Source organism: Enhydra lutris, unplaced genomic scaffold (genome assembly GCF_002288905.1).
Source record: "Enhydra lutris kenyoni isolate GAN:26980312 unplaced genomic scaffold, ASM228890v2 scaffoldscaffold22, whole genome shotgun sequence".
NCBI lineage: Eukaryota > Metazoa > Chordata > Mammalia > Carnivora > Mustelidae > Enhydra > Enhydra lutris.
Genome location: NW_019154106.1, coordinates 10,878,684 through 10,939,631, shown reverse-complemented (window position 1 = coordinate 10,939,631; position 60,948 = coordinate 10,878,684). Strand labels below are relative to the sequence as shown.

At 39.0% G+C, this 60,948-nt stretch overlaps 2 protein-coding genes across 2 annotated transcripts; both read left to right on the top strand.

The window, feature by feature from the left end:
- The first annotated feature begins 482 nt into the window (after positions 1-482).
- On the top strand, positions 483-21,531 carry LOC111150299 (membrane spanning 4-domains A5). The gene is made up of 5 exons (XM_022507750.1): positions 483-698; positions 5,827-5,955; positions 8,690-8,746; positions 9,703-9,855; positions 21,436-21,531. The coding sequence occupies exons 1-5, from the start codon at positions 546-548 to the stop codon at positions 21,529-21,531; spliced, it is 588 nt and encodes a 195-aa protein (XP_022363458.1). The 5' UTR covers positions 483-545.
- Positions 21,532-26,190: 4,659 nt separating this feature from the next.
- LOC111149559 (B-lymphocyte antigen CD20) lies at positions 26,191-37,537 on the top strand. The gene is made up of 7 exons (XM_022506655.1): positions 26,191-26,401; positions 31,847-32,021; positions 32,462-32,581; positions 33,737-33,793; positions 34,534-34,770; positions 35,740-35,841; positions 36,695-37,537. Exons 2-7 carry the CDS (start codon positions 31,863-31,865, stop codon positions 36,911-36,913), a joined length of 894 nt encoding a protein of 297 aa, XP_022362363.1. The 5' UTR covers positions 26,191-26,401; positions 31,847-31,862; the 3' UTR covers positions 36,914-37,537.
- Positions 37,538-60,948: the final 23,411 nt, after the last annotated feature.

Below are 60,948 nucleotides of genomic sequence, written 5' to 3'. Positions count from 1 at the left end.
GAAGCCAATAAATTTTGGGGTGGTTTGTTCACAGCCAAAGCTAATAAAATCATGTGGCAAAAACAAAAGTTATAGGCTAAAGAGATACTATGTCTACCTCAAGAAGTAAATTCTTAATTCTGAGGGCCTGAGAGGATTTGTCCCTTACCTCCTAAAGACAGAGAACTAGAATAAGTATTCACAATACTTATTTGGGAACTAAAATGTCTTCACAGATCATCTAGCCCAGTCTGATCAATGTGCATATATGGAATCTGAAACCAAGAAAGAGGATGTGAATTGTCCAAGGTCCCAGTGAGTTCCTGACTGAACTAGGACTACTGGGCAGGTCCTCTGGCCTCCAGTCTTGGGTATTTTACTCATTAACCTTGAGATCTCAACCAATCGTGAGATTCCATGACTCTGTGACTCTATGGTTCTATAATTCCAAGACAAAGCACAACAATGCCAGTGCTCCAGGCAGCCTTGGTACAGAAGAAGAACATGGTCTAGACTTAAGTACCATCAAGAACATTTTTTCATTTCAAAATATCAACTGCACCATCATGGATTCAAACTCTGCACACAATCCTGTGTTTCTGGTATTTCCTCCAGAGATTAATGTTCCTGACTTGCGATCAACAGAACTTACAGCCACAACCTATGATATGAGCGGCCCTTTTCCAAAATCACTTGCTACAAAAATGAAAATCTTAGGGGTAAGTCAGATTTGCCCCAATGTATACTCTACTGAGGGTGTGTTATGGACTATTTGTGTTCCTCACAATTCATAGTTGAAACCATAATTCCAAAGTAATGGTGTTTGGATGTGGGGCTTTTGGGGGATACTTGTTCATGATGATAAAGTCCTCATGAATGGGATTAGTGCCATTATAAGAAGAGGTCATAGAGGTAGCTAGCTCTCCTTCCACTATGTGAAGTTACAAAAGAGAAGTTGGCAGTCTACAACCCAGAAGAGGTCTACACCAGAACCCAACCATGCTGGCACCCTGATCTCAAACTTTCAGTCTCCAGAATCATGAGAAATAGATTCCTGTTTTTATAAGCCACTCAGTCTATGAACCATGGGCTTAATCAGCCACCCCCAACAGGGTGTTATAGATATAACCTTGCAAAAGAAGTTGAAGTGGGGATGGGGAAGAAGAAGAGGGAAAGAAATGTTTGGTGGCACAATGTTTCAAGGTAAGAGCTAATTCCAACTTTTATGTCCATCCAATTCAGGAAGTATATCTCACATTTCTAATCCAATTATGTACAAGGTTCTATGGAGATGAATATATAAAATGAATAAGCTGCAATTAAACTAAAAATCTCCAAACTGACGACCTAGGAGTTTTTTCCTAGTTAAGTTCAGAGAAAATCAAGTAGAAGTCAATAGATCAGACTTTATATCCTGGGTTACTGAGTTCTACAGTTTTACATTTTCCCAATCAAGACTCAGAATTCAGTTTCACAATATGATATATTTTTATATGCGGGGCTTTTGCAGAAAATCCCCTTAATACTGTAAATGTAAATGCTCATCTCTCGACACACTTTTCCATTTCATGACTGTTAATTATTTTTTATTTACCAATCCTCCTTTCAGAAAATGCCATTCAGATGTTTAAGTCTGTGATAGTGTCTATATCTTACAAAATATTTGTCATTTCAATCCCAAGCCTTCAAGAGTGGAAAATAGAAAGAAACTGATTTTTTTTTCCCCAGGGGGGAAAAAAGTAGAGAAAGATGGCCCATTGACATGCAGAAAAGGGCCATCAGCCTAAAATGCTATTCAAATATAATGGTACTGAAACTCCCGCTAAAGAGTTCAAATTACTTTAATAAAAATGGATTGAACCATGTCCAAAAAATTATGTTAGACACTACAGGGGTTATATAAATAAATACAACCTAGTTTCTCTCATTGAGGAGAATAAATGCATACTTTAGAAAGAATAAAGTAACAATATTAAATACCACATTTCACAGTAGCATCTAATAAGAGCCATAAACGGTTGGGGGTGAGGGACAGGGGAACCCAGAAAGGGAACAGTCACTCCTATCTAAAAGCAATGGGGCAACGTTACTGCAAATTTGGCATTTAATCTGAACACTAAAGAAGTGATGTAATTTTAATAAGTAGAAATGAAAAAGAAGGAGGAAAACAGTATTCTAGACAGAGAAAGCATCTTGAGCAAAGAGCTCAAGGTAGCATAGTTTGGGAATAACAAAAGAGAGCTGGGAGTGAGCAAATTAGACTTGAAAGCTTTAAGAGGATTAAAAGACAAACAAAAAAAGAAACAAGAAAAATCAGGATGGATAAATACACTGCAGTACATCCGTACAAGGGAATGTTATTCAGTGCCCGTAATAAATAAGCCAACAAGCCATGAAGAGACATGGAGGAACCTAAAATACACATTTCTTTTTTTTTTTTAATTTCTTTTCAGCATAACAGTATTCATTGTTTTTGCACCACACCCAGTGCTCCATGCAATACGTGCCCTCCATAATACCTACCACCTGTCTCCCCCAACCTCCCACCCCCCGCCCCTTCAAAACCCTCAGGTTGTTTTTCAGTGTCCATCCTCAATCATGGTTCAGCTCCCCTTCCAATTTCCCCCAACTCCCTTCTCTTCTCCATCTCCCCATGTCCTCCATGTTATTTGTTATGCTCCACAAATAAGTGAAACCATATGGTAATTGGCTCTCTCTGCTTGACTTATTTCACTCAGCATAATCTCTTCCAGTCCCATCCATGTTGCTACAAAAGTTGGATATTCATCCTTTCTGATGGAGGCAGAATACTGTATAGTGTATATGGACCACATCTTCCTTATCCATTCGTCCATTGAAGGGCATCTTGGTTCTTTCCACAGTTTGGTGACCATGGCCATTGTTGCTATAAACATTGGGGTACAGATGGCCCTTCTTTTTACTACATCTGTATCTTTGGGGTAAATACCCAGTAGTGCAATGGCAGGGTCATAGGGAAGCTCTATTTTTAATTTCTTGAGGACTCTCCACACTGTTCTCCAAAGTGGCTGCACCAACTTGCATTCCCACCAACAGTGTAAGAGGGTTCCCCTTTCTCCACATCCTCTCCAACACACGTTGTTTCCTGTCTTGCTAATTTTGGCCATTCTAACTGGTGTAAGGTGGTATCTCAATGTGGTTTTAATTTGAATCTCCCTGATGGCTAGTGATGATGAACATTTTTTCATGTGTCTGATAGCCATTTGTATGTCTTCATTGGAGAAGTGTCTGTTCATTTCTTCAGCCCATTTTTTGATATGATTATCAGTTTTGTGTGTGTTGAGTTTGAGAAGTTCTTTATAGATCCTGGATATCAACCTTTTGTGTGTACTATCATTTGCAAATATCTTCTCCCATTCCGTGGGTTGCCTCTTTGTTTTGTTGACTGTTTCCTTTGCTGTGTAGAAGCTTTTGATCTTGATGAAGTCCCAAAAGTTCATTTTCGCTTTTGTTTCCTTTGCCTTTGGAGACATATCTTGAAAGAAGTTGCTGTGGCTGATATCAAAGAGGTTACTCCCTATGTTCTCCTCCAGGATTCTGATGGATTCCTGTCTCATGTTGAGGTCTTTTATCCATTTCGAGTTTATCTTTGTGTACGGTGTAAGAGAATGTTTGAGAATGTTCTACATATAGCTGTCCAATTTTCCCAGCACCATTTATTGAAGAGACTTTTTTCCACGGTATATTTTTTCCTGCTTTGTCGAAGATTATTTGCCCATAGAGTTGAGGGTCCATATCTGGACTCTCTAATCTGTTCCACTGGTCTATGTGTCTGCTTTTATGCCAGTACCATGCTGTCTTAGTGAGCATAGCTTTGTAGTACAGCTTGGAAACAGCAATTCAGTAACATGGCAGGATACAAAGTCAATGTACAGAAATCAGTGGCTTTCTTATACACTAACAAGAAAAATACAGAAAGGGAAATTAGAGAATTGATTCCATTTACTATAGCACCAAGAACCATAAGAAACCTGGGAATAAACCTAACCAAAGAGGTAAAGGATCTGTACTCGAGGAACTACAGAACACTCATGAAAGAAATCGAAGAAGACACAAAAAGATGGAAGACCATTCCATGCTCTTGGATTGGAAGAATAAACATTGTTAAAATGTCTATACTGCCTAGAGCAATCTATACTTTTAATGTCATTCCGATCAAAATTCCACCAGTATTTTTCAAAGAGCTGGAGCAAATAATCCTAAAATTTGTATGGAATCAGAGGAGACCCCGAATTGCTAAAGAAATGTTGAGAAACAAAAATACAACTGGCAGCATCACATTACCTGATTTCAAGCTTTACTAAAATACACATTTCTAATGAAAGAAGCCAGGCTGTAAAGACAACAAACTATATGACTTCAACTATATTTCAACCATGTGACATTCTGGAAAGGCCAAAATATGAAGACAAAAAGATCAGTGAGCCTGCTTCTCCCTCTGCAGCCCCCCTGCTTGTGCTCTCTCTCTGTCAAATAAATAAATAAAATCTTAAAAAAAATAAATTAAAATAAAGCCTATTAATTTAAGTAAAATGGTACGTATGTACGGTAAATTTTGTTATGGATATTTTACCAACATTTGTTTTAAATGTGAAAAATAATATTTTGGGTAGAAAAGGAAACAACCAAGAAGGTAATCTGGAGACCTCACTGCCAAGAATCTTATATCCATCCTTACTTAAACTTTATAATATTGACAAGTAGCTTCCAATCTGTAAAATCAACAATGCACCTAAGGAGCTTTATAAAATGTGTATACCAAGTCTCCAGGCCTTGTTCCAGAGCTACTGAATAGGAGTTTTGAGGAAGTTGGCGGGGGGGGGGGGGGGGTTAAATCTATATTTTGTAAACGCTTCTCTGAATTTGATAAGCACCAGATTCGGGAGCACAGTTTCAAACAAATTGAGAGGAGTAACCAGATTGGTTCTGTTTTGCGATCTTACTTCAGCACTGACATAACATTGGAATAGAGAGAAAGGAAGCTGGTGCAGAAAAGCCAGTTAGAAAACAATTTTAATAGTTTAAATTAATGGATAGTCACTATTGAGTTGAACTTACTCAAAGGGACTTGGACTTGAATAAAAGGATATCCTTCAAAATTCACCTACTTAAAAGTCATCGTTGCTATGGGAGTAAATGAGAGGACTCAGAGAAGGCAGGTGGAGAGTAAGAGGGCAGAGAACAAACACTCACACATGGCATACCTTCCATTCTCTATGTCATTCTCACCAGTATTCCCTAGCAATTGTCAAACCACTGCTCTACTTTTTTTTTCATTATTTGTTTTATTTTTAATTTTTTGAGGAATCTCCATACTCTTTTCCATAATGAAACATCTCCACCAACAATGCACCACATTCTCACCAGCATTTGCTATCTTGTCTTTTTGATGATAGCCATTTTAACAGAAGTGAGGTCCTATCGTTTTGTGATTTTGCTTTGCATTTCCCTGCTGCTTGGAGAGTTTGACATGGTCTAACCTGGGGATTCTATTCAGTAAGCAGAGGATATAGGTTACAGAGGCTGAGAGTCTGTATCTCTAATTCTCAGGTGATCCTAATGTTGCCAATCCATGGGCTACATTTTCCAGAGCACTAATTTAGATCATTTTACCTGTTACCAAATATCAGATAAAGGAATCAAGAAAACACTTGGGAGCATCATGAAGGGGCTTCTACTATCCTTCCCCTATTTATAAAAGAAGGTAATCACCAAATCCTTTTAACCCAAAGAAGATTCTGTATATTTTTGAAAAGGAAACCTACCACTTTGCTTTTTCCTTACCATGACTTATCCCTCTATTTATAGGCTATGCAGATCCTGTTTGGAGTGATGAACTTTTCTTTTGGAGTTGTTTTCCTTTTCACCCTTGAAAATCCGTACCCAAGGTTCCCTTTTATATTTGTTTCAGGATATCCATTCTGGAGCTCTGTTTTGGTGAGTATAGTCAACTGAGTTCAATTTAAAGCCATGACAACAGGGATACTAGGGAATTCTTAAATACCAAATGAGCTGCATTCAGTTTTAGGATATGTTTTGAAAAGATAAAATAAAAATCAACTTTGTTGAAATTACTTCCCCATTAATTCATCAGAGTTACTGATGTTCCATCATTGGGTTCTGAGGTGCCTTTGGGGATATGCCCTTGGGTCTTGATATCATTTGTCCATTCATTCATTCAAAAATGAGTTGCTATCTATTATAAGTCAGATACATAGAGGAAGGCAATGAGGATCCAAAGGTTAATAATACGTGGACCCTCACTATGAAAGACAATATGAAGTTTCCTCAAAAAATTAAAATGACCATATGATCCAGCAATTCCCCTTTCGGAATATATCCAAAGGCAATGAAAACCCTATGTCAAAGATGTATCTGCACGTCCATGCCCATAGCAGCATTAGTCACAAAAGTCAAGACATGTAAACAAACTGATAACATGATAAAGAAGTGTGTGTATACATATGTATATGTATACATACACATATACATATGTGCATACATATATGTATACATGCATACATACATACATATGTGTGTATATATAAAGAGTTAAATTCTATATATAGAATTTATTAAACACTCTTTTATATATATATATATATATATGTACATGCATGTGTGTGTATATATATATATAATACACAGCCATAAAAAAAAAAAGAAACAATGAAATCCTGCCACTTGCAACAACATGGTTAGACCTTAAGGGCATTATGCTAAGTGAAATAAGTCAGACAGGGAAAGACAAATACTGCATGATCTCACTGATATTTAGAATTCTAAAAAATTCAAAGAAAAAGAGCTCAGATTTAAGGTTATACCATGGGCAGAGAGTGAGGAGAGAGGGAATGGAAGGTGGTGATCAAAAGGAACAAGCTTCTAGTAATAAGATAAATAAGTACTAGGGATACAATGTACAATAGGATGACTTCAGATAACACTGCTGTATGATATATATGAACATTTTTTAAGAGAGTCAATTTTAAAAGAGTCTCATCACAAAGAAAAATATTCTTTTTCTTCTCTTTTTCTTTCTTTCCCTTTCTTTTAGGAGGGGTGGGTTGTAGCTATATGAAATAATTGATGTGAAGTAAACATGTTATAATCATTTCACAATATATGTAGATCATATTATTATGCATCTGCCCTAAGCTTATACAGTATTGTATGTCAATTACATCTCAGTAAAACTGGTGAAAAAATAAACAAAAATAATAATATATGAGCCCTTCCTTCAGAGGGCTCTAGGTTCAGCAAGAAAACGTGTAAACAGGACATTTCAAGGTAATGTGATAAATGACATCACACAGGTGTAGAAAGTGCTCTTGTAAGGAGAGATGAAAGATCTGTTTACTCTTTGGAGAAGTAAAGAAACAGGGAGGGCTTCTCAGATATACCTTTGAGCTACACAGAAGCATTTATTTAATTTCATTCAATAAACATTATTTAAGCACCTGGTTTAGTGCCAGAGAATGGACTGTGTGTGGGAATTCGGGGAAAAGGCAGTTCTTAGTCTCAAGGTCTCTCAATTAGAGAGTCAGATCATCACCACAGGGTGTGATCAGAGCGGTGACAGACACAGGAATTGCCAATGTAGGAAAGGCACCTACAAAAAGGATGGGGAGATGCCCAGAGACACTCCAGCTTGGCTGAGTTTTAAAGGATGGGTGGTTAATCAGGAGGAGGGCACACACAGAGGAAGGGTGGTGGGGAATGGTAGAGAGCGGGAAATGGCTGGGCATAAGGGCTAGGGATATCTTGCTGCATGCCAAGGGAGAACCATGAACAAAGGTCTCAAGATATGGAAGAACACTTTCTATCCTGAAGACTGTAAGAGTGAGGTTGAAGAAATACCAGGCATTGGGACTGGAAATTTAAAAATGCATGTGCTGTAGTCCAATTTGGAATTTCTACCAGATAATGATGCTACTACATGAGACTCACCTCCATGAAAATTCTTGGGATTTTTTTTTTTTCTAGAATGCCCAGCATATTAGCTGGCAGGACACACTGGATTGCAAATGGGTATGAAGGATGTTTCTTATAAGAATGACAGAATCTGGGGCACCTGGATGGCTCAGTGGGTTAAGCCTCTGCCTTCAGCTCAGATCATGATCTCAGGGTCCTGGGATCGAGCCCCGCATCGGGCTCTCTGCTCAGCAGTGAGCCTGCTTCCTCCTCTCTCTGCCTGCCTCTCTGCCTACTTGTGATCTCTCTCTCTCTCTCCATCAAATAAATAAATAAAATTAAAAAAAAAAAAGAATGACAGAATCTGATTTTATTGGTTGTGAATTGATTTGACACCAGTGTGGAATGATATCAAAGCTCAGTCCACAACAGCTATAAAAGGAAGGTAGATGAGAAAACAAGCCCAATAAAGCTAAAAAAAAAAAAAAGAAAGAAAGAAAGAAAGAAAAAGAAAAAGAAAAAAAGAAAAATCTCACGTTCAAACAGATCTTTAAGGCTAAAGCTAATTTCTAGTTCAATGTTTTGTCCACTACTCATTTGTGGACAATTTTACCAGGCATGTCACCCTGCTCACTGCTCTGAGGATCATGTGAACTAGGAAGGAAGATATGTTAATGAAACACATAGAAGTTTATTCTCTGATAACACTTCAACAGCACTTAAACAAGCCCATTACTAAAATGTTTATTCTTTTTAATAGTTCATTAATTCTGGAGCCTTCCTAGTCGCATTGGAAAGAAAAACCACAAAAACTCTGGTGAGTTACATTTTCCCCTTCACTAAAAATTTATAACTTTGAAGTAATTAATTCTAGCATTGAAAATGAATTTGGAAAATCATTAACTCACTATAATTCCACAAACTGTCAAGTACTGATACCAATCAACAGCATTGGTCTTTTGTCCATAGGATCATAAAACACCAGTTCCAGAAGAGCTTTCTAGGTCATCCAGTTTCTTATTTTATATATAAAAACACTGAGGCACAGAATAAAAGCCAAGTTCCTAAACCAAATGGTAAAATGGGTCTCAGTATTCCAGTAACTCATTCATTCATTCTTTCTGTGTTGTCAAGCGCTTTGAAAAGCACTAGTTTGACTTGCATGATGGGCACACTGTGAAGACAACCTCATTAAAAATAATTTAATTAATGAAATAAGCCTTATAAGCAGAAGTTCAAAATAAATAATACAGTGTTAATGAATGCAGAAGGTACACTTACAGGTAAATTATAAGTAGAATATTTTTACTTTTCTCAAGGAATCAAAAATGTGAGATATTAACAAGCCAATAAATTATTTCCAACACAGGAGTTCTCCTGCAGTTTTGAAATTTAAGGAAGAAATAAAAATTGCAAAGAAATATGATGTTTAGTTAAACAAAGTCATAAAACAAAAATGTAAATAGGTCATGACTTTTATCAGAGCATCAAAGTGCAGTGCAATGTGGCTATGCCTAAGTGTGCACCCCTCCCCGCAACTAAATGGGAGTTAACTTAGGTACAGATTGTGGGGGATGGAAGGGTTATTGAAGGTTCACTGGATTCCCTCATTCTCTGGCTGACAGCCCGAAGCCAGAAAGGGTGAAGTGTCTCATATATGATCACACAGCTGCTTTGTGGCATTGCAATGCTGTGCCTAAAATCCTCCCTCCAACCTCCCCCACCATTGCTTCTAGTCTGTAGACTCAGTGTTATGGTCTTCATCTCTTTCAGGTGAAGCTGAGCCGACTAATGAATTTTCTCAGTGCCCTGGGAGCATTAGCTGGAGTCATTCTCCTCACATTTGGTCTCATTCTAGATCAACACTTCTTTTGTGGCTATGCTGAAACAGTTACTCAGTGTCAGGCTGTTGCTACCCTATTCGTTGTGAGTATGCTGCAATTTTATGGCGATGAGTAATGGGTATAATCATAAAGATTTATTAGCATCTAATCAGCAAAATCCAAATACTGTTACTGACACACGTGTTTTCTTTTTATTTACAAACATTTATAGAAATCATAATATCTGATAGGTTATATCAGGCATTGTGGAATAGAAAAATAAACACATTACAACTCCCAACTTCAGGAGTTCACAGATGAGTAGAGAAGATAAAACATGTACAACAATGAGTATAATATAAAAGGTAGAGTGATACAGGAAGAAAAATGCAGGTATTGCAGTATGGTAGCAATTCATAGTCCCAGATATACGTTAGAGTCGTAAGTGGAATGTTTTTATGGTTTTGGTTTTGGCTTGAATATTTAGACTGGGCTTCTGATAAAACATGGCATATACTGAAAACAAGCATTTATTTCTGTTCTTTCCATAAGACCACTATGATTAGTTTAAGGGAATGTAAAAGATGTAAATCTACATGGAGAGAAAAATTAGTCATCAAGACCCATCAAAATTTGTCAGGAAAGCTGGAATGTTATTAATCACCTAAGGAAAAGGGAGTATTCAAAGAAGTAAAATATCCCAGTTGCAAGAGCAGATATCCCTTCCTCATCTTTTTCCTGTACTTAGAAGGAAAACATCTTGTCTTTCACCATAGACTATGATGGCGGCTGAGGGTTTTTTAGATGGATTTGATCAGGCTGAAGAAGTTTTTTCTCTTCCTAGCTTGTTGAACATATTTTCCAAGTGTGTTGAATTTAGTGAAATTCTTTTTCTGTATCAACTGAGATGATCATGTCATTTTTGTTCCTTATTCTATTGTTATGGTGCAATTGCACTGACTGACTTTTTTATCTTAACTAAACCTTACATTCCTGGGATAAATCCCACTCAGTCATGCTGTATAATTCTTTTAATATGTTGTTGGATTCAATTTTCTGGTACTTTGTTAAAGATTTTTGCATCTTTATAAGGGATATTGGTCTATACTCATCTTTTCTTGTGATATCTTTGTTTTTTGTGTGTGTCTGGTTAATATTGGCATTATAGTAGGAGCTGGAAATTATTGCTTCCTTTTATACTTTTTGGTGAAGTTTGAGAAAAATTATGTTGAATTTTCCATAAACATCTAGAAGTCTTCACTGGTAAAGTCTCCTAGGTCTAGGCTTTTCTTTCTGGGAAGTTTTTTTTTTTTTTTTTTTTTAATTACCTGTTATTAGTTTATTTAGTTTTCCTATTTCTTCTTGTATCAGTTTCAGGAGTTTTTGTCTCTTATTGTCAGCATGAGTGAATGAAGGAAAATGATAATACAGATTTTCAAGAAGGCTGTCCTGGTAGTGATGTGTTAGTAGAATTGTCTACCAATAATCCAGAACCTTGAATTAGCATAGAGGAGAAAAAATAGCTAGGAGTATAAGCCCATCATCATCAATGGCATTGGTCATTTTGAAGGAGTGTAGTTTCGTTCCAGTCACCTTGAGTGGAAGTGGTCTAGTTCCTAATTCTGAGAAGTTTGGGCCACATATATATTAGATAGTCCTATCTTTTGGATCATTTACTTTTGTGAAGTTTCTAGAGGACAACAGCTTAATGTCTGTAATAAGTGAGGTAATGGTGATGGTGGTGCTGATTTTAGTAAGATCTTCTCCAGCAAGGCTCAAGTGTATTCTTTCCCTGATGATATCTTCAAAATAACTAATCACCTACCTAAGGTCACAAAGAATGATTAAGTAGACTGCTGGCAAGGAAAAGTAGTCCACATCTGTTAGTGGAAAAAACTGCCAAATTTATTATATAATCAGAGTTATCAGAACAAAAGTCAAATCATTTGCTGAGATATAATACAGAATTTTGGAGAATTTAGTCAGTGATTACCAGGAAGTAAGAAAGTAATAGGGACAGTGAAGGCCTTGGAAAACCCACCCCTGCCTGCTGACACAAGAAATCAGCAGCCTCCGACAGGCAGAATATGTGAAGAGGAGTCTCTCCTACAGCCAATTTCCTACATATAGACAAGACTGGAGAAGTTTCTTAAAATATTTTAATAAGTAATCCAAGATAATTGGTCCTAGAAAGGATATTGGTCAAAGAGACACTTATTAGTCCTGGTGGCTGGCTAACAAGACATAACTCCTTTCCTAGGATTTATTTTTATAGATACACAAAAATATAGAGAAATTGCAGATAGACAGGATGGTTAGTGGCAAAGCTTTGGCAGACCATCTTTTTCTTCACCCCTACCCTACCAAGGGGAAAGGAAACAAGAATAGATATGAAGGGATAATGAAAAAATCCTGGGAAACCTGATTCCTAGGACAAATAAAATGACCCTATCTAATAAAAAGTGCTGGACTTGCCTCATCAATATAGATGTGCAAACCCTGGACAGGGTTGCTCATAGGCAGTCAATGGAATATGCACTAAATGAGTCAACGGACCAGAACAATAATCATGAGGAGTCTGACTAGACCTCTCTGGGGCCTCTGTGACTGTTTAGCACCTTCAAAGACCACCAGGAATGGTGGTCCTTTGGTGGGCCACCATTGCAGTTAAAAGCTGAATTTATTAAATTTGCAATCAAGGGAGAGCATAGGGAGGAAGACACAATAGGGGGAAATGGAAAAGGGCATTTGTAAGATTTCTTCAGTTGGAGGAGTCATAAGGTAACTTTGGGGGAGAGTAACAGTAGTCTGGAAGGGAATTGGTTAGATTTGTGAACTAGATGAGTTGCAGAGTCAATGGTCTAATTTTTTGAAAACATGAATTCACATGGAATTAGCATAAAAACATCTCTCCGTGGCCTTATTTTGAACATAAAGCTCTGAGACATTTTATGTTAAAACCTTGAACTTAGATATTTGGTTTTGCATATCATGCTTTGGTACACTTTATCAATTTGCTGACTCAAAGTGCAGTTATTTTTCAAATCATGGTTTCTTTTCATCATCAATTCTCAGTAATCTTAACTAAAACTGAAAAAACAAACAAACAAAAAAAAACCATGAAAATCACCAAAGGAAAAAGTAGAAGCAACTGGACTGATACCTAACTTCTCAAAAGCAACAATAAAAGCCAGAAGACTGAACAATATCTTCAGTGTTCTGAATAAAATAACTGACAACCAATAACCTCTATTATTCACTACCCATTATTGTGATGTGTGTATATATATATACACGTACACACAAACACACAATGGAATATTACTCAACCACAAAAAGAATGAAATCTTGTCATTCGCAATGATGTGGGTGAAGCTAGAGTGTACTACGCTAAGCAAAATAAGTCAGAGAAAGACAAATACCATATGATTTCATTCACATGTGGAACTTAAGACACAAAACAGATGAACAAAGGAGGTAAAATAAAGAGAGAGTCAAACCAGGAAACAGACTTCTAACTATAGAGAAAAAACTGAAGGTTGCAGGAGGGAAGAGGTTTGGGGGATGGGCTAAGTGGGGATGGGGATTAAGGAGGGCACTTGTGATGAGCACTGGATGTTGTGTGTAAATGATGAATCACTGAATTCTACTGCTGAAACCAATATTACACTATATGTTAACTAACTAGAATTTAAATAAAAACTTGAAACAGAAAAAAGAGAAGAAAAAAAATCTTACAAGAATGAAGTGAAATGAAGAATTTTTAGAGATACAAATACTGAGCTTGCCTCCTGCAGACTAGAATTAATGGAATAAAGAATGAATTCCAGGTAGAAAGAAATTGACAGCACAATGAGATGCAAGAAGGAATGAAGAATAAAGAATGAGATAAACGTGTGGACAAATACAAGTGAATACTGCTTGTGTAATGCAGTAACGATAATATATATTGAGATTAAAAATAAAGTATTTAAAATACCAGTCAGCATTAACATATAAGTAGAGAAGGGAGCAAATGGTGTTTTTGTTATTGTCTTTGCTAAGGACCTGAGTTTTCCCTGAGAAGAGGGTGGTTTGAAGGATTTTAGACTTTGATATGTTTTAATACTTAATGGTATCATCAAAAGTAAAAAACTAGAACTAAGAGATATATTTAGTCTATTATACCCAACAACAAAGAATACACATTTTGTAACACGTGCCAACAGAAGATGACTATATATTGGTAAACAAGACAATTCCAGATTAATACCAAAGGCTAAGGTCCTAGTGTATACCCTATGCAATAAAACAATAAACAATGATAAAAATAATTTCAGCCTGTGTGGTTGGATATTAAGAAGTAGGCTTCAAAGTAATTATTGAATCAGGGAAGAAATCACAATACGAAGTGAAAGCTCAAAAACTTGAGGCAGAAGGTAAAGCAATAGTTTTAAGGCAATTCATAGTTCAGAAATGTAGAAACTATAAAATATGAAACTTTGAAAAATAATGGCCCAAATATTAATCTCAGGGACTAAAGGAGAGAAAATTAGCCCAAAGAAAGAAGAACAAAGGAATTAATATATAATGATGAGAACAGAAATTAGGAAATAAATAAATAAATAAATAAATCATGCACACATTAGAAAGACTCAAAATAGCCAATGATTGGTTTACTGAAAATACTAGCAAAGGGCATTTATAGGAATAGTAAAATATACAAATCCTTTTTTTCTGGTTATGACAGAGTAACTTAGAGCAGCTCTCTAGTAAAAATCACTGTTATTAAAAGCTTATTAAAATAACAAAAAATTTCCAACTGTTTGAATACAAACAAAAGAAACCAGGGCAGCCAGGATTTAAAGTGCAAGGATCCTGTAAGAATAGTTCACGTTGAACTAAACCCAAAATTCTCCATCGCTTTCCTCCACAAGTTATTTGCTGACACCTAAGATGTGTAGGATAAAAAGCTCAGACGTTAAGTATATAGGAAGCTAAGAGGCTAAGAGGCCAAGAAGAGATTTTGGCAGCCAAGAAGAGTACTGCAGACACACATATATTGTCCAGAGTCCACCAAGAGGAGGAGTGGAGTCTGGTAAACATCCACAAATTTCACTTCTGAAGAAAGACTACACTCTAGAACTAAGGACAAAGGAAACAGACCAGCCTCACGAAACTGAAATTCATCCTTGAATTATTTTGATCATGGTAACGTTCTCTTAATCTGTCTGATGGAAGAAAATTAATTCATCCCCAGAGGAAGATAACATAATTTAGGATTTCTACCATTTTTTTGCATATTACATTTATTATTAAGTGTAAAACAAAACATAACAAACTAGTCATACCAGAAAATAGGACTAAAAAACAACTGAAAAACAAAAACAAAATAATCAGGGCATCTGGATGGCTCAGTCAGTTAAGTGTCTGACTCTTGGTTTCGACTCAGGTCATGATCTCAGGATCCTGGGATTGAGGCCCGCTTCAAGCTCTGTGCTCAGCGGGGAGTCTGCTTCAGAATTCTCTCTCTCTCTCTCTCTCTCTCTCTCTCTCTCTGTCCCTTCCCCCACTCTCTCTCTCTCAGTCTAAGATAAATAAATAAATATTTAAAAAAATAAATCAGTGATAGAAACCACTCAGAGATGACCCAGATGATAGGGTCATCAGATATAAACTTGACAATAAACATGGCTGTTATTTCTAACAGAGAAGAGAACAAGTTGAAGAATATTATGGGAGACTGACACCCATTAGAAAGAAGTCATTGGAATTTACAGAACTGAAATTAAGCCCTCAGCAGATGGGGCAAACCGTGTATTAGACACTTCAGAAACACACAGGGAGAGAATCAGCATAAAATACAAAGACTAATCCCTAAAGAGAAAAAAATGATATAAAACATTAGAAAGAACAAACATAAGGGACATATGGAGAAGAATGGAAAAAATGTGCCCTATATACAACTGAAGAACTACTGAAGAGAAAATGAAAATGTAGCACAGGCCAGTGCTCACAGAGAGAATGGCTAATGATTTTGTAAAGGAATCAAAGACAGGACATGAACCACAAACAGGAAAATACAAGGAAACTACATACAGCACACAATACTCAGATTTCTGGGGGGAAAAGTATATAAAGAGCAAAACGTAAAGAGAAGCTGGGGGCGGGAGTGGGGGGTAAATACAATCAAAGGGACAAAGGTGAACTGATAGGGGCCAGAAAACAGTGGAATGACATTTTAAACTGACGAAATAAAATACTGTCAATCCAGAATTCAATGTCCAGTGAAGATGTTTTTTAAAAGTAAAGTTGAAGTAAAGATAGCAGACTAACAAAAACTGAAAACAATTGGCATTGGCAAATTAGTCCTGAACACAGTAATTATTAGTCCTGAACACAGAATACCGAATCAGTAATCAAAACCTCCCAAAAGAGAAAAATCCAGAACCAGGTGGCTTCACTGGTGAATTCTACTAGAAATTTAAAGAAGAATTAATGCCAATCCTTAAACTCTTCAAAAAAAAAAATAGAAAAGAAGGATCCAAATTCATTTTATGAGCCCAGGACTACCCACACCAAAACCAGACAACTACACTACAAGAAAAGAAAATTGCAAGACGATATCCCTGATGAATATATACACAAAAATCCTCTACACATTTGTTAGCAAACTGAATTCAATAGTATATTAAAAGTCTCATACACTATTTTTTTAAAGAATTTATTTGACAGAAAGAGACAGTGAGAGAGGGAACATAAACAGGGGGATTGGGAGAGGGAGAAGCAGGGTGCCTGCTGAGCAGGGAGCCTGACGCGGGGCTTGATCATAGGACCCTGAGATCATGACCTGAGCCGAAGGCAGATGCTTAACAACTGAGCTACCCAGGTACCCCAAAAGTCTCATACACTTATCAAGTGGTATTTATTTGAGGGATGCAAGGATGGTTCAACAAACACAAATCAAAAAATGTGATATGCCACATCAACACAATGAAGGATGAAAAACATATGACATTCTCAATAGATGCAGAAAAAAAAATCTAACAAAATTCAACCTGAAAAAATTCAAATTCTCAACACACTGAGATAAAAAGCATACCTCATTATAAAGGACATATATGACAACTCCACAGCTAACATGATACTAAACAGTGAGAAGCCAAAAGATTTTCCTCTAAAATCAGGAACAAGACAAGGATGCCTAGTCTCTTAATTTCTATTCAACATATTACAAGAGCACAGAGTACAGACCAATTGAGGGAAGAAAGAAAGAAAAAAAGAAGGAAGAGGAAGGGGAAGGGAAGAGAACAAAGAAAAAGCATCCAAATCAGAAAGGAAAAAAGTAAAAATATCTCTGTTTGTAGAGGACATATTATACCTAGAAAACCCTAAAGACTCCTCCAAAAAAATTATTAGAACTAGTAATTTATTCAATAAGATTGCAGGTTACAAAAATCAATATACAAAAATCACTTGCACATCTATAAAATAAAGAGCCATGAGAAAGAAATTAAGAGAACAATCACATTTGCAACTGCATCAAAAAAGATAAAGTATTTAAGAGTAAATTTAATCCAGGAGGTGAAAGATCCGTATATTAAAAACTTTAAGACACTGATGAAAGAAACTGAAGACACAAACAAATGGGAAGATATCCCCTGTTCATGGATTGGAAGGATTAATATTGTTAAAATGTCCATACTACCCAAAGGAATCTACGGATTTAATGCAATCCCCATCAAAACGCCAATGGCATTTTTCTCCGAAAATTTTATGGAACCACAAAAGACCCCAAATAGCAACAGCAGTCTTGAGAAAGAAAGAAAACAAAGCTGAAACCATCCCATTTCCTGATTTCAAACTATGCTACAAAGCTATAGTTATCAAAACAGCATGGTATTAATATACAAATAAGACACACACATCAGTGGAATGAATAGAGAGTCGAGAAATAAGCCCAATCATACATGGCCAATTAACTTACAACAAAGGAGCCAAGAGTATATGATAGGGAAAGGACATTCCCTTCAATAAATGGTATTAGGAAAATTAAACAGCCACACACAAAGAAATGAAACTAGACCACTATCTTACACAATATACAAAAATCACTTAAAAATAGATTAAAGACTTGAATGTAAGACCTAAAACCATAAAACTCCTGGAAGAAAATACAGGTAGTAAGCTATCTGATATCCATCCTGGCAATGATTTTTTTGGATTTGACACCCAAAGTAAAAGCAATAAAAGCAAAATAAACAAGTGGGGCTACATCAAACTAAAAAGCTTCTGTACAACAAAGGAAATCACCAATAAAATGAAAATGCAGGCTACAGAATAGGAAAAAAATATTTACAAATCATATATCTACTAAGCAAAATACATAAAGAGTTTGTACAACTCAAGAGCAAAAAAAAAAAACAAAAAAACGAGCAGAGGATCCGAATATACATTTTTCTGAAGAAGACTTAACAGACGGTTAACAGGTACACGAAAAGATGCTCAGTATCATGAGTCATCAGGAAAATGCAAATCACAACCACAATGAAATATCACATCTGTTAGAAGGCCATTATCAAAACGACAAGAAATAACTAGTGTTGGCGAGGTTGTGGAGGAAAGGGAACCCTTGTGTCCTAGTGTTGGGAATGAGAATTGGTACAGCCACTATGGAAAACAATATGCTTCCATATCTTGAGGACCCTCTCCTCAAAAAATTAAAAATAAAACTACTATAAAATCCAGCAATTCCGCTTCTGAGTATTTATCAGAAAGAAGAGAAAACACTAACTCAAAGAGATAGGAACATCTTCATATTCATTGGAGCATTATTTATAACAACGAAAACATGGGAACAATCTAAGCATCAATGGATGTATATGTGGTACATTTACAAAAGAATGTTATTCAGTGACAAGAAAGGAGGAGGTCCTACCATTTGCAACAATGTGAATGAACTTTGAAGATGTTATGCTAAATGAGATCTCCATCTGGCTAGATGGAGGAAAACAAATACTGTACAATTATCACTTACATGTGGAATCTTAAAAAGCCACATTCATAAAAACAGAGTGGAATGGTGGTTACCAGGGACTGTGGGGTGGAGAATTGGGACAAGATGTTTGTCAAAGAATACAAACTTCCAATTGGAAGATGAAAAAGTTCTGGAGCTCTAATGCACAGCATTGTGCTTGTTGCTAACGATACTGTATTACTATACTTCAATGTTACAAAGAGATGAGATCTTAAATTTTTCTATCACAGAAAGTGGAATGATAATCACATGACATGAGAGAGGTGTTAGCTAATGCCACAATGATAATCATACTGCAACATAAAATGCTTGCAATCAACAGACTGCATGCCTTAAACTTACACAATGTTACATGTCAATTACATTTCAATTTTTTTAAAAAAAGGAAAAGGAAAAGGAAAGGCACAGAATGGGAGATAATCTCCTCAATGCATATATCTGACTGGAGACCCATAACCAGAATATATTAAGCACTCCTGAGTATCAATAATAAAAAGGCCAAAAAAATGAGTAGGACTTGAACAAACACTTCACAATAAAAGATATGCCAACAGCCAGGAAGCATGTAAAAATGTGCTCAACATTATTAGTTACCAGAGGAATGCAAATTCAAAATCACAATGTTTGTATGCACACCTGAATGGCTTCAATGAAAAGGACTGTCAAAACCCATTGTTGGCAGGAATGTGAAACAAATGGAATTCTCATACCTTTTTGACGGGAATGTAAAATGGCTCAACCACCTTGGAAAACTATTTGGTAGTTTTTAATCAAAGCTAATCAGGCCCATTTTATGTCTCAGCAATATATACAAAAATGTTCACAGAAAACCTATTTGTAACAGTGAAAAACTAGGAATAATTCAAATATCTATCAACAACAGAGTAGCTACAGGAACTGATTATTCAAACAACGGAATATTACTGAGCAACAAGAAAGAAAACAGACTACTGATACGTGCAAGAGCATGGATGAACCTCAGTCCACTAAACTGAATGAACAAATTCAGATACAAAAATGAACAGGAAAAGTTATTAAATGGTGTTAGAAATCAGAATAGTGGTTGCCTCTGGGTGGGGAGGGGCACTGACTGGGAAGCGACACAAGCAAACTTACTAGGGTGATGGGAATGTATAATATATGTTGATCTGGAAATCAAAAAAGGGTAAAATACATATATATTTTTTAAAAGTGGAAAATATTTGTAAAGCAGATAATAGCAGTTTCAATGCTTTTACATACAAAGAAGGAATATAACTGACAAAAAGTCAAGAACACAATTTAAAAAATGGACGAGATTATGAGGAAGGAATTTACAAAAATGCAAACGTGGTGGCCAAATAGACTCAGAGTGAGGCTCGAATTCACGAGTAGTCAGGGAAATGCCAATTAAATTAATAGTGGACAAAGATACATTCATTAGATTGGTAAAAATTAAAGCTATAAAAATTATCACAGGTAGGGAAATGGTGACAATGATGTTCCGTGTATCGGTGGCAGAAATCTGAAATGTTACTACCATTTTGGAAAGCAAGGAGGTGTTTACTTATATGAAAGATATCCAAGTAGCTATCTCCATAGCAATTAAACACCTACATATAAAAGCATATGAACAAGAATGTTTATTGCAGCATCATTCAGAGCATTAATGAACAAACACAACAGAAGAGGAGGAAAGGGAAATAATTTCCTGTCACTAAAGAATAAATGAATTATGGCAACTATACCATGAGATATTATGCGGCCATTAAAAACAATGTGACTCTAAAATAAACAATATTTCAACGTATACTCAAAACGTAGATACAGTTGCAGGACAGAATATTAACCATATCGACCTTCACAAACTTTTACAGACATTCACTGGCAAAACACTTGCGTGTCTAGCCTCTGGGCTCCTAACAAGGTGTGTATCCTATTCACGCTCCCTCTTGGCAAGCTGAAAGCATTTGAAAACGGCCTCTAGCCGTGATAAAAAGAACAGAGGATGGTACTATTCGCCTATGCTTCTTTCTGTGTCTTTTTCTACATGTTCCTCTTTTGCCTGTACCTATAGGGTTTTTCCCCTTTTCCTTTCCTTTTCAGTTCTGCTTCTATTTTTTTTTCCTATTTCTTAATCTTTCTTTCTCCTTCAACAGACCACTTTTTTTTAAATTTTTTAATTTTTTTATTAACATATAATGTATTATTAGCCCCAGGAGTACAGGTCTGTGAATCGCCAGGTTTACACACTTCACAGCACTCACCATAGCACATACCCTCCCCGATGTCCATAACCCCACCACCCTCTCCCTACCCCCCTCCCCTGGCAACCCTCAGTTTGTTTTGTGAGATTAAGAGTCTCTTATGGCTTGAACAGACCACTTTTTGAAATTATTCCTTTGTATTGTATATATTCATGAAATGGGGCATTTCCGGCATATGATATAGAAAGTGGATTGCGTTGCCTGACTTTCTCTAAGAAAATAATGTGCTGTCCTGAGCTGTGCTGTGCTCTCCTGTGCTGCAACAGCTGTATGCTCTCGTGATCCTTTACAAAAGTCAGATATACCTGAGACATGCAGGAGAAAGCTTTTCTTAACCGGGAATTTTTACCTCATTGGCTTCAGAAAAACCATTAATGTGCTAATATCATGATTCTTCTTTTTCCTTCTTCTTCCGTTACAGGGAATTTTGATTATGTTGATGGCCTTCAGCATTACTGAATTATTCATCTCTCTGTCTTTCTCAGTTATGAGGAGACCCTTTTATTGTTGTGACTAATGGTGCTGAATATCACCGTGGGAATAAAGATGTGCTATATCATCAAGAGGTGAACTATGTCTGTGAGAAAAAGTCAGAAGGAACATAGAATCTTAAGGCTGGCAACTGTGGGAAGCCACGGGGAGTGACTTAAGAGAGGGGGAGTCTGGGAACATTTTGGCTGATAAAATACATCCTGCCTCTTTGCAATGCCATCTCTTCCTCTCCCCAAGTCACATCGTCATCTTGGTGTCACCTCCTCTCTTAGTCATTCATGCTCTGAACTGAAGGGCAGCAATGCAGTGTTGCCACTATACAGAGTAATGAACCAAAGAGCACGGTGTGGAGTGACCAGGTCTATGACATCTCCTGCTGATTTCTTCAAGACACTACCTAGTGGCTCCTATACCACGGTTGTGTGCAAAAATCGGTTGGCTGGAAGAATGGCTTGGCCTACGGATTTTGCACTGTTACTGCAAAATCATCAACGTGAGTTACTCATAACAACTAAAATAGTAACAAGGAGGGCCTATGTTTGTTAAAGCCACTATAACGTTCCAGGTACCATGTTAAGTGTTTTTTGTGTGTTACTCACCGAACCTCACAAAAAGTCTAAGATTTTATTATTATATTATATTTATTATTATATTATAAAATTTTATTATTATACACAGTTCATGGACAAGGAAGCTGAAGCCTAGAGAAGGTAAGCAAAGTGCCCCAGGTGACAAAGCCTACAATGGCAGAGCCATGATATCAACAGGCAAGTCTGGCTCTAGAGTCCAGGGTCTTAATCCCTACAACAACATACCAATGTCTCTTAGACTCTTGGTCTCAGAACCCCTTTACACACAAAAAAATTATTGAAGTTTCATTACGCATTAATACAAGTAAACTTTTATTATCATAACTGTTATTTTCCAAAATAAAAAAAAAATGAGTGTGAAGAGTGGCACTGATACGTGGTTTTACAAATCTCTTTTTGTAGCTTACTTAACATTCTTTTTATTTTTAGTTGTTTTTAGTTATAGTTTCTTTACAAACAAATGCACACACTTAATGTATATGTACTCCCCTGATGGCCAACACCATAACTGAGCATATCCATCAGTTCCAAAATTGTCTTGTGCTCTTTTGTGGGATTTTGCTTCTTTGTTTTTTGATGAGAACACTTAAATGAGATCTATCTTCTTAACATATTTTAAAGTGTACAATTCTGTAGTAGTAACTAAGTACTCTGTTGTACAGTAGATCTCTAGAACTTAGTCATCTTGCATAACAAAAACTTTATACCCATTGAAAAACAAAGGCCAATTTAACTTTACTGCACATTCAAATCACTGGAGGAAATTTAATAACCCACCCCCCACCACCCCCAAAAGTACCAGATACCACCCTACAGAAATTAAATCAGAATGTGGTGAGAGTTACAGAAAGGAGGGAATGGAGGGATGGGGTAACTGGGTGATGGGTATTAAGGAGGACACGTACTGGGATGAGCACTGGGTGTTACATGCAAAAAAAAATCGTTAAACACTACAACAAAAACTTATGATATACTATATGCTGGTTAATTGAACATAATAAAAACATAAAAATAAATTTTAAAAAAGAACGTGGTGAGAGCCTAGCATCAATAGTTTTTAAAGATCTCTAGGTGATTCCAATGCAGAGCTTCTCTCTAGTGTAACAGAAGCAACAAGATTCTAGTAACTGCTTTTGCATTCAGTCTGATGTGATAGCTCATATTCTTTAGCCTGTGGAGATGACTGCTGTAAACTTGTGGAAAGGGGAACTAAAGTCTTGGTATTATTATAAGAGCTGTTTTGAGGTCACAGACACCCTAAGAGAGCCTCACGGACTCCGGGAGATTCCCAGGCGGCACAGGGAGATGGCTGCCTTACCTGACGTTTCCTTCTGCTGACTGAACCACCTGCTAAGTATTAGGGATCTTCCTTCTGTCATCCCAGCTGTCATGACTGCCCTCTGAGGTAGGTACATCCAGCCTGTGTCACAGACATGAAAACTGAAGCTCAAAGTGGTTGATTTTTCTGAGACCACAAAAGGAAGTAGGGATTTAGAACCAGGATTTGAGTCAACATGCTTAACTCCAAATCTCATTATCCTGTGCTTCTTTTGACACAGAAAACACTTAGCATATGCAAAGAGATAAACTATCAGGTTTTCATTTCTGCCATAAGCTGGAAGGATAAAGGCCTATGGGTACACATGTGAGGGTAGGAGGCAGGGGAGTGAGATTCTAATGAGAAATATTTATTTAAAAAATTTTTTTCCAGTGGAATTATGTTCTGATGAAAAATATCTGGCACCTGAGTGAGGCTGAGATGTGTGGGGAAATTTAAGGGTGAGAATCCCCATCACCTAACAGTAAGGGCTTTTAAGTTAGACCTAGGTCTAAACGTTAGTTTTGCAATTTAAAGCTTAGTGGCTTTGCAAGTTATTTAACTTTTGTGAGCTTTAAATTCCTAGACTAAAATGCAATAATACCTACCTAATGGGTTTGCCATGAGCCTTAAATGAAACATGAACTAACTTAATCAGTGCCTGGAACTTAAAAATCACACAGTGAATGGTAGGTTTTCTTATAAATGTAGAACTGAGGTTTTCTTGCTTTCTAAACATCACTTTTTATCACTTCTGTGGCCAGTTTCCCTCATTTCCTGATCATTAGTGCCCACGATTATAAAATGGAATCGACACTATAGGTATTAAATGGACAGTGCTTGGCACAGAAGTAGGTGTTCGGCTCATTTTATTTGCCTGTTAAAAATTTCAAGGAGTTCCTCGGAATGTGGAAGGCCTCGTCAACTACACAGCTCTCCTGATACTGGAGAGCCTGGCGAGAATCATCTGGGTGGAGAAAGAACTGAAGCAGAATCAGTCTCTCTCACAGCAACCAGAAAAACCAGCCCCACGTTCAAGGGACATCTAGACCAATGGCTGAGTAACGCAAGGACGCAAGTAATTATGACGTAGAATGCAGTTTCCATAGGAGAAGCAAAATGTTCTAAACACCAAAAAACAAAACAAAACAAAACAACAACAAAAAGAGTGTTAGGAGGTAAGGGGAATAAAAGGAAGGTAAATACAAACTAAAAGTTCAGTTAATAAACTTTTGTGTACACTCAAAGAGATCATCATCTGCAAACAAGAGGGCCACGGGTTAATGACAAGAGGGGAGAGGAATTTTAAATATGTAAATGTTTTACCTAATATCCTCAAATGTTACAGAAAAAAAAATATGGAACACAGGGAGTGCTACTGACAAATCCAGACTGCAATGCGGGTTTCAACACAATCAGTCAATGCAAACCAGCAAAGACAGAGTGAATGTTTGTTTGTTTTTATAGATTCAAATTCAAGTTTATTCAGGAGGAATCACCCAAGAGCTATCTAACTGATCTCACTGGCACAAAAAACAGAGTAGCAAATACTCTGAGGCAGACTTGGAAAAACAGGGCCTACACAGAGAAAAGGATATGAAAACTCAGGTTGTGTGAGCCCAGTCCAAGCCTCACTGATGCCAGGCATGTGCCAAATTTCCATGCCAACTACATTCCCGTGACCACCCATCATCCTGGACTCCAATTTCAGGCCTCACAATCACCCACAGCTCAGATCTCCTGCAATTATCACCCCTGGCACCAACATTCAAGGACTCTAGCAGATGAACTGAAGCTTAAGCAGATGTCAGATCTCGTGTTTCCACTCTTCTTTAAGATTGACGAGAGGTGACCTCATGCCTTTTAATCATGGATCCTTGAGGAGAGCAAGTCATTGGCTCTAACCCTCTAATCCAAACCATTGCAGAGAGGAACAGAATAAGGAGGTGGGGGAGAGAAAAGGTGGGAAGAGAGAGGGATAGAAGGAGGGAGGGAGATGGGAGAGCTGCCATATTTCAGCTTTTTGGATTAGGCAATTACCTAATTATAGCCTTGGGTCTCTAATGAAATAAAGGACAAGGAAATTAAAAGCAATGAAAAATCCAACATATGAACACAGCAGTTGTATATGGTGGGGGCAGGGGAAACAATATCTCTGGGCAAAACTTTCTTTGATTCCTTTCCCAAATATTTACGCTTTCCTGGCTACTGGCTTCTTCTACTCACTTGATCTAGCAGTGGCATAGCTCCAGGCCAGACTGAAAAGAGAGGGGACACAAGGAAACTAGACAGATGGAAGAAAAGGGCAGGTGTTGTAGGTAAAAGGGCTACTTCAGTTTGCATCCCAAAACATGGAATTCTTGCCTCAAGCTTCTGAGGATATATTCTACAGCACCAAGGTATACTTTTAGGTCATTTCTAGTAAATCCCACACAAGACATACATGGCCCCACTAGAACCTTAAGTGTGGGTAAACATGGACAATATTACCTACAATGCTCCCAAACGACTGGGCTTAATGATTCCTGAATCTCTCTGCTTCTTCCCACCTACTCACTCCTAAAAGTGAAGTAAAAAGGTAAAGTCCTAACAGCCCATCTTTAGAGAATTTCTAGAGCCCTTCTTGCCCTTGGGGACCCACCATCCACACCTGCTTACAGGGTGGAGACTGCAAAGTTCTTCTAATTAAGGTAGCGTAAAGTACGCCAGGCAGTCCCTGGGGGTCCTTTTCAAGAAGTGAAACCTCCTGGTAAGGCAGAAACTTTTTTGTATATCCTTTGGCTCTGGTCAGTGTGCCTTAAACCAAAGTGATTGGGGCAAAGGCCAAGGTAGCAGAAGCCACTGATTTCCTGTCACCTGGTATCTATGAGAGGCCCCAGACCTGCCTTATGTCACTCACCCCTGTGTACGTGAGACACCAGCAGTGGAAGTGAACTCAGCAGCAAGCATCTGAATCAGCCACACGCCCCAAGGCCTTGGACACTCAGGTAAGGAACCAGTTTTCTTTGTTTAAGCGACTGAAAGGGAGGGAGTGATGGGTAAAGCGTTGGATGGTTTTGGAGACTAGAGATGCTCGGCTTTCACTCATGGGTTTCCCTGGTCAGGTTTTTCTGGTATTGTCACAATCTGAGGAGGGGGACCAGCGCTTGCTGCCCACCCACTCCCTTAACCACTCCCTCTCTCAAGAGAGAGCCTGGTCAATGAACTAGGAACCATTCTACAAAAACAGCAGATTGCAGCATGTAGACAAGAGCGTGGTTGCTGAGCTCCTGAGCTCAAACCGGAGCTCCACCACCTACAAGCCTATAGCAAGTTACAAACCTCTACCTTCCTTGGTTTGCTCACCTATAAGATGGGAGCAATGGTACTACCCACTGCTTTATATAAGATTACATGAGCTAAAATCCTAAAGCTCTTAGAACCACCTGGTTCTAAAGAACATAATCAGCCATGGCTACCATGAAAATATTTCAACTTCTCTTGCTTTGAATGCCTTTGTCTCCAAAGATACCCTGCTAGATGTGAATACCCTGAGATGTTCTTAAACATCACAGGGTAACATTTTCTGGAGGGCACTGCGGAGCCATCAAACTCAGCACAAAAATCCTGCCTCAAATCTATCACAGAAGTCTACGGTGAGAGTGGGCACAGCAGACGAGGAAGACTTAAGGAAGGGCCACCAAGATGAGTTTTAGCCACGTCATTATTGTTTCTTAAAACCAGTATATAATGTGATTGCCTTTCCTGTTTCCCACAAAATGGCTTGATCTCGCAGATCATCAACTAAGATGAAATGATCACCTTTTGGTCCAGCATCTGAGCATTTATGTGTAAATCTTCCCTGAGGAAGAAGCTCAGTTTAACATTTATTGAGCTCACAGTACACACAGGAAACAGGTTCTCTATCTAACCCTAGCAGGACGTATGTTAAGAAATGTACACCCCATTAGAGGAGTTACAGTATTAGCTCATGACAAAGAAAACAGTTGGTAACAAGGAAGGAATGCAGAGAGCTGGGGGCTTTGCAGAAGTCATGCCTGGCAGTCTTAGGTGATGTGTCCAATGGGGAGTTTGGCTATGGAGGGTCTGGAAGGGATCACTTCAATGTGGACAGGGTTCCAAGAAGAAAGCAGGAGACGTGTCCAGATCAGTAGTTCCAGCAGGGAGCGATGGGGGTCAGCTCCAGAAGGGTTATAGAGCTACACCATGAAGGCCATGGGGGACCATATGTGGGTTTCCCCAGGAGGCAGTCACAGCCCAGACAAAGAGTTCAAGCTCAGGACGAGCAGGCCTTCAAGTGATGATTCAGGGCCGGATCTAGCATCCCTACAGAAGATGAATCAGACAAGAGAAAGACCAAAGGCAGAAGAGTAGGATTTGGGGGCTAAACCAGGAAAGGAAATGAGACTCAAACTCATGGGGTGACGCTGGATGTAGAAAATGGTCCACACGCAAGATAAGATACTCTACAGAGGAAGAAGCGGCAGGACTTGGCCACTGACTAAACACAGAGATGAAGGAGCTGGAGAGAAACATGGCTCCTGCTTTTTAAGCTGGGGGACAGGGGAACAGAAGTAAAGTCATCTGAGCGGTAATGCCAGAGGAAGGACCACAGACTCTGCAGCACAGGCCTCGGACAGAGCAGCCTCAGCGGAGTGGCCCTGGCAGCAGCTGGCAGTGAAGCCCAGAGAGCAAGTGGGTGGTGAGGAAGTAGAGGAACAGAGTAGAATGAGGAGCTTAGAAGAAGCAGGCAGTAAGGCGGGCACTAGGCAGTGGCTGGGGACATCGCCAGATTGAAGGAAGGGGCTTTGGGAATGGGGACACTGCAGCACATTTTAATCACCCACAAAGTTTCCAATAATAATCATTATTGTTTGTTTAGTACATTATAAACTGCAGATCATCTCATGTTCTCAAACATCCTTTGAATAGTGAGATGACAAAAGCGGCGAGCAACAGCGCCGGGACGAGCACTTTCTGTGGTACAGTACCACAAATAAAGACTGAAGATACAAGAACCACTTTCTCTGAAGGACTGATGTCCTGGCGGAAGGAGTTGGGCTGAGGAGCACAGGCAGAGGGAAAGGAAGTCAGAACATGCTTCTTCAAAGATAATATATGCATGAGGCCAGAAAGGATAAAAATGCAGAACTATTTTGAGTGACAAAGGAGGAAGTTGAGGTGACAAAATCTATGCCGCTTTGAACTTCTCATTAAATGATGTAATTAGTGGACCTAAAAGTCATTATTTGAACCAAAACCCATAAAGGCTGTGAGATTTTCAGCAGCGGATGCACACAGAAATAGTGGTGCCTTTTAAAAACCAAAAAAAGATTTGCAGAAGTCACTGTGATAAAATGGGGCAGTGCCTGATCAGCAGAACCCGGATGGTAATATAGCTCAGTGAAAACAAAACCCACATTTTGACCAATGTGCCCAGTAACCCCTGCTAATGTACCAACTAGGTTTCGAGCTCGACTGTGTGTTGGGCATTGTTCAAGTCATTGTGAACAGTTAAAAAATAATGATAGGGCAAAGTTGCAGGAATCTATGATATCCTCAGGAGTACATGCTCTAACTTTATATATTCTCATACAGTAAAAATTTCATTACCTAGTCTACAATGCCCTGGCACAAAAATATGTGTATATTTTAGGAGATGATTTCCATAAAAAATAAAGTAGCATATTGAAATGGGTATGTTTGTGTTTATAAAATATTTTACAGTAATATGTGCCAAAGCCCTCGTAGAAATAGAGTTGCCGAAGTGAAACATCAATTTTAACAGCGAAATAAAATATTTCTCCCCTATGGTCATTACTGCCACTAGCCACTGCAGACACACCCCAGTAGGACCTGCTTTTATAGGAGGTTTATCTCACCAATAATACAGACATAGCCTCAGGCAGTTGAAAAATAAGGAGAAATTAAAACAACGCTAATCCAGTTATATTCTTCTGTCCAGAGAATTGATGAACTTTGCTCTTGAAGTTGTCATCACTTAAAAAGAGCCCTCTGGAAAGGAGAGTGGGGATTCCAGCTTATTCCCTTCCTACCCATGAGAAAATTAACCTCTCTGGGCCTGCACTTCCCCATCTGCAGAAAAGAGAAATGCCTACTTAGTAAGGCAGGCGTTGGGTGGTCTGGCACTAGATGCAAGACATCCCAGGCATGCAGAGCATGCTCAGTCAGCTGCTGAACTACGTAGTCTGGCCACAAGGCAGCAGAAAGAGCACAGCCTCAGAGCCACGGTGACTGCCTCCTGGTTCAGCTGTCACCGAGTGCGAAGTCGGCAACAAACCACAGCCCATCCCTGGGCGGCAGCTTCCTCATTTGTCAAATGAACAGAATGGTTTCTGAGGTTCTAACCAGCTCCAAAAACTCTGCCTGGTGATAAGAATCAGTCTTTAAACTCCTTCATGAGCTATATTAATACATTCCTTTTCGTCAGTGATCTTGTTGGGTGGTTTGTGGTGCAAAGCACCAAAACCTCCAAGACCACATGACACCTGATAATTGAGAGGTGAAGCAAAAGCAAGTGCAAAGCATGCAGTCGAGGACCCCTCTCTTCCCTTCAGCCCATGGTCCTGATAATATTCCATTTTCAATTGCTTTCTAGGCATCGGAAGAGGGGAGAGGCTCCTGAGTGAAGGGCTGAACCTCTATTCTGCACAGGGTCCAAAGCAGCCGCAGATACCTCGTTAGATAGGTCCAAGCCCTCAGTCACAGTCTCTAGGAGTCATGTAACTGGGAACAAATGACCTAACTATTCCATGTCGGTGTCACCTTTTCTATAAAATAGAAGCAACAATTCATCCCTTGTCCACTCTGTGAGGCTTAAATGAACTCCAGATATGAAATCTTTGTCATTATAGAGTGGGTAGAAACATGAGGCCTGGGCGACTCCCAGGCCCCTGTCCCACAGCACACCTGCAGGCAGCCAGCTGGGTGTGACTTCAACAGGATAAGCAGGCAGGACGGACAGTCTTGGTCTCCACGGCCCCTGACATGACTTAGAGCTGACAAAGATGACACCAAAGGTATGTCCCTAAAGAGAGATTCCCAGGGCCCAGGAAAGACCCGATAGAATTCATGTAAGTAATTGACATAAACAAATAAATGCCAAAGGGAAGCACAAGATGAAAAAAGTTGAACAGTCTTACGACATGAGAACTGGGAAGAGTCTTGGTAATAATCACTAACTTCAGAAATGAATAACAATGAATTCTAAGAACAGACCGCACTTCCTACTTTCTCCCCCTGTACGAGGCACTTTCATATGCGAACTTCCTTATTTCTCACAACCTGCCTGTCACAAGAGTATTGGGTCTCATTTTCCCAATGGGAAAAACAGAAACTAGTGCTCCTGAAGGAAGTAATACTAAGAACTAGCAGAGCAACTAAACAGGTAATAATTATTCAGACTTGGGTACTTTACATACATTTATTTCCTCAACATAACTACTCAATCCACATAACAAGAGGGATAAGGTCTCTGCTTTGATGGGATTTATATTCTAGTGGGGGAGAGACTGCCAATAAACAAGCAAGCAAACAATTGAGGGGATTCCCCATAATAGTAAGTGCCAAGAAGCAAAAAACTGGGATGCTGTGCAAAATCACTGTGGACTGAGAATTCGAGCAAGGCTCTTCTGAGGAGTTGACATTTGAGCCACACCTGAATGAGAAGACATTATTCACGCACAGACCATCAGTCCGTTTAAGTACTATAGAAACCCTATTCTATAAGACAAGAATTATTATGCCCATTTTATAGTTGAAAAACTTGAGGCCCAGGGAATTCAAAGAACTTGCCTGTAGTTTCACAGCAAATAGCATAATCACAATTTCAACCTCGGCAACCCATCTCAGGAGGCTAGAGTCTTAATATACAACCTTAGAGAGCCTCCTTAAAGTGACTTACTGGAGGTTGCAGAGTTGGTGGCCGAGGAAGACTAGAATCAGCTCCTATGGACCCTAAGGACAGTTCTTACTATACTCCTTCATGATGCCAATGGACAAAAGCAGATAAATCAAAGGATAAGGACAAGTCAATGATGAAATACACTTTCAAATATGAGGGTGTAAGAAAAGCATCCAGGGATGTGAGACACACAGGACACGCAGAGAGATGAGCATGGATCTCTCTACAGTGATAAAGTGTGTCCCAAACATCATTGTCAAGAATCCTGGCAGGGATCCCTGGGCCCACAGGTCTTTGCCTGAGATGCCCTTCAGATCCTGTCTTCAAACATAGTAGTAGGCTTTGCCTCATACCCAAAGCCACTGGGAAAACGCCCTGTCTTCCCTCAATGACACTCATGGAAAAAATATGGAGAAAAGTATTCAGTTGCATGAGACAAGATCAAAGACTGCTGAAAATCCTATTTTCTCTCTCTCTCCCCCCATTTTATTATTTGTTTTATTTTTAGGAATTCTGAGGGTGAAATGACAACATCCAGAAATTCAATGAGCGGAACTTTCCAAGCAGATCCTATGAAAGGCCCTATTGCCATGCATCCTGTTCAAAAAATAATTCCCAAAAGGATGACTTCAGTGGTGGGCCCTACACAAAACTTCTTCATGAGGGAATCTAAAACACTGGGGGTAAGTCAGCTGCACTCCGTTCTGTATCCCAGAGACTCTCTGGCCCACAAAAACAGATGCGGTAGGCCAGGTAGAGAATGCAACCCAACTAAAAAGTATTTGATCCAACCCAAGGTGTTCTTTATATCTGACACAATATGCCAAATCAGGGATGTGCAGAGAAGTTACCACAGTGATCTATCGCCTTTTGACTTTGTGGTTTGCATATTTAGGGGTTTCCCACCCAAGTTTGTCACCAGCATCCCAGACATATTCTCCTTGGAAATGACCCAGGTGGTGGGTAAGATGGATCTAAACTACAAAGGGTCTTGGCACCTTCGCCACTTCCTTTAGACATTTTATGCAACCCCAAGTCAGGAGTCAGCGCTTCCTGCCTTACCTTTGTTTTCCAACTTGGTGATGACTTCAGTTCATCATCAGTGCCCCCATTCTCTCTCCAGGCTGTCCAGATTATGAATGGGCTCTTCCACCTTGCCCTAGGCGGTCTCCTGATGATTCACACAGATGTGTATGCACCTATCTGTATAACTTTGTGGTACCCTTTCTGGGGAGGCGTTATGGTGAGTAAAAACTAAAAACCATTTGGGAAGTGATGCAGACAAAAAGGTTAAGGAAAGTATATGGCTGGGAAATAGGTTATGAGGCTAAAGTAATTTAGTGGGAAGAGAGGTTGACTAAACTGAGCATGAATCCCATTGAAAGTCAGTGATTACACTTCATGGGACTTCAGAGAGAGATGCCCTACCAGGATCTACACAGGGAAGGAAGATTGTCCAAAGTTGGACCTCTCCGAAATCAATATGGAGATGGGGGAGAAGGCACTAAATATTTGGACTGTACAGTATGGTGTTTCAGAAAGCAGGAAAACATGGGGGCATTCCATTTCCTCCCACTTGGTCCTTCCTCCTACAATTCTGTGTAGTTATCATCATAGATGGTAAAATTAGTCCAATCCCAGATGAATCTCCTCTGGCTTAACAGCAGAGCAGCAATTCTTATGGCCGTTTCATGTACATGTTTTCCAAGCTTGTAACCTTGTCTGGGTGTGGTATGGGGCAGCCATGTTTATACCATCATTACACTTCCATAGTTGCTACTACAAAGATATGCCCAGGATTGAAATTTTCAGAACAAAGAGAGATCGATTAAAACAAGAGTTTCCTCCATTTTACGGCCTGCACGGTAGAGAGGATGAGAAATAATTGCCATCACTTCTGGTAGCAGCCAACATTTTCACGGAGTGCCTACAGCCTTTAGGCCAAGTCTTTCCTTCCATACCGATTCACTCCTCATTGGCATCAAAGTCACTTAATCACTGTAAACTCCAAGGAGAAATTCCACAAATTAAAAAAAAAAAAAAAGCTAAAAATAAAAATAAAAATACCAAATTCACAGTTGTTAGTATTCATTGACCTGAAAGCATGAGTTTTGCCTCTGGTCTTACTTTATTCCTATCACAGCTCCCCCAGTTAGTTGAATAAAAGGCATAGAATGAACATAGTTGAGCATGAATAAAGGAGAAATGTGACTGCTGAAAAATGAATGAACACTATAAAAATGGCTGGACAGTTTAATGAAGGTGGTTGGAAATGCGGATAGCTTTTTTACAACCAGTTCTCAATGTGAAAAGTGACCTCCCTCTCTGCCTCTCTCCCTCTCTGCCTCTTCCCCCATGTTGCCCATGCCTCCCCCACCCACCACCTCTTTTTTCACAGTATATCATTTCTGGATCACTCCTGGCTGCAGCGGACAAAAACCCCAGGCAGAGTTTGGCAAGTAATCGTATGTCCTTCTTTCCCCACATCAGAGAAATACCTACTTTCTCAATGGAAAACAAAAAACCCTTAAAGACCTTTGGGATCAAAGTAGTACTGCATTCTCTCTCAGTCCCCAAAAGCAAAAGAAAGCCGCTGTGATGTTATTCAGGATAAACCTGGAAATGAGACCTACAAAACCTGTGTCAGCAGGGAGTTGGTGGCGGTGTCCTTGCCACTGTTTGTTTCCACTTGTTGGTACAGACCCAGAGGGCTCTATCTGCTCCTTCCCTCCCTACATCCACAGAACCATCTCACTTCATGTGATGGAAGAACCTCCTTCCCTCTACCATCCTATGCAGACAGATATAATCTGAATACTACTTATATTCACTTACTCAACCGATATTTACTGAATGCCTACCAGGATGTTGGCAGTGGCAGTGGCAGTGAAAGGAAGTTCAAAGGTACAAAATAAAAGAATTTAGGATGAATCCTAGAATTATCTCTCAATAAACTGATTGGATGTGAAGGGGTAAAATGAGATGGGAAGTCCAAGGAAGGAACACGAGTTAGAGATGGAAGGTTGTCACATTACAGCGACAAGGACACTAAAACCACTGAGATAAGTGTGGTTTAGTATGATTTAAGTGTACTGCCTTTCTGAGTCAGAGGAATGGGATCTAGAATTCCTTCCTAGATTTGACAGCCCAAATGAAATCAAACCCCATTAACAAATCTTCATGTCTCCATTTCAGGCCAAAGGGAAAATGATAATGAACTCATTGAGCCTCTTTGCTGCTATTTCTGGAATAATCTTTTTGATAATGGACATATTTAATATTACCATTTCCCACTTTTTTAAAATGGAGAATTTGAATCTCGCTAAAGTTTCCATGCCATATATTAACATATACAACTGTGAACCAGCTAATCCTGCTGACAAAAACTCTCTGTCTATACAATATTGTGACAGCATACGATCTGTTTTCTTGGTAAGTATGAAATCAGGTTTCTTTCTTTTTTTTTTTTTTAAATGTGCTAAGTGGGTTTTTTGTTTGTTTTAATTTTATTTATTTATTTGACAAAGAGAGAAAGAGAGAGAGTACAAGCAGGCAGAGTAGCAGGCAGAGGGAGAGGGAGAAGCAGGCTCCTTGCTTAGGGGCTCAATCCAGGACCCTGGGATCATGACCGGAGCAGAAGGCAGTTCTTAACCAACTGAGCCACCCAGGTGCCCCAGAAATCAGGTTTCTTTTCAGGGAAGAAGTTTAGCCTTTTTATTACAAGTGTCAACTCTGGATCAAGATATCTGCTACTTACTGTCTATACAGCTTTTGGGCAAGAATTTTAACCACATTCTGCCTCAGTTTCTTCAGCTGTAATATGGGGAAATTAACGGTAAAACAGTAGGGTTGTTTTGAGTAATAAGTTAACATACACAAAACCCTTAAAATTGGTACACAGAAAGTGCTATGTGTTTACTCTAACATTATTATTATTATTATTACTGGTTAATAATTACTAAGATGATTAAGATGAACACTGAAGAAGTACCTAAGTTACTATGAACATCTTTTGCCTCCATGAGTTTTTAGTGTAGAGTTTGAAGGGGGAAAATGCATCTTCCAAGTATAGACAGGTTTCCTTCATCGTGATACCACCTAAAGCTGGATACAACTTAATCTGGGATTCAGTGATTAATTTTTCCTACATAAAACAGATTCTTCAACTAATTACACTGCCTTATCTTCTATCAGCAACATGCATTAGCGATCTGTGGCATGCCAGCTGTTGTGCTAATGGGTTAGGGTTATAAAGATAGTAGTAGTTCTCAAGGTCGCTCATTACTCACCTAAAGAACTGAACTTTTAATCATTTAATTTTAGCAAACAGTAATTGAGCACCAATCATATTCCTTATTTCATTATTATATTTCTGCTCTTGTTTTTTCTGTCATTCTTCAGGGCATTTTTGCCGTGATGGTGATCTTTACCTTCTTCCAGAAACTTGTGACAGCTGGCATTGTTGAGAATGAATGGAAAAACCTGTGCTCCAAACCTAAATCTGTAAGTAGTAGCCACCCCGTCCACTAACACCCTCTAGGAAATCATGTCTACAAAAAATGATTTATGGAGAATGTAATCTAATATAACTTTGAGACTAGAAGCTTCATGAAAAATGGTCTTGGCAGATTTCTGGAAAGTAGAAAACACCTGATGAGGCAGAAGTGTCTTGAAATTTGAAATAAGTCTAAAGGTTAGACAGAGGATACAGTCCTCTAATATGTGCACTTACTAACCTTGAGTTCTGCTTCACTCCACGCGCCCATCTTGACTTGATTCCACACTTAATGTATAAAAGTGGGATAGCTCAAGGTTGAAGGCTGATAAAAGCACTGGTTCTTCCACTTCATTTCTCAGTATTCCCTCCTCTGCACCTGCACCTTTTCATCAAATCCCATTTCCAAAACAATAGGTTCAAAGAGGCTCCACAATCGGGAGAGGTGAACATCCCAGTGACAGACTGATTATCAACTGCTTCAAACCACAGAACGTCAGATTAAAATTTAGAAAGCACAGGTCCTTCATTTTACAGATGAGAAAAACAGATTCGAGAGAAAACAACCTTCCCAAGGTTATAGCTAATAAAGGCAAATCAAAACTAGAATCTAAATTCCTCCGTTCCTGCAGTGTTCTTTCCCAAATGCTGTGTGATCATTCTAGGCAAAGTGACAAATATCTCCTGACCTTGAAGATGAACTTTGATCCCCTGGGAAATCAATCCTGGTATTTGGAGGCATATAGGAAATAACACAAACAGCATAAAAACCAGGAAGTATTTGATAAATGTTCCTAGAGTTTGTTGACAAATGTGCCAATGGTAAAGGTCAAGAAACATTTGTTTAATTTTGTGTCCTAGGATGTAGTTGTCCTGTTAGCTGCTGAAGAAAAAAAAGAACAGCCAATTGAAACAACAGAAGACATGGTGGAGCTGACCGAAGTATCTTCCCAACCAAAGAATGAAGAAGAGATTGAAATTATTCCTGTCCAAGAAGAAGAGGAGGAAATGGAAATAAACTTTCAAGAACTTCCCCAGGACCAGGAACCTTCACCAATAGAAAATGACAGCATTCCTTAAATGATTTTTTTTTCTTTCTGTTTGCTTTTCTTAGCATTAGAAACTAGTGTTCATAGCTTCCAAGAGACATATCCACCCCTATTTCCTGAGGCCTTCTGCAAGTATCCTCCATCTGTCTCTCTGGCCTTTGCATGGAATGACCACAGCTCACTCACACTCGCACTCTCTCTCTCTCTCATGCAGAGAATACAGCCATTGCAGGCGACTGTGCTGGCATGTTTCCTGTTTGGGGCAGCTTACTTACATTACAACAAGGCAGGCTAAGTGTTATATACCACATGATTTCTCACTAGCCTTTTCCTTGGATAAGGCTTTGTAGTAGTGGTCAGTGTGGTAATTCCATCTCTGCCCCTAATGAGAAAGATAAATGTGGGCTCCAGGCCATCCTGAAACTATTTTTAATTCCTTCCACATCTACGTATTTTGTGGAGTCTCTTTTACTCTTAAGGAAAGTAAAAAATAGTAATAATGAGGGGCATTAAGGATCTTTTCTATCTTTCTATGGGGCTGACACTGTGTCCACTGCTCTTAGAGTGTCCACACCCCATCAGGGAAGCTCTAAGTGGCCAAAACCCAACCCCTTCTTTGTACAAACAGCACAGCTTATAAATGGACGTGTCTGTATCTGTCTTAACTTTTCCTAACTCCTGTTCTAGGCTCATGGTTGCACTGTCTACCTACCTGTTCTAGGCTCTTGTTGCACTACCTTCAGCCTATAGGCGAGAGAAGAAAGAATCAAAGAAAATGCCATAACGAGTACCCAAATCTTAAATGATAATCAATAGTAGTATTTCTAAAGTAATTTCTAGTTCACAGAGTAGGTTATCAAATAATTACATTTGATATTCCATAATCAAGGGAAAAAAGGCCCTATCCATATTTTACAAATAATTCAAAAAGGCTAATTTATAAAAAAGCAAAAGTAATTTGTCAGTGATCACAGCTAGTTTTGAGAGCCTTCTTTCATACTCAGATCTTCTCACTCAAATCCTACGATGTTGGAAATAAGCAAACTGCCTGCATAAACTACTTGAGCAAAGTCAACAGGTTTTAATGAGCACCTGCTCTCTACCAGCACGAAATAGGTGTTGAGAGAGACACAGAGTCAGGAATCCAGTCTTACTCCTTGGGGATAAAAAGACTTAGATATTCACAATATTTGGGAAACTACTTACATCATTAATATATACTTAGCTGTTAGTAAGTAATCTTACATAATGCAGACACTAAGTGCTACGGACATTCTCAAAAAAGAAGATCATGCTTGAAAATAATATAATCAGTTATGATGCCAAATCTTAGGCAATAGCTATCCCACTTCTCAATTCCTGTTTATATTCAGACATACTAGTGCCCTACATAGAAAGAATGTTACTATAATCTATCACTTATATTTGAGCATTTTCTATATGTTAAGCGCTGCCAGATTCTGGCAGATACAAAGACAAAGTAATTTCCACTCCTTGTGATATTTTTACTTTTTTTAAGGGACCACCAATAGAAAGTATTTACTGTGATTAGAAAAAAAAAAAGGAGATGAGACATTTCTCTGTCTATGGAAAGTCCTCAAAATTAGCTTTAAATAAATAAAACTATATTAGTGTTCTTGTCTGAAACCGGTGATTCCAACATGGTGTTTACCCAGTCTTCTCCGTTCTTGTGACGTCAGCCCATGAGCAAAGCTCCTATAGCTTTAAATTCATATTCACATAAACTCAATCTGAGTTTGAACTATGTGATGTCAGGACATCAACTATTTATGCCAGGGTATTTTTACACACACACATTCCTGAGGAAAATTTTCATGGAAAATTTAATAACTGAGTAACAGATTTCTCCCACTTAGCACTCCAGAATGCGGCTAACATACGAGGCAAGCACTCTCGCCTTGAACTAAAAGAAAGGGACAAGAGCAGTGGCAGCCCAGAGGAAAACAATTAATGAGGAAACCTTCAAAGAAGACAAGATCTCACCTCTATCTTATTTTCCCCACTTCTGAAATATATATGAGAATCCCTCTCCGAATCCATTATGTCTTTAAGAATTTTGTTTTATATATATTTTTATTCAAGTATAATTATTAGCATACTGTGTTATATTAGCTATTTATTCATTTTTATAATCTCAAATAATTATTTTTACTGACCTCCTGTAACTCCTTATGAGACAACACTAACATATATTGTTAAAGAAGAATGAAAGTAATTGCTAGGATTTCTCCCCAGTTATCCCTTTCGGCAATTTGTTCACAATGGGATGACTGACCATCCCAGTCTATCTGGGATTGAAGGACTTCCTGAGATGCAGAACTCTCAGTGCTAAAACCCAGATAGTCAGAGCAAACCAGGTTGGTCACCCCAGCTCACAGTAATACATAATTGTACCTAGTTGCAATCACTATAAAATCTGCTTTTTATACTTAGTATTATATCATACATATTTTTCCTTATTGATATAGAATTTTCATAAGTTATTTTTAGTTGCAACTTAGTACTTCATTGAGTCCATATAGAATAACTGAATATTCCTCTATAATTGGGTACTAAGGGCCTTTTTAAATTTTTTAATTTTTGAAATCATGTTTGGAGCTGCAGAAGACAAGAGCAAGATACAGATTTCTTCTTCTCATTATTCAAAATATGGCTTTACACTTCAAGCATTGTCAAAGTCTGCTCATAGGAAATAATGACATCAAGCCAGGAAATTAATTTTACACTTTGACCTGAGAACATCAACAATTCAATACATAGAAATGGCAGTCTCAGACAGACTTAGCATGAGTTCATGCACAGATGTGATATGCTTTAAATTCTTGATGCAAAATCTAAAACATTGATGGGGAAGGTTGAAATTGGAAATTTTTCTAAATCTAAAATTCTTTTTTTTTTTTTAATTTATTTAAGTAATCTCTACACCCAATGTGGAGCTCAAACTCACAACCCTGAGATCGAGAGTTGTGTGCTCTTCTGACCAAGACAGCCCAACAACCCAAGTCTGCAGTTCTTAAAGGGGTTTCCTTTAATTCAAAACTTGGTTGTGTGTTCTGAACTGAAGAGGACCAGGCAATATAAACTGAATATGGTAGGAACATATGGTGGCAAAATCAAAGCTAACTTAAGACTTTTCCTCTGGAGTTGTGTTTACCCTTTACTCACCTCTTCCCTTGGTGACTTACTATGAGAAAATTACTCTTACCTAGTATGCATTCTGCTGCAAGAAAGAACAAAAATCTTAGAGTAAGACACAAACTCATCATTGGGAAATCATTCACTCATACATCCAAAAATATCTGGTGATCTCAGCCTACTGGTGAGCAAAAATAAGCAGAGATCTCTCCTCTTAGAGCTTAGTGTCTGGTTGGAGAAAGAGACATTAGTAAACATCCACCAGGCACCTACAATGGGTAAGGCCTACTATTAAGTACAGAGGGGTATACATAAAGAGAAGCCCCCAGCCCTCAAAAATTTTAGAGGTGATTTAAAATTGTACATATTAAAAGATAAGCAAGGGGCACCTGGGTGGCTCAGTGGGTTAAAGCCTCTGCCTTCAGCTCAGGTCATGATCTCAGGGTCCTGGGATCGAGCCCCGTGTCGGGCTCTCTGCTCAGCAGGGAGCCTGCTTCCCTTCCTCTCTCTCTGCCTGCCTCTCTGCCTACCTGTGATCTCTCTCTCTCTGTCAAATAAATAAATAAAATCTTTTAAAAAAAAGGTAAGCAAAAAAGTTAGTAAGAAGACATGTACCTCAACATAATAGAGGCCATATATGACAAACCCACAGCTAAAATCATACTCAAAAATGAAAAAATGAAAGCTTCTCCTCTAGGATCAGGAATAAGGATGCCCACCAAACCACTTTTATTCAACATGGTATTGGAACTCCAGACCACAGAAATTAGGCAAGAAAAGGAAATAAAGGCACCCAAGCTGTAAAGAAAGAAGTAAAACTGTCACTATTTACAGACGACGTGATAGTAGATATAAAAAAACCCTAAAAACTCCACAAAAACTCTAGAGCTAACAAATGAAATAAGTAAAGTCACAGGATGCAAATTTAACATACAAAGATCAGTTGCATTTTTATACACTAATAATGAGCTATCAGAAAGAGAAATTAAGAAAACAATCCCATTTATAATTGCATACAAAAGAATAAAGTACCTAGGAATAAATTTAAGCAAGGAAATAAAAGATGTGTACTCTGAAAACTGGAAGACATTGATGAAAGAAACTGAAGTAACACAAATAAATGAAAAGACAGACTATGCTCATGAACTGGAAGAAGTAATATTGTTAAAATATCCAAATAACCCAAAGTAATCTATAGATACAATGCAATTCCCATCAAAATATCAAAAGCATTTTTCACAGAACTGGAACAGAGAATCCTAAAATTTGTATGGAACCACAGAAAAGACTAAAACAGCCAAAGAAATGTCGAGGAAAAAAAACAAAACTGGAGATTATCACACTCCTTAATTTCAAAGTCTAATACAAAGCTATAGTAATCAAAACAGTAGAGTCCTGGCACTAAAACAGACACATAACATCAATGGAATAGAATAGAAAGCCCAGAAATAAACCGACATTTACACAGTCACTTAATCTATGATAAAGGGGGCAAGAATGTACAATGGGGAAAAGACAATTCCTTCAATAAATGGAACTGGGTAAACTGGACAGCTAATAATACTCAAAAGAATAAAACTGGGCCACTATCTTATACCATATACAAAAATAAACTCAAAATGGGTTAAAGACTTAAGTGTAAGATCTGAAACCACAAAACTACCAGAAGAAAACACAGGCAGTAAGCTTTTTTAAAAAAATATTTTATTTATTTATTTGACAGAGATCATAAGTAGGCAGAGAGGCAGGCAGAGAGAAAGAAGGGGAAACAGGCTCCCTGCTGGGCAGAGAGCCTGATGTGGCGCTCAATGCCAGGACCCTGGGATCATGACCTGAGCCAAAGGCAGAGGCTTTACCCACTGAGCCACCCAGGCACCCTGGCAGTAAGCTCTTTGATATTAACCTTAGCAATATTTATTTTTTGTGCCAGTGTCCCCAGGCAAACACAATAAAAGCTTAAAATACACAAATGTAATCATATGAAACTAAAAAGCTTTTGCACAGCAAAGAAAACCAACAACGAAACAGAAAGGCAGACTACTAAATGGGAGAAGATATCTGCAACTCATATATCCAATAAGGGGTTAATATCCAAAGTACATAAAGAACTTAGACAATTTCATATTTTAAAAAAGCCAAATAAAAAATGGGCAGAGGACCTGAACAAACACTTTTCTGAAGAAGACATACAGGTGAACAACTGGCACACAAAAGTATGCTCAGCATCACTAATGATCAGGGAATTGCAAATGCAAACCACATGAGATATCACTTCACACAAGTCAGATTGGCAATTATCTCTTACTCTTTTAAAGATTTTATTTATTTATTTGACAGAGAGAGATACAGTGAGAGAGGGAACACAAGCAAGGGGAGTGGGAGAGGGAGAAGCAGGCTTCCCACTGAGCATGGAGCCCGATATGGGGCTCCATCCCAGGACCCTGGGGTCATGAAGAGAGCCGAAGGCAGTTGCTTAATGACTGAGCTACCCAGGTGCACCTGGATTGGTTATTACCAAAAAGGAAAAAAAAAAGTGTTGGTGAGGGTGGAGAAAAGGGAATCCTCAGACACTGTTGGTGGGAATGTAAATTGGTACAGCCACTATGGAAAACAGTATAGGGGTTCGTCAAAAACTAAAAACAGAACTACAGGGGCATCAAGATGGCTCAGTTCAGCAACTGCCTCTTGATCTCAGCTCAGGTCTTGATCTCCAGGCCATGAGTTCAAGCCCCACACTATTAAAATAAAATAAAATAAAATAAAATATATAACTATAATACAAAATAGCAATTCCACTTCTGAGTATCCAAAGAAAATAAATACACCAATTCAGAGAGATATATACAACTCTATGTTCAATGAACAATTATTTATAATAGCCAAGGTATGGAAGCAACCTAAATATCCATTGACAGGTGAATGGAGAAAGATGTGAAGTGTGGTGTGTGTGTAATATTACTCAGCCATAAAAAATAATGAAAACTTGCCATTTGAGACAATATGGATGCACATAGAAAGTATTATGCTACATGCAGTAAGTCAGACAAAGAAAGACAAATACCAAATGGTTTCACTCACATGTGAAATCTAAAAGACAAAATGAACAAATAAACAAAACAGAAACAGACTCACAGATACAGGAAACAAACTGTTGGTTACCAGAGAGGGGAGGAATTGGGGGGGGAGGAGCAAAATCAGTGAAGAGGGTTAAGAGGCAAAAACTTTCAGGTATAAAATAAATAAGTCATGGCGATGTAATGTATAGCATAAGAAATGGAATACAGTCAATAATATTGTAATAACTTTATATGGTGACTAACAGTCACTAATTTGAGGTCATTCCATAATACATAAAAATATTGAATCATTATACATACATCTGAAACTAATAGGATATTGTATGTCAATTTTACTTCAATATAAACATAGAATAAAAATTTATTTTATGGGGAAAATAAAAGGAAACCAGTAGAGGTTCAGGAAAATTCAATGGGAAAAAACAATCTTTTCAATAAATTGTGGTGGAAAAGCTAATAACATGAAAATGAAATTGGACACTTACCTCATACCACAAACAAAATTAGCCCAAAATGGAGCAGAGGCCTAAACATAAGAGCTCAAACTAGAAAACTCTTAGAAGAAAACATAAGTGGAAACTTCACAATGTTGGATTAAGCAACGGTTTTTTAGGAATGGCATCAGAAGCACAAGCAAACAAAAAATAAATTGGACATCATAGAAATAAAACATTTTTGTTTCAAAAAAAGAAAGAAAGAAAGCCTTTTGTGCTTCAAAAGACACTATAAAGAAAGTGAAAATACAACCCGCCAAAGGGGAGAAAATATTTGTAAATCATGAATCTGGTAAGAGTCTAGTATCCAAAATGTATAAAGGGAAAGCTTACAGCTCAACAATTAAAAAGGCAAATACCCAATTTAAAAAGTGACAAAGGATTTGAATACATATTTCTCCAACTTACCAATAAGCACCTGAAAAGACGCCCAGCATCATTAGTCACTAGGGAAATGCAAACTGAAACCACAATGAGAAATTACATCACCCCCATGGGGATGGCTATAATCAAAAAGAAAGTAACAAGAGTTGGTTGAGTATTTGAAGAAATTGGAACCCTCATATAATACCACTAGTGGTAATATAAAATGGTGTAACTCCTTGAAAAATGTATTTGGCAGTTCTTCACAAAGCTAAATGTAAAGTTACTAAAAAACCCAGTAGTCCACTGATAGGTATATTCTCAAGAGAACTGAAAACATAACACAGAAACTTCTACACAAATATCCTTGTATACAAAAAGCAGAAACAGCCCAAATGTCTATTAACTGATGAATAAAGAAAATGTGGTGTGTCCATATAATAAAACAGTATTTAGCCATCTAAAGGAAAAAAATTCTGGTACATCTCACAACATGGATGAACCTTGGAAACACCTCCTTAAGCACAGGAAGCCAGAAACAAAAAGTCACAACTTTATGATTCTAGTTATACAAAATACCTGTCACAGGAAAACTGACAGAAACAGAGCCAAGGTCAGTGGTTCCCAGAGGCTGGGAACAGGGGAAAAGGGACAGTGACTGCTAATTCAGGTTTCCTTGGGAGGTGATAAAAATATTCTGGAATGTATTGTGTGATGGTTACAAAACCTTGTGAATATATTTAAAAACACTTAAAATGGGTGGGTTTTACAGTGTGTAAATATGTTCCAATAAAAATATTTTTTAAAGATTTTTATTTATTTGACAGAGAGAGATCACAAGTAGGCAGAGAAGCAGGCAGAGAGAAGAGGAAGCAGGCTCCCCACTGAGCAGAGAGCTCGATGTGGGGCTTGATCCCAGGACCCTGGATCATGACCTGAGCTGAAGGCAGAGGCTTTAACCCACTGAGCCACCCAGGTGCCCCCCAATAAAAACAGTTTTAGAAGAGAAGATGTCTGGGAAGGACTAAACAATGTAAAATGCCTAGTGCATAGCACAAAATAGTTGCCCAACACTGTTAAGAAACTTAGTGAGCTCTATGAGGGCTTAGAGTATCACTAGAAAATCTCATGGAATAGGAGGGGTTTGAGGTGAATTGAGAATAGGCAGAAATTCTATAGTTAGAGAATAAGGAAAAAATATTCCAGGTAGGTGGGGCAATACCTATACAGGATGAAAACAGAAACATTCTACTTGTGTTCAGGGGCAATATCAGAATCACTTAAACGGGTTTTGGTTAAATTAGTGAGTCATTAGACCCAAGGCAATAGAGAAAGGCTAGGACAACAGTATGTGGAATCTTCAATGTCCACTGCATCTGGACTTGGATTCCTTTTTTTTCTTTTTTTTTTGGACTTGGATTCTTAAGCATTAGGGAATCACTGGCCGTTTTTGAGGCAGGAGGCAAGAAGTTACAATTAGTAGTTCAGAAGATAAGTGAGACAAGAGGAATAAATAAGAAAGTAGATCTGAGTTAAAAACTAGAGAAAAGGGTGAGTATATTTAGAGATATTCTCTAGAGATATCTCATTAAGGTAGAACTTAATGGATGTGAAGGACTTTATTAGCTATAAAACGGAAGAAATCAAAGATCTCTCTCAACTTTGACTTTGGATGACAGGGGTAGGGAGGACATAAGATGGGGATGATACTAATGGAGAAAGGGGGCAAGCTGAGAAACTGTAGGCCCAGATATTGGATCATGAGCGCAGACTGCACTGGTTCTAGAATTTTACACTATGGACTAAAGATTCCTTCTGATATGCAGACACCCACCTGCAACTCCAAGTTTGAAAACCAGATGAAAGAACAGTCCTGAAAATGGAACTGCAAGAAGGATTCACTTAAAACTGATAGAGTTAAGGGGCGCCTGGGTGGCTCAGGGGGTTAAACCTCTGCCTTCAGCTTGGGTCATGATCTCAGGATCCTGGGATCGAGCTCTGCATCAGGCTCTCTGCTCCGCGGGGAGTCTTCACCCCCTCCCTGCCTCTCTGCCTGCCTCTCTGCCTACTTGTGATCTCTCTCTCTCTCTCTGTCAAATAAATAAATAAAATCTTAAAAAAAAAAAAACTGATAGAGTTAATGAATGGGAGTTCCCAGGGGGAGGGTGACACTTTGTAAGGAATGCCTACGTGTAGCTGCTGCCAGAGAAAGTGAAGATGAAATTGAGGATGTCCAGAAAAGTAGGAGAGGGACTTAAGAGAGCGTCCTGTCTTGGAAGCTGAGGAGGGACTTGTGTCTCAAAGGGCAAAGAAGCTGCAGAGCAGTGTTGCTGAGAAGTCTGAAAACATGAGGACTGAGTAGAGGCCAACGGGTTCAGGAATCAGGAGGTCATTGACAGCATTAGGAGAAGCAATCATAGAGGGGTATTCAGGAAAGAAGACTCACTGCAATTCACTGAAAAGTGAATGTGGCAGGAAAACATTTAAATCATAAATTCATCTGCGTTGGGATCTTTAGTCGTTAAGGGAAGAAAAGAGATGATTCAGTGGTATGAGAAGCAGGGAGACAATGACCCAGAATGCGAGGCAGCTTAAAACCTGCAGGCACAGACAAGTATGAGGCTACATTCATTTAACAAATTCAAGTATTTATTGAGCGCCTACTATGTGCTTTGTACCGTTCTAAGTGACGAGGCTAAAAGCAGTGAATAACACAGACAAAAATCCCTGCGCTTGTGGGGTTCACGTCATTCAGATGCATTAACCTGCCACCACCAGTGAGTGGAGAAGAGGGTGTGGCCAAGTGTGGACACTTGAGTTCACTTAACAGCTGGGGCTCCGCTGTATCACTTCCAGCTTACGTTCTGACAATTTACACTTGCGGGTGGTTTTCATGGTGTCCCTGATCTTCAAACCAGTGTGCTCTCGGCTTTGATAGGAACAACCAACATGAAGCGCGGTCGAAACAAATCCGTGGGCTGCAGCATCAGTGGCAAGAGCAACAGTTCTCTGGGCCAACCAGGTGAGATGAAGGAATAGAGAAGTCGCGGGCCCTAGAAGCTCTCATCGTGTAAATAACTCTGGCACCATTTTCAACAGTTTCTGCAGTAAAAGAGCAGCCGAGACATCCAGCCACCACTCGGTGCTTTCACCTTCATGGGAAATGAAACTTGTTAAAGTTACGCTTTTACGTTTGCAGGAAACAGCTGCAGTGAGTCTAAGTTTATGGCAGGAACAATCCAAGTCACAAGATTTTCACAAGAAAATTTTATTAAAACTTATTACATGAAGCAGACACATGCATTTTATTTAATTAAAGTTGAAATTTTAAAAACTCTCACGTGATTTTAAGGTGCTTTGGTTTGAGGACCACTGGTCCATACACCTTCTGTGGAAACCAAGTAATTAAAAGAATTTAGGTAACTTCTTATCACTTTAAGCTGTTTCTAAAATACCCTTTTTCATCATAAAGACATTATTTCAAGAATTTTGAAGAAATGATGGGGAAAAAAGACAACATAAACTCTAATGGTCTTTTCTGACCTTCCAACTTTCACCTTGTTCTCTAGATACTTCCACTTCATTGTAATTCTCTGCCTGGCACTGGTTTGCCACAATCTGATATCCCTTTATTTGTTCATTTCTCCTTCTGAGAACACAAATGCCTGAGAGCTGGGACTTGATTGCAGTGTTTATCACTGAACCTCCAGTAGAGTGTGTGCTACAGAGAAGGTCCTCAAAGAACATCTATTAAATAATGATGGCTGAAAAGCAGTTTCTTATATGGTTACTTATATTCATATCAATCAAGAGACATATGCTTATCTCTATATAACATTTATAGTGGATTTCTTTATAAAAAAAAGATTTTATTTATTTGCGAGAGAGAGCATAAGCAGGGGGAGTAGCAGAGGAAGAGGGGAAGCAGACTCCCCACTGAGCAAGGAGCCCAGGGCAGGACTCGATCTCAGGACCCTGGGATCACAACCTGAGCTGAAGGCAGAGGTTTAACAGATTGAGCCACCCAGGTACCCCTATAATGGGTTTCATGTATGTATTTTTATCTTTCCATATTCTTATTTTAATGGCTATATAATAGTCCATCACAAGAAATGCCAAAATTATTTTATCCAACTATCCCACTGGTGAGCATTACAGCTGACTATAGCTCTACACTCTACCTAGCTGTCTATATATCTAGGTATCTGTTTTCTCATTTATTAAAGAAAATTGCATTAGAAGTCAGTGAAATATTGAATCAAAGGGATTTCAATATTTTTCATGTGTGACAATTTGTTCTATGGTTTGTAGATAAGATGTACTGTTCCCCTAAAAGATAGATGTATAATAATTTTAATAAATTACCACACTCTTTCACACCTTCCTTATTAATTCATTAAGTAGAAAACTGTATGTCATCTTGATAATTTCTTATTGTTAGTGAAATGAAATAGCATTCTAATATATTAATTGAATTTCCTTTTTTATTTGCATAAAATGTGTTTTACCTTTGTTTATGCTTTTAGTAAATTAATAATATCAAATATTTAAAACATAGTGGAAATGCAAGACATAACAAACCACAAGACCCAAATAGTGTGGAATAAAGTTATATTCCTTTTTCTCCCTCTCTCCACTTCTCTTTTTCTTTCCTTCTTTTTTCTTCTTCGTTTTTCTTTTTCTTTTCTTTTTTGGAGGGGAAATCCTTAAAGGATGCTATAATATGTGAATAAATGAAATAAGAGAGATAAGGAAGAGATCATTTTAAAAGAGAATAGGGCTGGTGACAGGAAAGATACAATGAGTTAAAGAAAACGGGAGTAGAATGTTATCAGAGAAAAAAGAGAAAATGGGAAGCCAATATTTAACAGCATTCTATAGCATTACCTAAGAAAGAGGGAGATGCTGAATGAGGGGGGATAACCTTGCTGAGCTAAGCTACTATCCAACATAGAAGAAATGAGAATTGCTCTTTTTGGATATTCAGCAGAGAATGAGGTGCTGCAAGAGATTTTATAGTCAATAAGAGATTATGATGGTAGCAAAAGGTATCTTAAGAGGAGGTAAAACCAAGGACTAGATGAGACATCCAGAAGAAAATGAGCTCATCTTGCTTATGTCTAGATGCAGAGCAGTTCAGGTAATGATTCAGTCAGGTAACGAATCATCGAAGTCCATAATGAATCAGTCAGGTAATGAATCACTGAAGTCTACATTTCAACCGGCAGGTCAGGAATGAGGACAAAGAGCAAAGGGACAGCAATGGCAAAAAAAGAGCAAAGCTTTGCTGGAACAAAGGCTGCTCTCTATAAGGCATCTCAGTTTAAAACTATGCCTGCACATGATAGGACCGAAAGGAGGAAATGGATTTAAATTAATACAAGAAATATATTGGTTTAAATAAGGGGAAGAGAAACTGCTTTTTGTTAAATATACACCATGTAACAGACATTAGGGCAGAAGCATTACAACCAGTAAATTATTTATTCCTCACTGCCACCCAACTACAATGGGTGTGATTCCATTTTACAGATGAAGAAATGGAGTTTAAAGAAATGTCACTTCTCAAAGTCACAGGGCTAGTAAGAGGGCCTCTGAGATTCACAAATCAGTGTGACAACAAACTTCTCCTACTGTCTGTCCTAAGGCTAAAAAGGAAAATCTCTGTTTTCCTTCTAAGGATGTACCATCTTCTATCCATCTTATAATTCACCTTTTTTTCACATTGTAACTTCTTTGAAATCTCACAGTGTTACAGGTTAAGTGATACCACTTTATTTCCTTAGTGTTTTATTAAAAAATGGTGCATCCTACCAACAATGATGTGACAGATTCAGTGAAATTAGATATATGAGTGGTTCTCGACAGAAGTTCTGGAGGTATTTTTAAAAATAAGAAAATTTAGATTTGGATATCCACTCTTAGATGGATGTAGATGTCTGCAACAGAAAATTTCTAAGAGGTGACTTCTTTGTTTGACTATGTTCTTTACACTTAAATGATGACTCTTATCTCTGAAATATTCTATGTTCCAATAATTGGCAGAAATCAGTTTCTACAGAAGCTCTTTTGCTTTGATTGTCTAAAAAACATGAACATTTTGTGAGAGGCTACACCCACAAAAAATATTTTATTAATAATGGAAAAGCTAAGGTGTGCTTGGGGGGCGGGTATCCTATAAAATCAGAGAAGGATCATGGAGGAGAAAACCTGGGTCCTTCCCCCATAATCAAGAGATCAGGCCCACACTGCACCTCCTTCATCTTCTACGCCAGAAAGCAACAACCCACGGAGGTGGGGGAAGTGAACAGGATGTCCATCTGGGGATGGAAAGAGGAGCTGGCCAGTCCTGTGTTCCCCTACATCCCTACCCCTGTTTTCTAACATGGGGAGATGGTGGGCTGCATTTTTCCCACTCAAAAACTCAGGGGAGAATATGAAAGGGAACACCAAACATGGCCACTTGTCTTTTTAATTGATTCTTCTGGGGGAGAGTCAATGAGAGAGAATTTAGAGGTCACTAATGGATCCCAGTATAGGCCAAAGTGACATTCTCAGGCTGATGCTTTAAAACCAAAGGCTGCTTCCCAGCCCTAGAGATCCCACAGAGAGCTTACCTCAGAGGCAGTCCTGTTCAAAGGCAGGGTCAAGGATGACTTGGTGAAATCCTTCCCCACCAAGCACTGTGAATTCTTCTCTTATGAACTGAATGGATTGCAGAGGAACCCCATATTTCATTCATTTTCATTCACTGACTCTCTCATTAGGATATCAGCTTTTCCACTCCCCTCAGCATCCCTAGTTCTTAGTCAATCCTTTATGAATAATTACATTATACCTTATTTTTTAAGAACCTAGTGAAATCACCTCTGACAGAACTTCCATCAGCAGCACTAACTTGTCAAGGCACTCGGATTCCAAATAAAGTAAGTACGTCTTTATCTTCTACACAACTTTCCTTTCCTCCAGTATTATTTCAGGCATATCTGTAATTGTGGCCTGGTATTTAATAAGTCGGCCTCCATAATCCATTGGTGGCCTTTGGTTTCTAAGACATTTTGGACCTGATGTGAAGTCATTATAGTCAGGGACTGTCCCATAGTGAGCTCTGAGGCTCTTTTTACAAGGAGGGCTGTTCTATGCTTAGCTAAAGCACTTGTTTGCAACTGTACCTCAACAGACTCAGCTTCTAGGATAAATATAACTAAGGAGTGAAACCATTAAGAATCCCTTATCCTAATTACAAAGGATCACTGGCAAGTAGGAGCAAAATGGTCTCAGAAGATAAGGGTATCCCCAAGTGCATTATCCAATTCAATCATAAAGAAAGTGGGGTCATCCATTAGCTCCACAAGTTCATAGTTAGCCCTGTGGGGTGGGGTATGCTTTGGGTTTTAGGCAATTTCATTATTCCAACCACACACAAGGTGATAGTTAAGTTATATAACTGTTGGGGAATTAATCCCATTTTTCAGCTGTTTAAAATATTATGTGCCTATGGGGTTCTGTTATTATCCCTACAGAATAATCAGCAGAAGATTGTCTATATGAGTTACTATGGTAATTTAAGTTTGCCTCAAGTTGTCTAGCTTAGGTAAACAACAAACATTTAAAGACAATCAAATCTAGAACTTAACATCCACAAAGGTGTGTTATTGAAACATAGTTTTTCTCTCTAAAATAACCCTCATTTCCAGAGATAGCCAAATTAGGACTAATTTATTTGAAAAACAAGTCCAGTTTAAATAGATTTGGCCTAATTAGTTACATGAGATCAGCAAGAACAGTGAGTGATCATATAGATCTTTTCGAATCTGCTTTGCTGGAACTTTATAAGGAATCTCTAGGTTGAACTTTTAATAGTCTCTCCAGGATAGAAGCCAAGCCAAGTACTTGCCATCAGACATGTCTGCAATACCGGTCAATTTGGGCAAATTCCTCTTCCTGAAGTCCCCAAAGTATCCTGAGGTTCCTGCACTTGCCGGGAAGTGACATTCTTTACTCACTTGGTGAGGCTGCTTAGGAACTCTGTAAGCAAGGTATCAGGCCAACAGTTCCAAAGGGCTTTATGGCTCCAGGCTTCATAAAGTTCCTTAAACCTCAGTTCCTTAAAGCTGTCTGGTCACATCTGAGTCTATGCATGTATTTCTCAAATATGACATTCCAGTCAAAGCCTTGATAAAATAACCAATGTTTCCAATGGTGTCCTGTTACAAGGAGAACAGATTCTTACTGAACTTATGCAAATGACTGATTGCCATGGAAGAAAGAATACTTACTGAGACCTTTTGAGTTTCAGAGGGTTCAGATAGAGAGAATAGTTGAATGCTTTGATTTGTTTACAAATGAATATTTTTACATTTCTGTAAATCACAGATAACTTAAGTAAAATTCTCCTTAGTGTGGAAGAGCAAACATTAGAGAACCAGCAATGTTTAAAATAAAAGACACAACACTATAATCTTTTAGTTCATTTAGTCCCATGTTACTAATTTTGGTTTAGTTTGAATGCAGCTTTAGATAGTTCTGGAAATTCTTACTCATGTCAGTCCTGTTCTTAAAGATACTGAATACCTGTGTTGTCCTGAAAGTCCTTTTTATGAATCTCCTTGAAGAAAACTCATTTTACAAGAGAATTAGAACCAAAAAAAACCCTCAGAAATGGACATTGTTAGTGATCTGATTCTAGAGTTCACTGTGATACTGTAGACAAGGAAACTCAGTTATCCTGCGACCCATTGATACATAACACTTCAATAATTAAAATATCAAGTGATGACCTTATCAAAACATTAAAACTTTAGGAAATGTATAGAAGCTCTAGAATAGTTATAGCATTTACCCAAATGTCGCCCAAGGTTAATCATTTGTTTAGCGGTACTTCCTGAGTAACTAGCATACCAAGGAAAAGCCTAATGAGTTAAAAAGATTTCATTTACAGTTTAAATCTTATCAACATTTGCTAAAATTTTATAAGGTTTTAAAGCACATGCCTAAATATAATTAGGGATGTTAAAGACCTGATATAGGCAAAATGTGGAAAATGGTTTTTCTGGACAGGCAAAGAGGAAACAACTGTTTACATTTTCTTCTTAACAGCAGATCAATTAATTTAAGAAAACTTTGTCTTTTTGAACAGAAAGTATTTCAATCTTATATCCGTGCACTTTAAAACCCATTTGTTTTAATCCTAGTCTGTTCTGACCACACCCAAAGCTCTCTTTCTGAAGATTTCCCTTCACAAACTTCCTACTAACTTTCCTTTGCATTCGGGTTTTGTCTCAAGCCATTTCCTTCCAAACAACCATCTCATTTAGGACAAATTACCTTTTACCTTCAACAAAAATCATTTCCATTCCTTGAATCTTTCTTACATATCTCCTACTTTTCCACATACAGAGTTGTTTCCCTTATTCCCATCAGTCTTACAGTTAACAGAATTTTGTACTCTTAGAAACACCTTTGTCTCTAGTCAGTTATTAACCAATTGTGAACTGTTACACCAGAATTCTTTAGATTTTAGAATGACATTAGATGCCATTAGATGGCAAATTTATGAATCAGTTAAGCATAAAACATGTTTACCAACAGATTTAAATATTCTTAGTTTCTTTGCAGTAAGAAGTCAAAAGCACAAACTTACATCCAGTAATTAATGACTTAGCATTTTATCCTGTTTGAAAAGACCTAGATGTCCAACAAATTTAACTCCATTTGTCATTCAAGCAAAACTTTAAACTTTCAGGTTACCAAAGACTCTGTAAAAGTTAACAATTACACATGAAAACTTTGAGACAATTAACTATCAGTTCAGTCATCTTTTTGCTAACAAATTGCAACAGAGATAATATGAACATATTTGACCATCAGTAAACCTTGACAGAATAAAAGTTTCATGTCTACTGCTGATAACTTAAAAGACATGTCTGTATTAATTAAACCAACAAACTTAACTTAGTTCAAATGCTGATTTACATTCCACCTGGGCCCACCCCACTTTCAATGTTTACCTGAGAAACAGGTGTGGAAATTTGGAATGGGAGGTGTTAGGTCCAGGGGTGCTCTTTTTGCTCCTTGACAGTGAAGAGAGAAGGAGCCATGGTGCAGGAGACACCAAGGATGGTATGCAGGCCAGTTATCCAGGCCTCACCCAAGTTGGTGCAGAAATAGGAGGAGGGGGAGACAGAAGAAACAAAGTGCTGCCAGAATGCAGAGAAAGGATTTGAAGTTTTAGAGGTTATCGGCTCCAACAGAGGAGCAGACGCCATGCTTTCCCTCCAAGAAGGGTGGGAGGCGTTAGACAGTCCACGTCGGGCCAGAGAAGACAGGGAATTTTCCCAAAACAAAGGGAGTTTCAACAGCTGCTTGGGAATATTCCTTAAAGTCTCTGTCTCGAGTTAGATGAACCCCAGTTGGCTCCAGTTATAGCCATTAATATGAGAGGTGAGTGAGGGAGAAGCCCCCACATCTATTAGGAGAAACAGAGATAAAGTCAGAGTCCCTTTTGCTAGGGATGACCTGTATAACCTCCAGCAACCTGGGTTTACTAGGAGACGGCTTATTTAGCTCATTATCATCCAGTATGTCAGGAGGGAGTTTATGAGCTGACCCATTCGGGCAAACACATTCTGCAAGAGGCCCTTAGGTCAGAGTCCTGGTGTAGAGCAATGAAGGCCTAGGTATGAGCAATGAAGGTATCCTAGGTTCATTTGCCCTGTTTCCTGCAGAGGAGATCTGATAGATCCCACTGAGCCCATGCAGTGCTCCAGGAGCTCAGTCCTTTCCTAAGTTTTGCAATCTGAATTATTTCTAGTGGGTTAAAAGGCACTCCAAAGTAGAGTCCTTGGGAACTGAAGGAGAACTACTGAGGCCATGCTCCCAGAAAGGTAAATAAAGTCCATTATCAAATCCCCACCAACTCCTGAGTGGCGTCCCATGCAGGATATGTCAGAGGTTCCTGTGTGAAAGAGTGACCAGAGGCGTCCCTCAACAAGACATCACTATTGATCATGATCCTGCCTCCCCATAAAGGCATACCTGCTGTAAAAGGCCCTGGAGGGGTGCTGGCTCCCCTACCCTACCCCATCGCATCCTAGGCTGCCAATGGGTGCCTGGTGAATGGACTAAAATACCGTGCCGTGCCATCGTCTGTCCTGAAGGTTGCATACTGCTTTGCCATTTTCACCCATGGAAAATACTAGACAAGCTTGGCAAGGGGGAATTACCCAATTTCATAGCTCTAAGTAGTTAGTAGAGGACACTGACCAAAAACAATAAAGACTGAAATCCACCATGGTCTAATCAACATTCCAACACATGTGGTCCTTACAGACAACTTCCCTAGGAAACGATCACCGGTTAGATTTTAATTCAATTGGGTACTGGTTTCAGCCGGCTCCCTGCAGAGGTCCTACAGCCAGAAGCAGCTAGACCAGGGATGTGGAGGGGATCACATTAGATCAATCAGGAGGAAACCTCACACAGGAGTCTTAACATTGGCAGCTGTCCTGGTGACTTAGGTGGCTGTCTCATGCCCAAGACAGACAATTCTGTATAAAAACAGGAACAGAGAGAGGGCATCAAGTTTCTGGGTCTTATTGCCATTCTGGCCAGGGTACTAACAACCAAAAGGCAGACGTTCTCCTCCCCGTAGAGTAGCCACAGGCTAGAGGATTACAGCCAGAGCAATCAACAAGCAAGTGTTCCAATAAGACCATACTCCTTGAAAAGCCCCTGAAATGAGACTAAAGGAAGACGAGACAAAGTACTCACCAATTTTGCACTGAAGCTCAAAGTCCAAATGTAAAGACTCAGCCCCACATTGGGCGCCAAATGATGAAGTTTTAGAATATAAGTGAGGTTCGGTGGGGTGAGGTCCAGAGCCGATGACCAAGAAGGAATTCTTGAGACATCTTTGGTGCAAAATGGTGGTTTAGTAAAGCATGGGGACAGCACCCGTGGACAGAAAGAGCTGCTGTCCCAGCATTGTGAGGGGTGGCAGGTTATATACCATGGGGGTGGGGGAAGGAAAAGGGAGATTTCAATAGAACTTTCTTATGCTAAAGAGGACCTACAAGATATCAGATACCAGAGGCCTTGCCATTGTCAAGGTCGTTTTGCCCTTTTTAACAAGCTATTAAGATAGTTGGGAGATTCCTAAAGAATGTCACATATGTCCCACCCAGGAGGGGAGTGGGGGAAGGTTGGAAGGTGTTAGTTTTTGCTTTGTCCTCAGCCAGCCTTCTGTTCCCTCATCAGAATCATACAGTATATAACTTTCTGAGATTGGCTTTTTTCACTCAACATAATACCCCAGAGATTTGTCAGTTGTTGTATGCACCAACAGTTTATTACTCTTTATTACTAAATAGTATTCACTGAATGAAAACTATTTACTTTGCTTACCTGACGCTATAGCTTTTTCTAGTTTTCTGTGCTTCCTCTCCTATAATAATCCAGTGATTCTCAAAATATGGTGGTTCCCTTCAACTGGGAATGATTATTAAAAAATTCTGAACCCCAGGGCACCTGGATAGCTCAGTCGTTAAATGTCTGCCTTCGGCCCATGTCATGATCCCAGGGTCCTGGGATCCAGTCCTGCATTGGGCTCCTTGCTCAGCAGGAAGCCTGCTTCTCCCTCTCCTACTCCCCCTGCTTGTGTTTCCTCTCTTGCTGTCTTTCTGTCAAATAAATAAATAAAATCTTTTAAAAAAAAATAAGAAATAAATAATAAAATAAAAATTCTGAACCCCATTTCAGATCCATTCAACCTGAGTGTCTGTGGGTACGGCCTAGGATTACATTATCCATAACTCAAATACTACAGTGCAATGTAATAATGGTTACTTTTTAGCTGCATTAAGCTAGAAACCAATGTAGCTACCATTTAAATTAGAAATGGTGATAGCTAACGGGCATTATAATTATGAAATCCATTCTTCAGAGGCAATTAGTTGTAGTGATTGATATTAGACACTTTGCTAATTACAGCAATAAATGTCATAATTTTTCTTGAAAATCATAGCACTGGTGTTGAGGGAGCAGAAGGCAAGCTGGGGACAAAGCACAAGCTGACAAAGCTGCAAGCTCCTAGCACAACTCCCTGGTGGGTTCTGTATGACATTCCTCCAGGAAACTTCCAATTACCTTAATGTTAATGCTTTGCTATAGGAAAAGACAACCTTAGCTTGATAATAGTCAGGCCTCCAGTAAGTAAAAGGGGCTTTTTAGCATAGGAAAGTCTTTTGGACACCTCCCTTTTTCCTTATCTCCTCCAACTCCCAAGTATCTAATCAGCCATTCCTCACAAGCCAGAGCCCCAGCTTTCATTCCTATGCTTCAATAAAATCACCTTTTTGCACCAAAGAGATCTCAGGAATTCTTTCTTAGCAACATCCACAAGCTACGTCAGTGGCATGTTAGAAATCAGTGTCCACTGGTGAAATGGAAGGTACTAATATTTCAGAAACATCATCCACCCTTACATGAACAGGATATAAGTATCTGATAATGTCTGTAGCCTTTGCCCTTACTTATGCCATGAACCAGAAGGTTTGGATGAGAAGATCCTCTGCTAGGAAACTTGGGCCTGCCAGCTCAGTTGAAGATTTCATGCAGAACAGGAGAAAGAGGAGCCCCTAAAAGACGCAGCCCCTAAGGTTGTGAAAGTACTGTCTGTCCTGTTCTCTCAGAACATAAGGCAGTATCTGGTGCTGAAGTGGCCCTCAGTAAACACCTAGTGAATTTTAAAACATGCTCTGTTCTTCAGTACTTTCCTAGTTGACTAGCATCACAAAAGCAATTAATCCATTCCTAGTAGAAGTCAAGGCCTTTAGTAGACAAATACTTTCTTTAGGATAAAGAAATTTGACCCAAGGAGACATACGGAGCAAGCACTGCTGTAAGACTCCCAAGTGTTCATCGCTTTGTAGGATCACACAATGTCAGGGGAGAAGCACAAGTGATGAGTAAACAGAAAACAAGCTGAGGACAAAGCAGAAGCTGAACCCCTACGACCCCCTCTCCCAGATGGGATATATGTGGCATTCCCCTTGTACTCCTGGCTGTCCTAAAGCTAAGGAAAAGAAAAACAAATAGTTAAACTTATAGAGATCACAATCCTGCAAGACAAGAGTCTCCCTCAATTTACAAATGTCTTAGCAATCTACAAGAACAAAGCATTTCTATCAATAACCTAGCTTCCAGAAGGAAATGTAGGTACAATTAAATGTCCTTATAATCTGCAGCCCATTGACAGATACTTGAAGGGGCAGAGTGTAAAGTTCCTCCAGGAAGTTCCCAACTATCTTAATATTAATGCCAGAGGGGTAAACAACCTTAATTTGACAATGACAAGGCCTCTGGTATCCTGTGAGTCTTTGTTAGCATATGAAAGTTCTTTTAGAAACCTCCCTTTTTCATTCATCCCCCAACCCCATAATGTATAATTAACCACCACTCCCGCCCACCGGTCTTTTCCCTGCACTTTAATAAACCACCATTTGCACCAAAGACATCTCAAGAGTTTTCTTGGTCTTTGGCTCTGGACTCCACCCCACCGAACCTCAACTATACTCCAAAACCTCATGACAAAGACATGTTTTCTTGCCTCCCAAGGTTCCAAGCTAACTAATTTCCTGATATTCCTGAATTAAAAATGAAATGAAAAAAAGTAATAACCACAAAGGACATCTGGTGGTGAAATCTGTCACCATTATGTCAAATTACTTCATACTGCACTTGTCCCTTGAGGCCACACTTGGGCTCAGAAACCACCCAAACCCAGCTTCTAAGCCTTGTAATAAGCCGCAACCCTGGAAGCCCCATACCTCCATTCAAGAGCACACTCTGCCTCTGACTTGCCCTCGTCCTGGTTGGCTCCTAAGGACCTGAGACTCAAACACAGCTCCCTGCAAGGGAATAATCTGAGTATTTCTATGCCAAGAGGGCTGCAAGATGTTTTACAATAAAAAGATGAAAGGGCAAAAGGAAATGTCAGAAAGTTAGAAAAACACAGAGATCACAAACAGTGATGGCAGGTAATCTAATTTAACAACAGCTAGCAAGGAAATGGTGGATAATTTTGATATTAATATATGTCTGCAAAAAGCCACGACCAGTCACCTTCTGATCCTATCTATATCCCACCAGGGGCATTTGGATGGCATAGTGGGTTGAGCATCCAACCCTTGGCTACAATTTTGAAAAGACAAAAAGTTATGTACAATGTAATATTGTCTATGAATCAAAGCTTTCAAATTTGTGACTGTTTTTTATTTTCCTATGTTTAGACTATATTTATTATAATTTTATGCCACCTGACTCTAACAAAAGAACTGGGCTTGAATTGAATTGTTCCTTTTTCTGTTTTTTCCTAGTAAATCATTTTTTTTCATATTTTCCAAAATTGTTAGTTCTCAATGGATTGAAAGAAAAAAATTTTAATGGTCTTTCTTCAGAGATAGTTTGTGAAGCACTGAGGTAGAGGGCTGTGTCGCTGGCCAGTGGTCTTGTTACTCCACCCCACCCGTGGAACCCAGGGGAGACTCAGACCTGCACAAAATCAACCTCAGTCCACACCTCTCTGGATCTTGTCTAAAACTGGACTGCTGATTCCTTTCTTAGGAATCCAGCTTAACAATTTCCCCAGACTTGAAATTTTCTAAAGTAATAACTTACTTATAGAAAAGATAACTAGAGAAGTGTTTTCATTGTACTTAAATTATAGTAACAGGTCACTGGGTATACAGTTGAGTTCTTGAGGAGGATAGACATCCCCAGGCCCCAGCCCCTTCCTGCCTCCTGCTCTCTGTTGCTCCTGCTGAGGTGGAAGAAAAGACCAAATGACCATCCTGTTTGGTTAAGAAAAAAAAAAAAAAAAAAAAACAAGGCCCCAGGGATGATTTAGCACTCTCCTGAGATGCCTCTGCATAGATTATACTTCTACATAAAGGGGGCCAATCAGCCCTGAGAGACCTTGAAAACATCCCATTACCATCCCCCATCATCCATAACCATAAAAACTCACCCCTAGCCCTGTTGAGTGCTCAGCCTTTGGGAACCATCCCGCCGAGCCCACCGGCCGGCGATAATATAGCTGAGTTCTCCCAAATTTCCATGTGCCGCTTGAGTTTCCTCAGTCGCTTCAGATTTTCTGCAACATTTAGTTCCCTGACCAGGAAACCCAACTGCGCTGACCCATCGTGCCACTGGTGTGGGACTGGAGACGGGCCTCTGAGGGCAATGGAGTACTACCCTAGGGTTTAGGCGTGCCCTGCTGATTTCGGTGGACCCAAAGCTGGGTTCTCCTGGACAGCTACGGCTCAACTCTGCCCTGCTGGACCAACAATAGGAACCTGGGGACAACTGGCAGGATCCACCCATCAGACCAGGTAAGCCCCAGGGCCACGGCCCAAGACAGATCTGTCCATTGAGTACAGAAGGGGAGCCTGATCACCTCCCATTAGTCAGTGATACCCAGAGTGGGGTGTCCAACCAGACTGAATCTGAAGAGTGCCTGACTGCATGAATCTGTCTGTATGGCTCCACCGCTTCGGCTACGGAGTCTGAGTGGGCTGCACCCCGAGTCTGGTGGAGTGTTATATGGCATAATGGTCACCTACTCTATGGCATAGTCTGGTCCCGGGGCTTATATGGACAGACCTTAGCTAAGACACTCCTAATTTCCCATGAGGGACATGAGCAGGACAGCACCTGAAAGAATCCCCTCCCTTTGCCTGTGATATCGTTTATGGTGTTAGGGAAATGCAGTAAACCCACTATCTTAGACTGCATACTTAAAAACTTTAAAAAGGGCTTTAGTGGTGACTATGGGGTTCATATGACCCCAGGAAAATTCAGGACCCTCTGCGAGCTAGAATGGCCTAGTTTTGAGGTTGGATGGCCCTCAGAAGGAAACTTAGATTTGCCCACCTTCTGACATGTTTATCGCATGATCACAGGAAACCTAGGGCACC

Bases quoted from the DNA above. Each gene is read 5' to 3' on its own strand.
- LOC111150299 (XM_022507750.1), top strand. From the start codon at position 546: ATGGATTCAAACTCTGCACACAATCCTGTGTTTCTGGTATTTCCTCCA. The intron at 8,747-9,702 runs GTGAGTTACATT...CATCTCTTTCAG, and splicing joins GAAAAACCACAAAAACTCTG to GTGAAGCTGAGCCGACTAAT. The intron at 9,856-21,435 runs GTGAGTATGCTG...CTTCCGTTACAG, and splicing joins CTGTTGCTACCCTATTCGTT to GGAATTTTGATTATGTTGAT.
- LOC111149559 (XM_022506655.1), top strand. From the start codon at position 31,863: ATGACAACATCCAGAAATTCAATGAGCGGAACTTTCCAAGCAGATCCT. The intron at 32,022-32,461 runs GTAAGTCAGCTG...TTCTCTCTCCAG, and splicing joins GGGAATCTAAAACACTGGGG to GCTGTCCAGATTATGAATGG. The intron at 32,582-33,736 runs GTGAGTAAAAAC...CTTTTTTCACAG, and splicing joins CTTTCTGGGGAGGCGTTATG to TATATCATTTCTGGATCACT.